Below are 52,139 nucleotides of genomic sequence, written 5' to 3' on the forward strand. Positions count from 1 at the left end.
CTGTTTTTTACAGTGACAAATACATCAATATAGCTAGCTAACATTAAGTTAGGTAGATGGTGATATTTCATTCACTTAGCTAGCTATCTATACAGTATGTGAAGTTAGACAACTAGCTAGCTCATTTAGCAGCTCATTTGAGTTAGCCTGCACTGTAGCTAGTTAGCTAATAAAACACCGTTCTTTTTACATTTTCGAAATGTATTTACTTACTTGAATAGGTTCACCCAGCCATGTGGACAATTGGAAACAGGGCAGCAAAGCTTGTTTGTCACCAGAGAGTTTTAGAGGATATTACTATTGAACTATGTACCCATTTAATAACCAGACCTTCATACAAACTTGCTATACTGAATTCTTGACGCACGATCAAACATTCTGCCATATGCTGCCAGCACGCCCACAAGCAAGTCACAATGGGCGGCCTAAGCACCACGTGGCAATTTACCGCTATCTAGTGTACATTCACCGTTAGTGTGGTGTAGACACCAGGTGAGGCCGCACACACAGATTCCTGTAGAACACTGTCACTTTAACTACCTTATTTTCTCAATAACAGTCTCTCTCCTTCACTTCATCCCTTTCTCCTCTTCTCCCTAAATCCTCTAGGACTAGGTTATATCAGCTGTGTCGGTGAACCCCTCCCGCATCTGAACTGGCTACATAGAGGGCACTTGGTCAGTTCAACAGGAAGTATTATTAAAGAGATGCTTTACATTGAAATACAGATCAAGATGCAGTAGTCCCAGAGTTAATAATCCAAGGTCAGTTTTGCATTTCACCTCCTGATTATTATGATGACTGACAATGTTAGAATAAAAACACAAGGCTTAAACATGCTCTCTCTCTCCACCTGTCTCTCATCTACAGATATGTTTTGATGTGAGAGGATGCCAACCCCCAGTCCCATCATCGCCACCTCACCCACTTTTAAGATAACCTTCGGGCCGACTAGACACACTATTATGTAATTGTGATGAACAGAGAGAATATTTGGGTTGCACTATGGATCATTAGGCATATGCTGCCTTCCCTGCTCCTATGTTCTTACCTTTTCCACTTTCTGTCTTTTCCACCTCTCTCACCACCTCTGTTTTTACAATGCACAATGTACAGATTGAACTTGTATTTATAATATTACAATTATAATATTTATAACACTTGTATAATGAACTTCTTTCAATAAAGCGTTTCACGTTCTCTTCTGGTTGAAATTAAGTCTCTCATTTGATGAAATACTACACATATCCTGTTTATCAGATCAATGCAGATGAAGGGCATTAGATATTGAGATGAAGCGGTTTTAGAATATTTACATGATGTATAGGAAGTGTAGTGCACTGTTTTTGAAATTCTATTTCTGTATATATGAATTACAAATCAGCCTTTAACTAGTTAAATCCTGTTTCTAGTCTATCAGTTACAATGGGTAACCATTGATGTCCCAGGACCAAGATTGGTAAACACTGTTGAAGTGTATAATTGTAATACATACATGCAGACACAGCAGGATTCAAGGACTGGAATATGATACTCCTGGTTTTGGATATGACTGAAAATGTATCTCAAAGACATTCATACCTGAACTGCACCTTTATTTGCCAAGGTAGAGTACAGTCGTGGCCAAAAGTTTTAAGAATGTCTCAAATATTAATTTTCACAAAGTCTGGTGCCTCAGTGTCTTTAGATATTTTTGTCAGATGTTACTATGGAATACTGAAGTATAATTACAAGCATTTCATAAGTGTCAAAGGCATTTATTGACAAGTACATGAAGTTGATGCAAAGAGTCAATATTTGCAGTGTTGACCCTTCTTTTTCAAGACCTCTGCAATCCGCCCTGGCATGCTGTCAATTAACTTCTGGGCCACATCCTGACTGATGGCAGCCCATTCTTGCATAATCAATGCTGGATTTGGTCAGAATTTGTGGGGTTTTGTTTGTCCACCCGCCTCTTGAGGGTTGACCACAAGTTCTCAATGGGATTAAGGTCTGGGGAGTTTCCTGGCCATGGACCCAAAATATCGATGTAATGTTCCCTGAGCCACTTAGTTATCACTTTTGCCTTATGGCAAGGTGCTCCATCATGCTGGAAAAGGCATTGTTCGTCACCAAACTGTTCCTGGATGGTTGGGAGAAGTTGCTCTCGGAGGATGTGTTGGTAACATTCTTTATTCATGGCTGTGTTCTTAGGCAAAATGGTGAGTGAGCCCACTCCCTTGGCTGAGAAGCAACCCCACACATGAATGGTCTCAGGATGTTTTACTGTTGGCAAGACACAGGACTGATGGTAGCGCTCACCTTGTCTTCTCCGGACAAGCTTTTTTCCGGATGCCCCAAACAATCGGAAAGGGGATTCATCAGAGAAAATGACTTTACTCCAATCCTCAGCAGTCCAATCCCTGTACCTTTTTCAGAATATCAGTCTGTCCCTGATGTTTTTCCTGGAGAGAAGTGGCTTCTTTGCTGCCCTTTTTGACACCAGACCATCCTCCAAAATATTTGCCTCACTGTGCGTGCAGATGCACTCACACCTGCCTGCTGCCATTCATGAGCAAGTACTGTATTCGTGGTGTCACGAATCCCGCTTCCTGAGTCTGGGTTTGCCTGTGTGTCTGTCCTGGAGTGTGTTTCAGGTGTCCTGGAACGCACCCTGTCTGGTTGCCGGGCGAATTAGCTCATTGGGAGATTGATTTCACCCGCACCTGTTTCCCGTCAGTAATCTGCACACCTGTCCTGATCATCATCTCTACCCTTCAAAAGCTCTGACCTGACTTCCATTCCCTGCCGGATCGTTAGCCATGAACAGTATGTTGTGCCTGAGTACCAGACTCCAGTTGGATAGAATTTGTTTTGTTGTTTTCATTTACGTATTGCTTGCCTTGAACTTACCTCCGTTTGTTTTGTCTTCAGTTACTCACCTGGATCATTCACTCCATTCCCGCCTGGTTGACAGAGGATTCTGCTACTACATTGGATTCACCTATTTTCTCTCATCTACTCACCACCGCTGCCCGTTACGCCATCTGGATATATCTACCTTTTCACATTTCACTGTAAATAAATACTCACCTTCTTCCTACGCTCCTTGTCCTGGTCTGCTTCTGGGTTCGATCTTGAAAGATCGTGACAGAACGATCCGGCCAGTAATGAACCCAGCGGACCTGGACTCCGTTTGCCATGCCATTACCCTGCAGGAGAAGAAATTGGGACAACACAATACGGCGCTACAGGAGATAGCGAGTTCGATCCAGAATTTATCTGCTAGCTTGACACAAGTCCAGGATCAGCTCAGTTTGCAGGTGATTCATTCACTACCGGTTTCACCCATCTCACCTGCCGTGTCTGAAGCGGTTCCATTTCGTGAACCCAAGGTACCGACGCCTGATAAATATGAAGGGGATTTGGGAAAATGCCGTTCGTTTCTTATGCAGTGTGGGTTAGTGTTTGATCTACAGCCCCATTCTTACGCCACTGACAAGGCTAGGATAGCCTTTGTTATTGAACTGTTGCGTGGAAGAGCTCTGGAATGGGCTTCAGCCGTTTGGGAACGACAGGGAACCTGCACGGCTTCATATCAGGAGTTCACGGGAGAGATGAGGAAGCTTTTTGATCATCCAGTCCGAGGTAAGGACGCAGCTAAACGTTTGTTCTCTCTTCGCCAAGGAGATCGCAGTGTGGCAGATTTTATGATTGAGTTCAGGACATTGGCTGTGGAGAGTGGTTGGAATGAGGAGTCACTACAAGCGGTTTTTTACAAGGGGTTGTCAGATGAACTTAAGGATGAGCTGATTTCTTATCCAGAGCCTAGTGACTTAGACAGCTTGGTCGCTTTATCTATTCGGGTTGATAATAGAGTCCGAGAGAGAAGGAGGGAGAAGCAGTGGGGTCTATCCAATCAATCTGTAACTCGGTTACCATTCGGTTCAGGAGGTGAACCAGGACGTATTGATCGTTATTCTCCACAAGGGATTAGTGGAGGAGTCTTGCCACCAGATTCTGAACCAATGCAAGTGGGGCGACACGGGCTAACTAAGGAGGAGCGCCAAAGTAGACGTGAGACCAATAGCTCTTTCTACTGTGGTAGATCGGGACATTACAACTCCGCTTGTCCACAGCGCCCGTTAAACTGCCCGGCTCGCTAAATTTGGGAGGAATTTTAGCGAGCCAGTTTCAATCTCTCAAGGATCTTGTCAGACCCCGTTTTCCTGCGACCCTTATGAATAAGGATCAGAGTTTTGACCTGAACGCTTTTATCGATTCAGGTGCCGATGGCAACTTTATGGATGCCGACTTGGTGGAACAGCTGGGGCTTTCCAAGGAGCAATTGCCGGAAGCCATTGAAGCAACCACTCTGAACGGCAGTAGTCTGGCACGGATCACTATGAGGACTGAACCGGTTAAGATGTTGGTGTCGGGAAATCATTCAGAGTTTATCTCTTTCTTCATTTTGTCCTCGCCCCATGTTCCTCTGGTTCTTGGTTACCCCTGGCTGAAGGAACACAATCCCTCGTTTGATTGGGTGACAGGGAAGGTAACTAGTTGGAGCATTGAGTGTCATGCTAACTGCCTTAGGACTGCCTGTTCTCCTGCTGTTTCCAGTCAGGTCAGTGACTCTGCTCCTCCTGATTTGTCCCTGGTTCCAGAAACATATCACGAGTTGGGTGAGGTATTCAGTAAACAGAAGGCTCTGTCTCTTCCTCCCCACCGACCTTATGATTGTGCGATTAATCTGTTTCCTGGATCTGCCTTTCCCAAGGGACGGTTATACAGTATCTCTCGACCGGAACGTGAGGCCTTGGAGACCTACATCAAGGAGTCTCTAGCTACAGGTCTCATTCGGCCATCGTCATCACCTTTGGGAGCAGGATTTTTTTTTGTGAGCAAGAAGGATGGTTCTCTTCGACCGTGTATTGATTATCGGGGTTTGAATGAGATTACGGTTAAGAACAAGTATCCCCTGCCCTTGATGAGCTCGGCTTTCGATTCCTTACAGGGTGCTACGGTTTTTACGAAGCTTGATTTACGTAATGCTTATCATTTGGTTCGGATCAAGGAGGGGGACGAGTGGTTGACTGGGTTCAATACTCCGATGGGACATTTTGAGTACCAGGTGATGCCGTTTGGACTGACCAACGCTCCGGCGGTGTTCCAAAGTATGGTGAATGACGTTTTGAGAGATATGATTGGGATTTTTGTGTTCGTTTACCTGGATGATATCCTCATCTTCTCAAAGGAGCTTTCTAGCCACGTTCTGCATGTCAAGCAGGTCCTGCAGCGGTTATTGGAGAACCGTCTGTTCGTGAAGGCGGAGAAGTGTGATTTTCACGCCCATACAACGTCCTTCCTCGGGTACATCATATCCAGGGGAGAGATCAAGATGGACCAAGAGAAGGTTCGGGCGGTTCGGGATTGGGTCCAGCCCGGTACAAGATTGCAGCTCCAGAGATTCCTGGGGTTTGCGAATTTTTATCGGAGGTTTATCCGTGACTACAGCCGGGTGGCTGCACCTTTAACTGCCCTGACGTCTTGCACCAGAAAGTTCTGTTGGACTCCTGAGGCAGACCGAGCATTTCTGGACTTGAAGAGCCGATTCACCAACGCCCCGATTCTCTCTCAACCTGACACTTCCCGTCAGTTCGTTGTGGAAGTGGATGCTTCTGATGTGGGTGTGGGCGCCATCCTGTCCCAGCGTAGCTCCACTGACGGTAAACTCCATCCCTGCGCTTTCTACTCTGGTCGTCTTTCTCCAGCTGAAAGAAACTACGATGTGGGTAACCGGGAGCTTCTCGCTGTGAAGCTTGCCTTGGAGGAGTGGCGGCACTGGTTGGAGGGAGCGGAGCAACCGTTTGTGGTCTGGACTGACCACAAGAATCTGGCTTACGTACAATCGGCTAAACGTCTCAACGCCCGTCAGGCTAGGTGGGCCTTGTTTTTTGGACGTTTCAATTTTTCCCTGACGTTCCGACCTGGGTCTAAGAACGGGAAGGCGGACGCCCTGTCCCGGATGTTCTCTAAGACGGAGGAGAGTGGGGTCAAGACTGAGACGATTCTTCCCCAGAATGTTGTCGTGGGAGCCGTTACATGGAGGATAGAGGAGGATGTGATGGCGGCCCTTCGGACGCAGCCCGGCCCCGGTAACGGTCCACCCGGTCGGTTGTTCGTACCCGAGTCGGTCCGTTCTGCTGTCCTTCAGTGGTCCCACGCCAGCAAGATAGCTTGTCACCCTGGCGTTGCTCGGACTATGGCACTACTGCGCAGACGTTTTTGGTGGCCTGCCATGGGAGAAGATACCCGGAGGTTTGTTGCCGCATGTCCTGTTTGTGCCCAGAACAAGAGTACCAATCGGCCCAGCTCTGGGCTTCTTCATCCCCTACCTATTCCTCGGCGACCTTGGTCGCATCTGGCCCTGGATTTTGTCACGGGATTGCCCCCTTCTGTTGGGAACACGGTCATTCTGACCATTGTGGACAGATTCAGCAAGTTTGCTCATTTTGTTCCTCTCTCCAAGCTTCCATCGGCTACGGAGACGTCCGAGATCCTGGTCAGGGAGGTTTTCAGGGTTCACGGATTGCCCAGTGTGTCTGACCGTGGTCCTCAGTTTACCTCTGCTGTCTGGAAATCCTTCTGTTTGGCCATTGGAGCTACAGTCAGTCTCACTTCTGGATTTCACCCACAATCTAATGGTCAAGCGGAGAGAGCCAACCAGAAGATGGAGTCCACGCTGCGTTGTCTTGTCTCCTCTGATCCCACCTCTTGGTCATCTCAATTACCCTGGGTTGAGTATGCCCATAATACCCTTCCTTCATCTGCCACTGGGATGTCCCCCTTCCAATGCCTTTACGGATACCAACCGCCTTTGTTTCCTTCTCAGGAGAGGGATCTCTCGGTTCCCTCTGTCCAGACCCATATTCGTCGTTGCCACCGGACCTGGCATCGGGCCAGGAAGGCTCTCCTTAGAGTTTCTGACCGGTATCAGATACAGGCGAACCGTCGCCGTATTCCTGCCCCAGCTTATACGGTTGGAGATAAGGTTTGGTTGGCTACACGGGATCTTCCTTTACGGACGGAGTCAAGGAAGTTGTCACCTAAGTTCATTGGTCCGTTTGTAGTGGAGAGAATCATAAATCCTGTGGTGGTTCGACTCAAGTTGCCTGCAACACTTAGAGTGCATCCCACGTTTCATGTCTCCTGTCTCAAGCCGGTTCACCTCAGTCCTCTGTTGCCTCCTCCTCCTCGTCCTCCTCCTCCTCGGATGATCGGAGGTGGTCCTGTCTACACGGTGCGCCGCATCATGGACTCCAGACGGCGGGGTCGAGGGTACCAGTTTCTAGTGGACTGGGAAGGATATGGTCCAGAGGAGAGGAGTTGGATTCCTCGGCGACAGATTCTGGATGACGACCTGATTCGTGACTTCTACCGCCTCCATCCTGGCGCTCCAGGTAGTCCGCCCGGTGGCGTTCGTCGGAGGGGGGGTACTGTCACGAATCCCGCTTCCTGAGTCTGGGTTTGCCTGTGTGTCTGTCCTGGAGTGTGTTTCAGGTGTCCTGGAACGCACCCTGTCTGGTTGCCGGGCGAATTAGCTCATTGGGAGATTGATTTCACCCGCACCTGTTTCCCGTCAGTAATCTGCACACCTGTCCTGATCATCATCTCTACCCTTCAAAAGCTCTGACCTGACTTCCATTCCCTGCCGGATCGTTAGCCATGAACAGTATGTTGTGCCTGAGTACCAGACTCCAGTTGGATAGAATTTGTTTTGTTGTTTTCATTTACGTATTGCTTGCCTTGAACTTACCTCCGTTTGTTTTGTCTTCAGTTACTCACCTGGATCATTCACTCCATTCCCGCCTGGTTGACAGAGGATTCTGCTACTACATTGGATTCACCTATTTTCTCTCATCTACTCACCACCGCTGCCCGTTACGCCATCTGGATATATCTACCTTTTCACATTTCACTGTAAATAAATACTCACCTTCTTCCTACGCTCCTTGTCCTGGTCTGCTTCTGGGTTCGATCTTGAAAGATCGTGACACGTGGTGCCCCGATCCCGCAGCTGAATCAACTTTAGGAGACGGTCCTGGCGCTTGCTGGACTTTCTTGGGCGCTGTGAAGCCTTCTTCACAACAATTGAACCGCTCTCCTTGAAGTTCTTGATGATCCGATAAATGGTTGATTTAGGTGCAATCTTACTGGCAGCAATATCCTTGCCTGTGAAGCCCTTTTTGTGCAAAGCAATGATGACGGCACGTGTTTCCTTGCAGGTAACCATGGATGAGAGAGGAAGAACAATGATTCCAAGCACCACCCTCCTTTTGAAGCTTCCAGTCTGTTATTTGAACTCAATCAGCATGACAGAGTGATCTCCAGCCTTGTCCTCGTCAACACTCACACCTGTGTTAACGAGAGAATCACTGACATGATGTCAGCTGGTCCTTTTGTGGCAGGGCTGAAATGCAGTGGAAATGTTTTTGGGGGATTCAGTTCCTTTGCATGGCAAAGAGGGACTTTGCAATTAATTGCAATTCATCTGATCACTCTTCATAACATTCTGGAGTATATGCAAATTGCCATCATACAAACTGTGAAAATTAATATTTGTGTCATTTTCAAAACTTTTGGCCACGACCGTACATGATCAGTGAATATATTAAATGTATAGGCTACAATGTGGGGATCTCATGCATGGTAATAACTACATGTATATATGACTTGCATCCTTGACACAAAGTTATATTACATTCTACTCAATCCATAGGCTCAGCGGTCGCGAGCTGGTGATTTGTATAAAGTTGGGAACATTTTAGATTTTTCACCGCCTCCCACGTCACCTTCGCACCGCCCAAAGGTCCCCCCGCCCTCTCTGCTTCTCACCGCTTTCCTTCCATTGAAATGAATTGGAAGCGGTGTTTCACTTTGCGGCATTCTGTGCTAGTGTATCATGCCAGACAGTGGCTTGAACGACAGCGCTGCATCGTTTGTGTCGAGAAAAAGATCTGGTAAACCGCGAAGCACACGGGCATGTCCCTCTACCACTCACGCAGCTGCCAAACTGAGAAGGGACCGCTGCTATGCAGAGTGCACTGAACAGAGAGCGCAGATGCACTTGGCCAAATCATTTACAGTAATTAATGAAATAATTATAAATTTACTCTGACACGTCGCGACCCATACTTTAATTTGCGGTCCAAACACTTAAAAAAGACACACCTTTGTCCACTTACCCTTGCCTTATGCCCTTGGGGGTATCCCCGTCACCATCTTGTAGGTAGCTTGGGCGGGTGGTCCAAATGTTTAGCCAAGCAAGGGAAGTTTGCAACGCAAGGCCCTCAGCCCTCGTTTTTAGTCGGCTTTGCGAATGTACAATTATGTTCACCCTGGGGCCTAATTCAATTAGTGACGATTGTACATCCGCTCACATGGAACCCAAACCGGCTGCGCGCGTGCTCCATCGTGCGCTATCGTGCATACATTCATTTTGTCCCCCTACACCAAACGCGATCACGACACGCAGGTTAAAATATCAAAACAAACTCTGAACCAATGACATTAATTTGGGGTCATCTCTCCTCCTTCCAGGCTTTTTCATCTTTGAACTTATATGGTGATCGCATCTAAACTTTCATTGTATTACCACGACGACCGGCAAAACAGTTAGTCTTTCAATCCCCCACGTGGGTATAATCAATGAGATGGCACGTGGGTACCTGCTTCTATAAACCAATGAGGAGATGGAAGAGGCAGGACTTTCAGCGCGATCTGCGTCAGAAATAGAAAGGAGTTCTATTTTAGCCCTTGGCGTCGCAGACACTCGTTGGCACGTGCGAGCAGTGTGGGTGCAATAATTGAATAACATGGATTTCAACATTTATTTTGCAGTGCTCGCGCACGCGACGTGTCCGGTCTGGTCAGCGCATGTAAGAAAAGTCTGCGAAAACTTAACAACATCAATGGAGAAGTCAACATACAAGTGTAAGTATAAACGAATGCAAACAAGTTAGAAATTGTGCTACTAATGCGCATGACGGCACAAACACGTCTCGTAAAATGTTAATGTTTTTGTTTGGTTATCTTTTGGAAATTGTAGAAATAAAACATTTTCCTTCTTCAGAAGTTCCAGCTAGGCAGGCTAACGTTAGCTAGCAAATTAATTAGCTAACTATCATACAGTGGGCGTATATTAATAATTAGATACTTAAAATAAGTAGACAGGCAATCATAATTGACTGTAACGCATATAGAGCACCCACAAGTTACCGGTGGCTGAAAACACAATCATTGCGGTATGAACGAGTGACGAATTTCCGGCCATGGGTGTGTCTTTTAAGTGTTTGGACCACACCCTAAGAAGGGCTGCTGCAAGGTGTTCTGGAAAACCAATTTTCAGAATGTGTTACACTTTACCAATACTCACCCTATCTATTTATCTGTGCATTTATTTATTTATTCATTTCATTCTAACTACGGCAGGTTTGGCCCTGCATATTTGTATCTTTATTTTTTTTATTATAACTGGTTTGGCATGTATTTGTTTTGTGAGGGCTGTTTACCAGGTTTATTTGCCATTAAGTAGTATGCTTTCTTTTGAGTTTAACCTGTAGTTGTTGGCTCTCTTCAAAAGTAAAAGATCACATTCCTGCTTAAATTCAGACATATCATTTTTTGATGGGCTTTTAGTGAAAAAATAGTGATATATTTTTCTTTCAATTCTAACTCAGATGTACAGTAACTTTTGACGAGTATGAGATTATCATTCCCCTAATGTACGCCTTAAATGCATCTCAAATTATATTAGGGTTAGGCTTTTTCCGTCCTCTATGTCTACATTTGTAATGGCAAAGGTTTTTATTTTTTTTATATTTTTTTATTTAATACATTAGTGATGATTAGTTTAATACATTAGTCATGTCTTGAACATGTGCTTTGTTCATTCTCCATATTCTGTCGCTAAGTGTATTTTCTGTTGGTGTAATTAAACATGATAGAAGATCAGAGAATGATCCAATATTACTGTCATGTTTAACCCAGTAAATTGTTTAGGGCATTTTTGGAAATAAAAATGTAGTCAATTCTTTAATAGCTTTTCTTACTTTGAGAAAAAAGGACTAGTCTTTTGTAGTTGGGAACAGTAATCTCCAGGTGTACTGTAAATGATTTGTAGAGATTACATTTTGCAGCCTCTTTGGAAGTTCCTTGAATTTGCCTTTTTTTATTGCTATGTCTGTCAATCGTATCAAATGTATGATTTAGGTCGCATGCTAAAAATAATAGTTCCTGTCTGGATTTGATCTAATATTGCTTGAATTCTATCGAAAAAACATCAGATTTGCCCCTGGTGGGACATACCATGAAATCAATGTGTATTTTTTTGCCATGTATTCAACAATTCAACATTAGAAAACGGCCTTCTTGGTCCGTATGCTGGAAAAGGGTGTATTCTTATTTATTAGGATGCCTACACCTCTGCTGTTACTACAGTTGGTGGCAGCATAGGCCTGTCCAACCCAGCTCCTCTTTAAATAATACATTTCTCCTTTTTTGAAATGTAACTCTTGCAGGAAAACCACATCTGCTGACAATCTCTTTAAGTGTTCAAGAACCATATGCTTTTTTCCATCATGGAGCCTGTGCACATTCCATGTAATACCGTCGTGGCCAAAAGTTGAGAATGACACAAATATTAATTTTCACAAAGTCTGCTGCCTCAGTTTGTATGATGGCAATTTGCATATACTCCAGAATGTTATGAAGAGTGATCAGATGAATTGCAATGAATTACAAAGTTCCTCTTTGCCATGCAAAGGAACTGAAAAACATTTCCACTGCATTTCAGCCTGCCACAAAAGGACCAGCTGACATCATGTCAGTGATTCTCTCGTTAACACAGGTGTGAGTGTTGACGAGGACAAGGCTGGAGATCACTCTGTCATGCTGATTGAGTTCAAATAACAGACTGGAAGCTTCAAAAGGAGGGTGGTGCTTGGAATCATTGTTCTTCCTCTCTCATCCATGGTTACCTGCAAGGAAACACATGCCGTCATCATTGCTTTGCACAAAAAGGGCTTCACAGGCAAGGATATTGCTGCCAGTAAGATTGCACCTAAATCAACCATTTATCGGATCATCAAGAACTTCAAGGAGAGCGGTTCAATTGTTGTGAAGAAGGCTTCACGGCGCCCAAGAAGGTCCAGCAAGCGCCAGGACCGTCTCCTAAAGTTGATTCAGCTGCGGGATCGGGGCACCACCAGTACAGAGCTTGCTCAGGAATGGCAGCAGGCAGGTGTGAGTGCATTTGCACGCACAGTGAGGTAAAGACTTTTGGAGGATGGCCTGGTGTCAAGAAGGGCAGCAAAGAAGCCACTTCTCTCCAGGAAAAACATCAGGGACAGACTGATATTCTGCAAAAGGTACAGGGATTGGACTGCTGAGGACTGGGGTAAAGTCATTGTCTCTGATGAATCCCCTTTCCGATTGTTTGGGGCATCCGGAAAAAAGCTTGTCCGGAGAAGACAAGGTGAGATCTACCATCAGTCCTGCGTCATGCCAACAGTAAAGCATCCTGAGACCATGTGTGGGGTTGCTTCTCAGCCAAGGGAGTGGGCTCACTCACAATTCTGCCTAAGAACACAACCATGAATAATGGATGAAACCATCCAGGAACAGTTTGGTGACGAACAATGCCATAAGGCAAAAGTGATAACTAAGTGGCTCAGGGAACAAAACATCGATATTTTGGGTCAATGGCCAGGAAACTCCCCAGACCTTAATCCCATTGAGAACTTGTGGTCAATCCTCAAGAGGCGGGTGGACAAACAAAAACCCACAAATTCTGACAAACTCCAAGCATTGATTATGCAAGAATGGGCTGCCATCAGTCAGGATGTGGCCCAGAGTTAATTGTTAATTGACAGCATGCCAGGGCGGATTGCAGAGGTCTTGACAAAAAAGGGTCAACACTGCAAATATTGACTATTTGCATCAACTTCATGTAATTGTCAATAAAAGCCTTTGACACTTATGAAATGCCTGTAATTATATTCAGTATTCCATAGTAACATCTGACAAAAATATCTAAAGACACTGAAGCAGCAAACTTTGTGAACATTTATATTTGTGTCATTCTCAAAACTTTTGGCCACGACTGTACATTTGATTTTGTTGGTCCTTACTACAAAGTCAACCTTGTCTGTTCTGTCTACATTGACGAACCAGATAAAACATATGAGGGCGGTGGGCGTTCCATGGGATGGGAGAGTCATAGTATGAATACATAGTTATTGTATACATTACATATATGGAGCATGTGGACTGAGCAGACATTTAACAGAAAACACAGAAAACACACAAAGCAAAGTACTTTTTGTACTTTGAGGTGCTATGCCTTTTTAGGGCTTTGTTAAGTTCCAAATCCTCTTCAAATGTACCCAAAAATATTTTGTATTTTGAAAATACATATTACAGCTTTTGAAAGTATCTGGTTACAAAATAGATTATAGTGTAGTTCAGCCCAGTGTAATAAAACATAAAAAATACATATTTAAAATATATGTAATTACTTTGCACTTAGTAGAGAGAAAATCAATCAAATAGGACTCACACTGAAATGTCTGTTTTTTTTCTCCCAAGCCAGTGCAGATGAAAAATTGAATGTTCTTCAATATCACGTCTCGAAAAAATCCTGGCATGAACCCTGGGGACAATAAGAAAGCACATGTAAACAATAGTCTCAAACCTTATTTGTATACAGTCAGACACAAAGACTCATGGTTGAAAGTTTTAGCAACCCTACACACAGCCTAATGTTCACTGTTACAGGGGCAATAATATGATTAATGCAAGACGGACATTGACTACATTGCAGTGCTGAAAACACTGTGACCGATAGACTTATTCTCAGAATCAGAGCATAAGAAGTGGCATATAGAGGGCTCTACAGTAGAGGTGTCATAATACCCATAAAACCTAGCAGTCAAACAGGGAATGGCTCCAATCAAGTCAGTTAAGAACAAATTCTCATTTTCAATGGTGGCCTAGGAACAGTGGGTTAATAACTGCCTTGTTCAGAGGCAGAACGACAGATTTTTACCTTGTCAGCTTGGGGATTCGATCTTGCAACCTTTCGGTTATTAGTCCAACGCTCTTACCACTAGGCTACCTGCCACAACTGAAAACTTTCACAAGACAGTTCACAGAATTGTCCATTTAAAGACATTTTGCCAATTTATTAATTACTACATTTAGCTACATTTGCCTCGATTCGGCACCCTCATCCAGATCATGGCATTTTGTAGTTCTTTATGATAGCCACATTAGCAACTAATTAGCATTTCATTTTTTTTGGGGGGGGGGGTAAATACAGGCAAATATATTGATAAAAGTCACTAGAGATTTACAGTTATCAAAACATCACGCCAGGGTAAGCCTACAGGAAACAGAACCCTTATTTTATGGGTTTCTAAAATCCCCTATGTGAAAAACGATTGGAACCATTTCCCTGTTTGACCGTTAGGTTTTATGGGTATGTAATGAAACAGCAGGGAGCAGGTCTCGAACCCTTGACCTTCTGGCCCGAGGTGCGGCGCGCTATCGACTGTGCCGCAAAAGCATGCTCGTGTGGCAGAGTCGATTTCCGCGCTTATAAACCCAGGGTCGCTACAGGTATTATGACTCACACTGTGTTACTCTTTTATGCTGACGTTTGCTCATATGAGGAAAATGTTCATACACAAATCAAAATTTGAAGAAAAAGCCCCTTTTCTTAATTTATCTATTTGGCAAACTATTTAGAGTCATTAAAACGTATGCAAAACAAAATGTCTGGCTGGCTTCTCAACATTTTTTACCCCCAAGCCAAGACTCCTGAACAGGTAATCAAATGGCTACCCCACAACCCCTCTTTACGCTGCTGCTACTCTCCGTTTATCATATATACACAGTCACTTTTGTTATGTTTGTTCCTTGTATAATGACAAACCGGGGCGTAAGTTTAACTACTTTTAATGAACATATACTTCAGCAAGAAAACTCCTTGTTTAGCCATGTAAGGCATTCTTCAACCACCTGCCCACCCGCATAGCCTGCTGAGTAACGTAGTCTAAATGTTATTAACGCGCAACAACACAACTTTAACTATACATTCATGTACATGCTACCTCAATTTGCCCGAACAACCAGTGCTCCCGCACATTTGCTAACCGGGCTATCTGCATTGTGTGCCACCCGCCAACCGCCTCTTTTACGCTACTGCTACTCTCTGTTCATCATATATGCATAGTCACTTTAACCATATCTACATGTACATACTACCTCAATCAGCCTGACTAACCGGTGTCGGTATGTAGCCTCGCTACTTTTATAGCCTCGCTACTGTTATTTTTCACTGTCTTTTTACTGTTGTTTTTATTTCTTTACTTACTCATTGTTCACCTACTACCTTTTTTGCACTATTGGTTAGAGCCTGTAAGTAAGCATTTCGGCGCACGTGACAAATAAACGTTGATTTGATTTGAAAATGTCAAAAACAAATATTCGCTACGCGTCTTTATTTGAATTGATATAATGTGGATTTGTTTTTTTGTTCTCTTGTTTATTAGTGGAATCCCTTTGGCTGTTCTGCATGTTACTGTTTAATAAAAAAATTATCACTAAAAGATTAAAACAAATATTCCCCACACTGTCGCTAGATGGCAGCAAATCGTTTTCCCAGCCACTCCCACACAGTGAAATTGCACATTTCCGCATGTGAAAGTACACAGCGAAGTACTTTCTGCTGCAGTAGGGCTGTTCATCTGCGTAGTTGAGAAATTGTAATGGCGAGGCTACTATTAAAATCCAATTTTCGGGGCTTCTTTGCCACCCAATTCAGGATGACATCCGACCAGGTAAATGTGATGACGCACTGACAGTGGTGTTGTTTTGTATAGCTTGCTGGTTAATTTAGTTGCAGCTCCCATAGCTAGTAAGTAGCCTAACGAGACTGATAGCGATTTTCCTCGAAAGAATCCTTGTACTGTTTGTCTTCTATTGATCCATTTTATATTACAAACGTTTGATCATGTTTCATTGTTTTGGTTAACTTGTAGACCAGCCAAGACAGCTATCTTGAACTGTAATAAGTAACTCAGTAGGTGGCAGTGTTGTATATGTTTTGTCAGGAAATAATACAGGGGATTTGGAATGTCTAGGACGGTAGGACCACCATGAAGGCGTAGTCCAACCATGGATGATGTCTAATAAATGCTATGTTGTTACCCAATGCTCTCTTTCCATAATATATATTCAGGTATGTGATGTGGTCAGGTATTAGACCTTACGTCAGATAGTGACATGTTTGTTTTTTCCCGTGGGAGACCCAAGTTCAGATTCCGCCTGTGATTTATGATATATATCTCTCCCTCTCTCTAGCTGGGTGAGCTGGGCAAAGGAGCAGGAAAGGGAGGCGGTGAGGGAGGCAGGTGGTGCCTTTGGAAAGAGGCAGGCTGCAGAGGAGGAGCGTTATTTTCGGTAAGTGGATTATTTTTGTAACCTGGATGACCAGACTTATTACTACTACGCTTATGAACCCGGCTATCCATTTTAGATGAAGGTATGCATAGCTCTTGCCTTTTAACTCCAGTGGACAATGTCTGATCATAGTAAAGAAGAATCCCTTTCTCGCATATGCCTCATGTTAAGCCCACATGAACGCAACCCAGGGGTGTATTCATGTCATCTTGCAACGGAAACCGTCAAACGGAACGAAACTGGGAGGGGCCTACCAGAATTTGTCCAATATAAACTATTGTTCTCGTTGCAAAACTGTTTCCGTTTTGAGTAAATTGTTTGTTGCAAAACATTTTGCAACATAATGGGCATAATGAATACACCTCTGGTTTCATTTTTGCTTCATTAGAGAAATCAACCAAACTTGTCTCTCCCTCTTGCTCCTCAGTCAGAAGGAGAAGGAGCAGTTGTCTGCCCTACGGAAGCACCATGAAGAGGAGATTGACCACAGCAAGAAAGAGATTGAGCGTTTGCAGCGTGAGATTGACCGTCACAAGGGCAAAATCAAGAAACTGAAACATGATGACTGAGCTCAGTCTTCAGTCGCACTGCTTACATTATGCCAAATATCACCTATTTGCCTGATTTGGTGTTTGTAGGCAATTGTATAAGTTACATTCAAAACAATAATAAAACACTCAAGTTGTTCTCCAACTGGGAGAGTTTTTTTGTGATTACTTTCAATACCACTGTAGAATGTTTATCTTGAAGTCAGGCACATTTATTATGACAGCTGAGTATTTCATTTCAGGGGTGCCATATTTTTGAAAGTCTGTGTTTTGAACTGCACACATTCAGCTGTGACATGCAGTCCAATCAAATCAACACCAGTTCTAACACTGATTACAATAATCACATCTCGTCCATATAAAATCTGATGTCCATTGCCAAGCTTTCGTAACTAAATTTGTTTTCACTCATTCCGTTCAGTACGTTTATGCTGTAATTCAATCACAACATTGTGCAGGTCGAAATCCGAATATGTTGTCATTAAGAATTTGAGACTTTTTATTGGTTGAAAGTCTTGTCAATACCTGACTAACCACTTCGATTGGTTACGATTGTAAGGGGCTATAGTTAGGTTGATGCGTACCACTTCGTCGCAGAGTGGTGCTGGTGTTTTGCGAGCGACTGGACAGTCTCAAACTGTCTCGTGGGTAGATTCAACCATACTATTCATATTGGATAACTATTTTGGTTGATTGTTGCAAAATATATTTTTTCGATACTGTTATTTTCCTGGAGAAGATAGGTAAGAGTTTGCGAATTATTCGTGTTTCACCTCTTGGCGGGTGATTTGTTTGAATTCTGAAAGGTGTCCAGCAAGCTAACAAGGCCTTTAGCCAACCCTGCTAGCTAACGTTAGCTATTTGCTCGGCTAAGTTTATGAACTTTGATACAGGGTTTTATGTTTCTTTATGTTGGTATTTCTAACGCTAAACGTTTATTTTTGTGTTTGTAAATATTCAAAATTGTGAATTCAGTCGCATTTGTCTAGCTATGTAGCGAATAACTAGCTAGCTAGCTATTGGAAGGGGGCGGGACGGTGCTAGCCAAAAAAATACACCACCAGCCAAGCTAGCTTCAACAACAACAAAAAACTGCTTGTTAAACCACCTAGCTAGTTTAATCACTGTTTTTGTTGACTGGCTGTTGGCGTTCACTAGCTAGCTTGCCTGCGATATAAACTTACTGTTCACTTGTCCCCGGGTATTTGATCTTTCAGACCTCATGGTTGCCTGCATTAAAATGAATAGTTTTACTTTTCTAATGGATTTATAATATCTTTGCCAATGTGAGCTAGCTGAACTATTTAGAATACTAGAAGTTACTATTGCACCAGGACCAAATGTAAACCATGTATGTTAGAAAAGTTCAAGTTTATGTTCCATACAAGTTGTTAATGTCTTGATCTGTAAAAGCAGCTGAAACAAATATATGTTCTAATGTGGAACATTCTAACTGAAATCCAGTTTTTGTCTTGTCTATTTTTTTCTCAAGAGAATGGCTGCCGACGAGGTGAATGGTAGTTCTGCCCAGGTGAGGGAGGAAGAGGAGCCTATGGAAGTCACTGCCGAATCCGAGCACACAGAGAACTACCAGACACTAATCGATGCCGGACTGCCGCAGAAAGTGGCAGAGAGTCTCGACAACGTATTCTCAACCGGTGGGGAATCTGTCAAACAATAGCTGAGTCTAATCCATTTTCCAAAGAAGCGTGATGTTGCTCGAGGTTCCATGAAGTGGAGATAGGCCAGGTTGTAATGGTAGGAATCTGTCTTGTACCACCAGGGTTGGTGGCGTATGCTGACCTGGACGAGAGGGCCATCGATGCTCTGCGGGAGTTCAATGAAGAGGGAGCACTGTCTGTACTGTTGCAGTTCAAAGAAAGTGACCTGTCCCATGTGCAGGTGAGTTACAGAGGAAGCGGAATGAAATAGAATATATGCAAGTCAGTTTGGATGATGAATCATTAGTCTTAAGAAGTTGACATGGAGGGGTCTATACATTTTCCTCTGCTCATAACTCCAGTACATGAATCATCTGTGCCGTGGTTTGCTTTCCAGAACAAAAGTGCTTTCCTTTGTGGAGTCATGAAGACTTACAGACAGAGGGAAAAGCAAGGAAATAAAGTACAAGAATCCACCAAGGGGCCTGATGAGTCCAAGATCAAGGTAAAATGATTATTTTTGAATGTTGATTCAGTTGCTTAGATATAACCTGTTCTGTGTGTGCAGGGGTTAAAGTTCTCTGTCACTGCGATGGATTTCCATCATATGGATTCTGGAGAGGTCATTTTTGAGATTGGTGTAGACCCACAATAAAAATCTCTAGGTGGGCTAGTTTGGTAATGGGTAATTAACCTAATAGGCCAAAAGAAGCATGTCTGTTCTACAGAGAGAGAAAAATCCAAAATGTATTTTCAAATATTTTATTTTCTCTGTTACACTGTGTGTTGAACTGACATGCATGATTGTTTGCTGATGTTCAAATAAAGGGAATTAAATAGTTTTATAATGCGCACCACCGTGGCGCTCAACTCAAACAGTGGTGTGTAGCCTACTGTAGCTGCTGGCAAAGCAATTCAAAGCCTATACTTTATCACTCATGATGTAACTTTTCAGTGCTGGGTTTCCCAAAACGGATGGACGAAAGATGACCTTAGTGCTACAATGCGTTTGTGAAACCCAGCTCTGTTCTACTATTTTTGCCATGTAATGTTATTAAAGCAAAATCTGAGAACCCCGTAGTAGAATAGTTTACCTGTTTACCTAGTCTGCTTGTTGTGTGTTCACTGCGGGAGAAATATTTCTCTTGAGGCATATTCAAGTGAGGCCCACAGGGAGGGTTAAACATGTATTCCTACAAGCAGACGATGCACTTTTTTTTTTTTACAGCAATTGGGAGGGGGAGAGCACTTTTGAAAGCCACTTTGGCCTTTGTTAAGAAAGAGGGGATCCCAGCTTTCCATTGCAACCACGTTTATTTCTTTACTCGTACAATTGCGCATGCCATCGTAAAGAAAAATGCAGTTACAACCGGAGTTTAAAACATAGTTTAAGAGATCTGCTGCGCCTAAAGGCGGCAATGGTGTCTTAAAAGGGCAATGACATACTTTGTAATAGAAACCCCAAAATATTTCTCTTTGTGAATAACAATTGTAAATAATTATAATTTGAGGCCCTCCTGTTGAACACAGTGATACAATTGAGCTGTTTTAGAGCTAATTTTTCACAATTTTTCACATTTTGCCATGAGGCTAAGTGAAAAAGTTGACATTTTAAAAATAATTTCCTGCAATTCTACATATGGAAACTGATGACGTTGATTAAGGCAGCCCTCCGCACCTCTCTGATTTAGAGGGGTTGGGTAAGATGTGGAAGAAACATTTCGGTTGAATGCACTCAGTTGTACAACTGACTACCGGTATATATCCCCTTTCCCTATCTGAGTGACTCAAACAACAAAATAAATGGGGGCCCATGCCATGACAAATACTCCTGAATGCCATATATATATTTTTTTTAAATCTTTCATTCTCCCTGACTAGCTTTTATTTTGGTGATTTATTACTTCTCAAACATGATCTTAATACAGAACATGACCAAAAGTATATGGACGCCTACTCGTCGAACGTCTTATTCCAAAATCATGGGCATTAATACGGAGCTGGTCCCCCCCTTTGCTGCTAAAACAGCCTCCACTTCTGGGAAGGCTTTCCACTATATGTTGGAACATTGCTGTGGGGACTTGCTTCCATTCAGCCACAAGCATTAGTGAGGTTGGGCGATTAGGCCAGGCACGCAGTCGGCATACCAACTCATCCAAAAGGTGTTTGATGGGGTTGAGGTCAGGGCTCTGTGCAGGCCAGTCAAGTTCTTCCACACTGATCTCGACAAACCATTTCTGTATGGACCTCACTTTGTGCATGGGGGCATTGTCATGCTGAAACAGGAAAGGGCCTTTCCCAAACTGTTACCACAAAGTTGGAAGCATAGAATCGTCTAAAATGTTAATTTATGCTGTAGCGTTAAGATTTCCCTTCACTGAAACTAAGGGGCCTAGCCCGAACCATGAAAAACAGCCCCAGACCATTATTCCTCCTCCACCTAACTTTACAGTTGGCACTATGCATTCGGGCAGGTAGTTTTCCTGGCATCCGCCAAACCCAGATTCGTCCGTCAGATTGCCAGATGGTGAAGCGGGATTAATCACTCCAGAGAACGCATTTCCACTGCTCAAATGGCGGCGAGCTTTACATCACTCCAGCCGACGCTTGGGATTGTGCATGGTGATCTTAGGCTTGTGTGCGGCTGCTCGGCCATGGAAACCCATTCGTGAAGCTCCAGATGAACAGTTCTTGTGCCGATGTTGCTTCCAGAGTCAGTTTGGAACTCGGTAGTGAGTCGTTGTTGCTCCTATGTTTCCACTTCACAATAACAGCACTTAAAGTTGACCGTGGAAGCTCTAGCAGGGCAGAAACTTAAACACTTGTTAGAAAGGTGGCATGCCATGACTGTGCCATGTTGAAAGTCACGGAGCTCTTCAGTAAGGCCATTCTACTGCCAAATACACTGCTCAAAAAAATAAAGGGAACACTTAAACAACACAATGTAACTCCAAGTCAATCACACTTCTGTGAAATCAAACTGTCCACTTAGGAAGCAACACTGATTGACAATAAATTTCACATGCTGTTGTGCAAATGGAATAGACAAAAGGTGGAAATTATAGGCAATTAGCAAGACACCCCCAATAAAGGAGTGGTTCTGCAGGTGGTGACCACAGACCACTTCTCAGTTCCTATGCTTCCTGGCTGATGTTTTGGTCACTTTTGAATGCTGGCGGTGCTTTCACTCTAGTGGTAGCATGAGACGGAGTCTACAACCCACACAAGTGGCTCAGGTAGTGCAGCTCATCCAGGATGGCACATCAATGCGAGCTGTGGCAAGAAGGTTTGCTGTGTCTGTCAGCGTAGTGTCCAGAACATGGAGGCGCTACCAGGAGACAGGCCAGTACATCAGGAGATGTGGAGGAGGCGTAGGAGGGCAACAACCCAGCAGCAGGACCGCTACCTCCGCCTTTGTGCAAGGAGGAGCACTGCCAGAGCCCTGCAAAATGACCTCCAGCGGCCACAAATGTGCATGTGTCTGCTCAAACGGTCAGAAACAGACTCCATGAGGGTGGTATGAGGGCCCGACGTCCACAGGTGGGGGTTGTGCTTACAGCCCAACACCGTGCAGGACGTTTGGCATTTGCCAGAGAACACCAAGATTGGCAAATTCGCCACTGGCGCCCTGTGCTCTTCACAGATGAAAGCAGGTTCACACTGAGCACATGAGCACATGTGACAGACGTGACAGAGTCTGGAGACGCCGTGGAGAACGTTCTGCTGCCTGCAACATCCTCCAGCTTGACCGGTTTGGCGGTGGGTCAGTCATGGTGTGGGGTGGCATTTCTTTGTGGGGCCGCACAGCCCTCCATGTGCTCGCCAGAGGTAGCCTGACTGCCATTAGGTACCGAGATGAGATCCTCAGACACCTTGTGAGACCATATGCTGACACATGCACATTTGTGGCCTGCTGGAGGTCATTTTGCAGGGCTCTGGCAGTGCTCCTCCTTGCACAAAGGCGGAGGTAGCGGTCCTGCTCCTGGGTTGTTGCCCTCCTACGCCTCCTGTTGTTTAAGTGTTCCCTTTATTTTTTTGAGCAGTGTAGTTTGTCGATGGAGATTGCATAGCTGTGCTCAATTTTTATACATCTGTCAGCAACAGGTGTGGCTGAAATAACCGAATCCACTCATTTGAAGGGGTGTCCACACCATTTATAAAAAAGTGTGTGTATATAAGTCCTTCATATTTTCTACGTACTTTATCTGGTTTTAGTCGTTTAAGTTTACACTGAAAAATGTTCTATACAGAAAAATCCCTGGGATGTGGTCCAATGGGGTAAATGCAGATTGACAAACCCCATGCTTCAGCCTATGTATTTATAGCCACTATGCCACATCAGTTGGGCTACAGTTGATAATGTTTATTGCTAATGGCACATCTGATAATATAAACTCAGCAAAAAAAAGCAACGTTCCTTTTTCAGGACCCTGTCGTTCAAAGATAATTTGTAAAAATCCAAATAACTTCACAGATCTTCATTGTAAAGGGTTTAAACACTGTGTCCCATGCTTGTTCAATGAACCATAAACAATGAATGAACATGCATCTGTGGAACGGTTGTTAAGACACTTACAGACGGTAGGCAATTAAGGTCACAGTTATGAAGACGTAGGACACTAAAGAGGCCTTTCTACTGACTCTGGAAAACACCAAAAGAAAGATGCCCAGGTTCCCTGCTCATTTGTATGAATGTGCCTTAGGCATGCTGCAAGGAGGCATGAGGACTGCAGATGTGTCCAGGGCAATAAATTGCAATGTCCGTACTGTGAGACGCCCAAGACAGCGCTACAGGGAGACAGGAAGGACAGCTGATTGTCCTCGCAGTGGCAGACCACGTGTAACAACACCTGCACAGGATCGGTACATCCAAACATCACACTTGCGGGACAGGTACAGGATGGCAACAATAACTGCCCGAGTTACACCAGGAACGCACAATCCCTCCATCAGTGCTCAGACTGTCCGCAATAGGCTGAGCGAGGCTGGACTGAGGGCTTGTACGCCTGTTTTAAGGCAGGTCCTCACCAGACATCACCGGCAACAACGTCACCTGTGGGCACAAACCCACCGTCGCTGGACCAGACAGGACTGGCAAAAAGTGCTCTTCACTGACGAGTCGCATTTTTGTCACACCAGGGGTGAGGGTCGGATTCACGTTTATCGTTGAAGGAATAAGCGTTACACCGTGGCCTGTACTCTGGAGCGGGATCGATTTGGAAGTGGAGGGTCTGTCGTGGTCTGGGGCGGTGTGACAAAGCATCATCGGACTGAGCTTGTTGTCATTGCAAGCAATCTCAATGCTGTGTGTTACAGGGAAGACATCCTCCCTCATGTGGTACCCTTCCTGCAGGCTCATCCTGACATGACCCACCAGCATGACAATGCCACCAGCCATACTGCTCGTTCTGTGTGTGATTTCCTGCAAGACAGGAATGTCAGTGTTCTGCCATGGTCAGCGACGAGCCCGGATCTCAATCCCATTGAGCACGTCTGGGACCTGTTGGATCGGAGGGTGAGGGCTAGGGCCATTCCCCCCCAGAAATGTCTGGGAACTTGCAGGTGCCTTGGTGGAAGAGTGGGGTAACATCTCACAGCAAGAACGGGCAAATCTGGTGCAGTCCATGAGGAGATGCACTGCAGTACTTAATGCAGCTGGTGGCCACACCAGATACTGGCTGTTACTTTTGATTTTGAACCCCCCCCTTGTTCATGGACACATTATTCCATTTCTGTTAGTCACATGTCTGTGGAACTTGTTCAGTTTGTCTCAGTTGTTGAATCTTGTTATGGTCATACAAATATTTACATATGTTAAGTTTGCTGAACAGAGAGAGGACGTTTATATTGTCCTGCTAATAACAGGGTTAATAATATATATGTGAGAATATCCAACAGGCTTTTATATAATTCTAAATTTATAATAATAATGTTTAAAAAATTATATTTAGGAGATTTTGTTTTCAAATGTAAAATGAGTGAGGAAAAAGGCCATTCTTGAACATGGGGTGAGACATTTGTTACTAATTTGTAAATAAAGCCAGTTTGTTATTTAGAATTTTTTCTGTTTTTAGAGGGAGAAAAACCAAAAACCTACAGTCATCTCATGGGTCTCCCAGTCGAAGGCGGCAGGGATATTGAACCAGCATTTGTAGCAACACAGCATACACTGCCTTAGACCATTGCGCCACTCAGGCACTGTACAACATGACCGATCGGGAGTGGGCTACAGTACTACAGTAAGAGCAAAATAATCCTAATAAAATAATAAGAACCTAAGTGTAACAACAGTTTTAGTAAGTAATACTGAAGTCGTGCACAATTATCAGTTTCTATTTAGGTTTATGTCGCCCATTCATTGTCAGAGACACAGTAGGACCCAAAAGCATAATCAGTGCTCTAACTCCCCCTTGTGGTGGTCTGGAGCAATGAAGTGGTGACGCAGGGTACCATACTAAACCACAAATGACCTCTTAAGTCCTGCTGCGTAAGCTCGCAACCTTTAAAGGAGGAACCACTGTAGCCTACTGCTATGTGTGCATTGCTGTGCTCATATTGTGAAGAAATAGCCTAGTAGTTTATCAATACATTTAGGCTAAATGTTCTGATCTGTTGCATCAGCATCGTTGCTTTTAAAAGGTTTTTTGATATACAGTGGTTGTATTAATTTGAAATCTGTCGTTTCACAACTGTCCCAGTCTGTTTTCGAATATTTATTTCTCGCACAGAATGACAAGCTGACCAATAGAATAGGTCAACTTTTGTACTATTGGGTTCAGTAGAGTGACAGGCTAGTGCTTTTGCTGTTTGTTACTCATCTTGTTGGCTGAGAAAGTAGATGTGAAACTTTCTAACATCTTCAATATGCGCCTCGGGGGCTTTGAAAGTCAGGTCATGGCCCACATCAACACCATCATCCCAGAAACCCTAGACCCACTCCAATTTGCATACCGCCTCAACAGATCCACTGATGACGCAATCTTGATTGCTCTCAACACTGCCCTTTCCCACCTGGACAAAAGGAACACCAATGTGAGAATGCTGTTCATTGACTATAGCTCAGCATTCAACACCATAGTACTCTCAAAGCGCATCACTACACTAAGGACCCTGAGACTAAACACCTCCCTCTGCAACTGGATCCTGGACTTCCTGACGGGCCGCCCCCAGGTGGTAAGGGTAGGTAACATCGTGGACTACAGGAAAAGGAAGGCCGAGTACGCACCCATTCTCATCAACAGGGCTGTAAGTGGAGCAGGTTGATATCTTCAAGTTCCTTGGTGTTCACATCACCAACAAACTATCATGGTCCAAACCCACCAAGACAATCGTGAAGAGGGCATAACAACGCCTATTCCCCCTCGGGAGACTGAAAAGATTTGGCATGGGTCCTCAGATCCTCAAGGTTCTACAGCTGCACCATCGAGAGCATCCTGACTGGTTCCATTACCACCTGGTATGGCAACTGCTTGGCCTTCGACCGCAAGGCGCTATAGAGGGTAGTGTGTACGGCCCAGTATTACTGCCATAAGGACCTCTATACCAGGCGGTGTCAGAGGAAGGCCCTAACTGTCAGACTCCAGCCACCCTAGTCATAGGCTGTTCTCTGCTGCATAGGGTTGCACATTTTGGGAAATGTTCAGAGGTGGAAACTTTCTGTGGGAATATATGGTAATTCACTGGAATATATGGGAATGAATACCATATAAATGTAGATGTTTTTTTGCATTGGATATATTTACTGTATCATATGGAGACAGAAACATAAACCTTTTACCTTATCATAAGTAGACATAATTGCAAATTATTAAATCCTTCCACTAGAAATAAAAATAAAATGTTACGAATTGAACTTTAATTAAATGAGTTGCCTCTTCACATGGGATGATTTCACTGAACAACAAAAGGGAATATTAAATGATCCCCAATGATCCATCGCATCTCCCAAAAATGTAAAATTATAGTTTCTAGAAACTAAAGCTTTGGTTGCCTTCCTCTCAGGCTTCCATGTCTTCACCCTGGACATCCTCAATGTCCACCTCTTGAACATCAGACTGAGGCCTCATCTTCACTGTCACATCTTCACTGTTGTCAGGCTCAAAAAGCCAAAAATTTGCCCGGATAGCCACCAATTTTTTTTAACCTTTGTATTGGTCAGCCTGTTGCGTGCTTTGGTGTGTGTGTTCCCAAACAAGGACCAATTGCTCTCTGAGGTGGCTGATGTTGGTGGGATTTGGAGGATGATGGAGGCAACAGGGAAAAGAGCCTCAGATCCACAAAGTCCTTTCCACCAGGTGGCTGATGAGATGTTGGCACGACTGCCATATTGCATCTCCATCCCAAAGCCCTTGCTTGGAAGTGTACTTCGCCAGACTGCCAGGAACCTTGCCCTCATCCAGGCCAAGGTGGCGAGACATGGTAGTGATGACACCATAGGCCTTGTTGTTCTCTGCACCAGACAAGATGCTCTTGCCAGAATACTTGGTCCAACATGTACGCTGCGGCGTGTCTTCGCGATGCAGAAGTCTTCACGCTTTTTGATGTATATCAGAACTGCAGTTTCCTCTGCTTGGAACAACAGTAAAGTGGGCAAGGCAGTATGGATTTCTTCTCTTAAATCTGCAAGCACAGTCTGAATATCAGACAGGATGGCTACTGCTATAGGTTTCGGGCAGCTTACCACTCTCTCCCAAAATACATCATCCAGGAGGATCGTCTTGATGGGGCTGTCCATATCGGCAGACTGTGATATGGCCATTTCTTGGAGAGACTCCTTCCCCTGCAGGAGACTGTCAAACATGATGACAACACCACCCCAACAGGTGTTGCTGGGCAGCTGTGGTCCAAGGTCATGGATGACTGCCTTCAGCCCATCTGCAATGGAGAGACCGGTGTGTCTGTTGTCCCTTGTCTGTGCTCTTGTAGAATACTGGTTGAGTGGTGGAGATGTAGTTAATTATTCCTTGCCCACGAACATTCAACCATCCATCAGAGATAGTCTGCTTTCTCTATGATTTGCTTGACCTTCACTTGAACTCTGAACTCGGCATCCAGCAAATGAGTAGAAAAAGCATGTCTGGTTGGAGGGGTGTATGCTGGGCGAAGAACATTCAGAAATCTCCTCCAATACACATTGTTTGTGAGCGTCAGAGGTGAACCAGTTGCATACACAGCTCGAGCAAGACATTCATCAGCATTTCTCTGACTACGTTCCTCCATTTGAGTAAAAAAAACTTCTGATTCCAGGAGGTACATGAGCTGTTGCTATCGATAAGGTGTCTGATTAATCATTTTCACCTCGAATAGAAGTAGAGGGACTTTTGTCAGAAGTTTCTTGTTGTGAGCGCTGAGGGAACTTTATGCATTTGGCCAGATGATTCTGCATCTTTGTTGCATTCTTCACATATGATTTGGCACAGTATTTGCAAATGTACACAGCTTTTCCTTCTACATTAGCTGCAGAGAAATGTCTCCACACATCAGATATTGCCTGTGGAATTTTCCTGAAAAGAATGAGAAGAAAACAATAACTACAATTCCATGTACAGATAAATAGTTAAGCAGTTAGATTAAACAACTCCTTTGCACGATAAATCTTTTTAAATGAAAAATGTATGGAAACAGGTGAATTAACACTCCTCAGTTAGCAGGCTCAAGCAAGCTAAACCCACATGGTAGCAAAAACCAACTAGCAGAAATTGTTAACAAGTTTGAAATGATTTAAACACACTTTGCTTTAGGCTACTATTTACTAGTTTACGAAAAATCATGTCATATAAAATATACTCACACCACCCAGTATTGTAATCAAAACTTACCAGAAAGCATTTAGTCCTTGGCTCAGTATAGTAGTGCGGGCTCAATAGCATCTCATTAGTGTGCAAGATCTTGAGAATCAGCTGCACATGTGATGGAAGAATGCACTGTGAATGCAGAGGGTTGCAATTCCGTTGAATTAACGAAAATATGCCACAAGACCTAGAATTGCTTTGTGTATCCCACAAAAAAAAGGTTCACTGTTCTAAGCAAACTTTTTCTTTTAATGAATTTAAGCAAAATTCCCGGGCTTAACTTCCCACGGCCAATTTTCGGAAAGTTTCCGACCCTTTGCAACCCTACTGCTACCACACGGAAAGCGGTACTGTAGCGTCAAGTCTAGGTTCAAAAGGCTTCTTAACAGCTTCTACCCCTAAGCCATAAGACTGCTAATCAAATGACGTGAATCCAACATGTAATTTAACTTCTTGAGTTAATAGGCTATTTACTGTATTGCAAAAGTTAGTGTTTGGTTGTCGACTCAACCAAATATCAACATTTGAAGAAGATATATCTTTTGTGCCGCTGACTGTCTGGCTTTAATTCATTTGTCATAAAAATGTACAATTGTTGTGTTGGATTCATGTCTCCTTTATAAAAATAAAAAAAATCTAAATTAAAGAATGGGACTAAATAAAATTTGACTTTAAAGTGCATTTTAAAGTTAGATTTATTCCTTTTCTTTAACTTAGGTTTTTTGTTGTGATAGAGAGGTGAATACAATATATTAGTTATTAACTTAAAGATTACATTTGAAATCAGCCAAAGATTGGAACCATAGGCCTATACACTACCGTTCAAATGTTTGGGGTCACTTAAATGTTCTTGTTTTTGAAAGAGAATCACTTTTTTTGTCCATTATTAAAATAACATCAAATTGATCAGAAATACAGTGTAAACATTGTTAATGTTGTAATTGACTATTGTAGCTGAAAATTGAATTTTTTAATGGAATATCTACATAGACGTACAGATCCAAGTTTATCATTTTAAAAGGCTAATTGATCATTAGACAATCCTTTTGCAATTATGTTAGCACAGCTGAAAACTGTTGTCCTGATTTTAAAGAAGCAATAAAACTGTCCTCCTTTAGACTAGGTGAATATCTGGAGCATCAGCATTTGTGGGTTTTCTTACAGGCTCAAAATGGCCAGAAACACACAACTTTCTTCTGAAACTCGTCAGTCTATTCTTGTTCTGAGAAATGAAGGCTATTCCATGTGGGAAATTGCCAAGAAACTGAAGAGCTCATACAAAACTGTACTACTCCCTTCACAGAACAGCGCAAACTGGCTCTAACCAGAATAGAAAGAGTGGGAGGCCCCAGTGCACAACTGAGTAAGAGGACAAGTACATTAGAGTGTCTAGTTTGAGAAACAGACGCTTCACAAGTCCTCAACTGTTAGCTTCATTAACTTCTTTGGGAACGGGGGGCAGTATTGAGTAGCTTGGATGAATAAGGTGCCCAGAGTAAACTGCCTGCTACTCAGGCCCAGAAGCTAGAATATGCATATAATTAGAAAACACTCTAAAGTTTCCAAAACTGTTAAAATAATGTCTGTGAGTATAACAGAACTCATATGGCAGGCAAAAACCTGAGAAAAATCCAACCAAGAAGTGGGAAATCTGAGGTTTGTATTTAAGTGATTGCCTATCCAATATACTATGTCTATGGGGTCAGATTGCACTTCCTAAGGCATCCACTAGATGTCAACAGTCTTTAGAAAGTTGTTTCAGGCTTCTACTGTGAAAGGGGAGGGAATAAGAGCTGTTTCAACCAGTGGTCAGGCTGAAAGCCTTGTTGTTTATCGCGTGCGGCCGTGAGCGCGAGTCCCTTTCCTTTCTAATGACAAAGGAATTGTCCGGTTGGAATATTATTGAAGATTTATGATAAAAACATCCTAAAGATTGATTATATACATCGTTTGACATGTTTCTACGAACTATAATGGAACTTTTTTGACTTTTCGTCTGGACTTTGAGCGCGCTTTGTGCATTTGGGTTACTGGACTAAACGCGTGAACAAAAAGGAGGTATTTGGACATAAAGATGAACTTTATCGAACAAAACACACATTTATTGTCTAACATGGAGTCCTGGGAGTGCCATCCGATGAAGATCATCAATTAGTGATTCATTTTAACGCTATTTCTGTCTTCTTTGGAAAATGGCTGTATGGTTTTCTGTGGCTAGGCGCTGACCTAACATAATCGCAAGGTGTGCTTTAGCCGTAAAGCCTTTTTGAAATCAGACACTGTGGCTGGATTAACAAGAAGTTTATCTTTAAAATGGTGTACAATACTTGTATGTTTGAGGAATTTTAATTATGAGATTTCTGCTGTTTGAATTTGGCGCCATGCAATTTCACTGGCTGTTGGCATATCCCAGAGAGGTTAAATAGTACCCGCAAAACACCAGTCTCAACGTCAACAATGAAGAGGCGACTCCGGGATGCTGGCTTTCTAGACAGAGTTGCAAAGAAAAAGCCTTATCTCAGACTGCCCAATAAAAATAAAAGATTAAGATGGGCGAAAGAACACACAATGGACAGAGGAAGATTGGGGGGGGGGGGAGTGTTATGGACAGACAAATCTCAGTTTGAGGTGTTCGGATCACAAAGAAGAACATTCGTGAGACGCAGAAAAAATGAAGATGCTGGAGGAGTGCTTGACGCCATCTGTCAGTCATGGTGGAGGCAATGTGGTGGTTTGGGGGTGCTTTGGCGGTGGAAAAGTGGGAGATTTGTACAGGGTACAAGGGATCATAGAAAAAGGAAATCACTCCATTTTGCAAAGCCATGCCATACCCTGTGGACGGCGCTTAATTGGAGCCAATTTCCTCCTACAACAGGACAACGATCCAAAGCGCAGCTCCAAACTATGCATGAACTATTTAGGGATAAAGCAGTCAGCTGGTATTCTGTCTATAACGGAGTGGCCAGCACAGTCACCCGATCTCAACCCTATTGAATGGTGGGAGCACCTTGACCGTATGGTACCTAAGCAGTGCCCATCAAGCCAATCCAACTTGTGGGAGGTGCTTCAGCATGGGGTGGGGTGCATGGGGTGAAATCTCTTCAGATTACCTCAAATTGACAACTAGAATGCCAAAGGCCTGCAAGTCTGTAATTGCTGCAAATGGAGGATTCTTTGATGAAAGCAAAGTTTGAAGTACACAATTATTTCAATAAAAAAATCATTATTTATAACCTTGTCAATGTCTTGACTATTTCTTATTCATTTTGCAACTAATTTCATGAATGTTTTCATGGAAAACAAGGACATTTCTAAGTGACCCCAAACTTTTGAACGTAGTGTCTTTTTTTTTTTTTTCGAACTCTGGATTGAATTGAACTTTTGACTTCGCAAATGCTATATACCCCTAAATAGTATCATTTGATGATATGACTTATAAAGCATAGTTCCATTTCATTTGCTCTGTTAAACCTACCCTTTTGGAAATGACTTTGATAGCAGTAATGAATATATGGAACATTTTGGGAGATCCGACCCATGTGAGTTAAAGATCTGTCATTCTCATTGAAATCAGGCAGTAGATCTGTTCTATGCTCTATTTCGTTTTTGCGTGTCTTACTTTCGGTTTTGTACACCAGCTGATAATACAATAGTTTTGGTTATTGAATATATATTTCATAGCGGTTTAGATGATTCTCCACACTTGCTGGTTTTGTCACAAGCTGAAATTAGGCGAACTGCATATTGCACCGTTTTGCAGGATCGGTCAATCAGTCTCACGATAGCACATTGATAGTCGGTGACAAATATCAAAGCTAAAAATGGATGGGCTTGGTTAACACCCTTCATGGGAGACCCAATGGGATACCTGTAGAGAGACCAACTTTCCCATATGAGGTGCTCCCCAGCATATTGTTTTTTTCTTATAGTGGATATAACGTTGAAGGTCTGACATGTTTGAAAGATGCAGATTCAACACTTTATACATAGGCTCTCTATGTTGAAAATTGTTAACCATGGTAACAATCCTGTGGTTTTGAAATTTCGCCCTCAAACGTGTATTTTTCCACGTCACTGTTGACAAATTACTTTGAAACAACGTTGCTTTAACCAGTTTGTGCCCAGTGGGAAGTTTCCGTCATGGGATTTTTGGGGGCTTTAGTGTGTGTGTGTGTGTGTTCCCGCTCATGTGGTGTAGTGGTTATGCTGAAGTCTACGTGTTCCCCAGGCTCTGCTGGAGCGGACAGGATACACCCTGGACGTAACTACGGGACAGAGGAAATACGGCGGGCCTCCACCAGAGGAAGTGTTCCAAGGAGCACAGCCTGGGATTGGAACTGAGGTAAAGCTGCCGGAGATGTAACATTATTTGAAAGGGTCATCGTGGCAAAGCCTTTGACGGATGTAGAGAAGAGAGGCGTTTGAAAGACTGTGGCCCCAAGGATGTCAACAGAGAAGTTTACAGCAACACTACAGCAGTCTTCCCCTGCTAAAGTATCAAAGGAGCTCATCCGATCACATTGTGGAACCCTGACTGATCTAGGCTCTGTTTTCTGAATTCAGGTGTTTGTGGGAAAGATCCCTAGAGATCTGTATGAAGACGAGCTGGTGCCACTGTTTGAAAAGGCGGGCCCTATCTGGGACCTGAGGCTAATGATGGACCCCCTGTCGGGTCAGAACCGGGGCTACGCCTTCATCACCTTCTGCGGCAAGGATGCAGCAGCTGAGGCTGTGAAACTTGTAAGTCCCTGCATTCAGTCCAGTCTTCATCTTCAAAGAACCAAGTGGCTGGTTTCCCGGACACAGATGAAGCCTAGACCTGGACTAAAAATCACTTTCAATAGAGAATCTCCATTGAATGTGTTTTTTTTTGTTTTTTGTGTGGTCTAGGGCTAGGCTTAATCTGTGTCTGGGGAAACCAGCGCAAGATGTGATACATTTCATTTTGGACCAGTCACAGGACCTTCTCCAGCTTCCATATCAACCCTGCAAAGCAATCTTTCCTCTTGTTTTCAGTGTGATAACTATGAAATCCGGTCTGGGAAGTACCTTGGAGTGTGTATATCTGTAGCAAACAACCGCCTGTTTGTTGGATCAATCCCAAAGAACAAGACCAGAGAGAGCATATTGGAGGACTTCGGCAAAGTCACAGGTCAGTGAAAGTGTAGACACCCCAATTTAGGTTTACGTTGTTTTATGTTCTGTGGTTTATCATTAGTCAGATATCAGTCATGTGACGCAGGTCTCTCGCTCTTCTTCCAGAGGGGCTTCAGGAAGTGATTCTCTACCACCAGCCTGACGACAAGAAGAAGAATCGTGGCTTCTGTTTCCTGGAGTACGAGGACCACAAGTCAGCAGCCCAGGCCCGCCGCCGCCTCATGAGTGGCAAGGTGAAGGTGTGGGGGAACCCGGTCACTGTTGAGTGGGCCGATCCAGTCGCTGAGCCCGATCCGGATGTCATGGCTAAGGTGAGTCCTGGCTTGCTCGCTCTCTCTCACAATCACGCACTTTCATTTTTCTTATCTTATAATAACCTATTTCTGCATGAACTGAGATCAATATGGAGTCGAATTGTAATGTTTGTGTGTCATCAGGTGAAAGTCCTGTTTGTCAGGAAGCTGGCCACCCCGGTCACAGAAGAGCTACTGGAGAAGACCTTCTCTGCGTTTGGAAAGTTGGAGCGGGTGAAGAAGCTCAAAGACTATGCCTTTGTCCACTTTGAGGACAGGGACGCAGCTGTGAAGGTGGGTTACTCTCGGGAAAAACATACTCCTGTTTTTGTGTGTTTTTTTTAACCTTGCTTCGTATGTGTTAACATTTTTGCTGCTTTTCTCAGGCAATGGCAGAAATGAATGGGAAGGAGCTTGGGGGAGAGGAGATTGAGATAGTCCTGGCCAAGCCCCCAGACAAGAAGAGGAAAGAGCGGCAGGCTCATCGCCAGACCACCAGAAGCCCAGGGTGAGGCCACGGAGAGAGACTGTGCTTGACTAATTGCTGTTATCGAAGTGAGTAGATCTCCCATCGTGGGATTACATTGAAGCTGATATGTTGTTCCTGTATTCTGCAGGTATGATGACTATTACTACTACCCACCGCCACGCATGCCTCCACCAGGTAGGGGCAGGGGCCGTGGTGGCCGCGGGGGCTATGCCGCCTATCCCCCAGACTACTACAGCTACGAGGACTACTACGATGACTACTATGACTATCACGACTACCGTGGGGGTTACGAGGACCCCTACTACGGTTACGACGACGTGTACAGCATGAGGGGCCGTGGCAGCCGGCCAAGCAGGGGAGGTCCGCCCCCACCCAGGGCCCGCGGAGCACCACCCACACGAAGCCGAGGGGGCTATGCCCAGAGGGGGCCACCAGTCGGAGGGCCCAGGGGTGGCAGAGGGGGCCGGGGGGGACCTTTCCAGCCACAGAGGGGCCGTGGTACCCGAGGAGCCAGGGGGAACCGCGGGGGCAATGTGGGAGGGAAGAGGAAGGCGGACGTCTTCAACCAGCCTGACTCCAAACGCCGGCAGACCAACCAGCAGAACTGGGGGTCTCAGCCCATCGCCCAGCAGCCCCTGCAGCAAGGGGCCGACTATTCCGGTAACTATGGTTACAGTAATGACACCCTGGAGTTTTCACAGGATTCTTATGGGCAGCAGTGGAAGTAGATGCGTCAATCACTATTTGGCAAAATAAAATAAAAAGACAGAAAAAAAACGTAAGAAGTTTGGCAACACTTTTTTTTCCTTTTTTTTTTATCCCTCACGGGGAAAAAATATTTCACTCAGAGAAGAAATGGACAGACCCCCAGAATTGGCACAACATGATTGGCTGGAATAGCATTTTGGCCTGAAGATGTGAATGTAACCATTTTGCTGAATCATTTCTTACGGTTACATGGGACGTATGTCTTAAAACGCACATCACTTTTACCTTCCAACATTGTGTTTGTTTCTTTTAAAGCCAACAATGAGCATTTTAAATGTGGACATTATTTTTCAAAAGTCTGAGAGGCTGTTAAAATCATGATATTGCCTTGCAGGAAAGTTTGTGTCCAAGCCCCTCCCTCCCCTACCTGTGTTTCCCTTATTTCTGTTTTCTAACAGTAGCATAGGGACTTGCTTGTAAATAGTTGCTTGTGGCTAGAGCTTCATATAAAAAAAAATGCCGTGATGGAGAAAATCAACAGGAAGGAGAGAATTTAAAAGTTTTGTAACGTTGAAAGTGTATGTCTAGCATTTCTAGAGGTAGATCAATTGTGTTTTTTAAAACTGATATTATTATATAACTTCCTATGTTTTCTTTAAACTTGCCCGTTAGAATTTGGTTTGGCTTACCTTAAAAGCCATAGCAGTTTGTTCTCTGATGTTTGTATTTATAACTTTTACCTTTGTTCCATTTCAATAAAACTCAGTTGAGCATCATTCAATTGTCAGATAACTTCAAATTCAATGGTGTCATTCAGTATATGAGTCTACTTCTAATCCTACCTCAAATTTCACAGATTTTGTCTGCTTTTTGCTCCAAGAATAAATCAAGAGATAATGAAATTGTCATACCAAAAGAATGAATGGCAGAGCACAAATGTTTTGAATGACTGAAAAAAAAAAGATGAACACTTTATTTTCCAGGATATCCCACCCTCTTATGATCTGATGAAAGTTAAAAGATATACAAGTGAAATTAACATAATAGTTGTACATTTGTATACCGATGAGGTAAAAAAAAATCTGCAATCTTTTACATTGGACTCAACATCAAGACCAGAACAACTAATCATTTAAATGCATTCCCCTTCCCTGAAGGCATTGGATCAGTTGCAACTCACCTCTCAAACACCATGAGGCCCAATTACACAGTAAAAAAAAAAAACTGCAATATATCAGAAGTAATCTCTGTGCTGCTGCTGTAGCGATGACCCTTCAAGCCCTGCTGTCTTAGCAAAATGCTAATAGCAAATGCCTTTGGTCCCATGATTATTATTATTATTTGTCTTTTGTTTTGTCCTTTTATTCAAACTTGCCCAGGTGGTGAAGCGAGAGCTGCATCGCTTGAGTGAGGAACGTATTCACCCTGAACTGTGTTCCTTACAAAAGGCCCTGGTGAGCAAGTTGAGAGTACTGTTTCTCCTCACCTAAAACCTCGGCTAAAATCAAAGGGGGGCATTTTCCAGCTAAAGTCATGCCACGCTTGTTGTTATTGTTGCTAATAATATACTACTGTGAATGATGTAGGTTCTACATTTTAAATGGATTATTTTTGTGGGTCTCAATCAAAGGTATATTAAAATGATGCTATTTAATAAGAGTTGTGTGTTTCTATATTGCTTCTGTCACCAGACTGTAAGGGAGCTGCCTTCAAGCTAGCCCTCACCCTGTCCTACCTGTGGACCAGTTAGGTTGGGCTTATACAAATGGAGTAGACTTATGGGTAAGGTGTCATTTGTTCCAATTCTATTACATTTACATTTAAGTCATTTAGCAGACGCTCTTATCCAGAGCGACTTACAAATTGGTGCATTCACCTTATGATATCCAGTGGAACAACCACTTTACAATAGTGCATCTAACTATTTTAAGGGGGGGGGGGGGGGGGGGGTTAGAAGGATTACTTTATCCTATCCTAGGTATTCCTTAAAGAGGTGGGGTTTCAGGTGTCTCCGGAAGGTGGTGATTGACTCCGCTGTCCTGGCGTCGTGAGGGAGTTTGTTCCACCATTGGGGTGCCAGAGCAGCGAACAGTTTTGACTGGGCTGAGCGGGAACTGTACTTCCTCAGAGGTAGGGAGGCGAGCAGGCCAGAGGTGGATGAACGCAGTGCCCTTGTTTGGGTGTAGGGCCTGATCAGAGCCTGAAGGTACGGAGGTGCCGTTCCCCTCACAGCTCCGTAGGCAAGCACCATGGTCTTGTAGCGGATGCGAGCTTCAACTGGAAGCCAGTGGAGAGAGCGGAGGAGCGGGGTGACGTGAGAGAACTTGGGAAGGTTGAACACCAGACGGGCTGCGGCGTTCTGGATGAGTTGTAGGGGTTTAATGGCACAGGCAGGGAGCCCAGCCAACAGCGAGTTGCAGTAATCCAGATGGGAGATGACAAGTGCCTGGATTAGGACCTGCGCCGCTTCCTATGTGAGGCAGGGTCGTACTCTGCGAATGTTGTAGAGCATGAACCTACAGGAACGGGTCACCGCCTTGATGTTAGTTGAGAACGACAGGGTGTTGTCCAGGATCACGCCAAGGTTCTTAGCACTCTGGGAGGAGGACACAATGGAGTTGTCAACCGTGATGGCGAGATCATGGAACGGGCAGTCCTTCCCCGGGAGGAAGAGCAGCTCCGTCTTGCCGAGGTTCAGCTTGAGGTGGTGATCCGTCATCCACACTGATATGTCTGCCAGACATGCAGAGATGCGATTCGCCACCTGGTTATCAGAAGGGGGAAAGGAGAAGATTAATTGTGTGTCGTCTGCATAGCAATGATAGGAGAGACCATGTGAGGATATGACAGAGCCAAGTGACTTGGTGTATAGCGAGAATAGGAGAGGGCCTAGAACAGAGCCCTGGGGGACACCAGTGGTGAGAGCACGTGGTGCGGAGACAGATTCTCGCCACGCCACCTGGTAGGAGCGACCTGTCAGGTAGGACGCAATCCAAGCGTGGGCCGCGCCGGAGATGCCCAACTCGGAGAGGGTGGAGAGGAGGATCTGATGGTTCACAGTATCAAAGGCAGCCGATAGGTCTAGAAGGATGAGAGCAGAGGAGAGAGAGTTAGCTTTAGCAGTGCGGAGCGCCTCCGTGACACAGAGGAGAGCAGTCTCAGTTGAATGACTAGTCTTGAAACCTGACTGATTTGGATCAAGAAGGTCATTCTGAGAGAGATAGCAGGAGAGCTGGCCAAGGACGGCACGTTCAAGAGTTTTGGAGAGAAAAGAAAGAAGGGATACTGGTCTGTAGTTGTTGACATCGGAGGGATCGAGTGTAGGTTTTTTCAGAAGGGGTGCAACTCTCGCTCTCTTGAAGACGGAAGGGACGTAGCCAGCGGTCAAGGATGAGTTGATGAGCGAGGTGAGGTAAGGGAGAAGGTCTCCGGAAATGGTCTGGAGAAGAGAGGAGGGGATAGGGTCAAGCGGGCAGGTTGTTGGGCGGCCGGCCGTCACAAGACGCGAGATTTCATCTGGAGAGAGAGGGGAGAAAGAGGTCAAAGCACAGGGTAGGGCAGTGTGAGCAGAACCAGCGGTGTCGTTTGACTTAGCAAACGAGGATCGGATGTCGTCAACCTTCTTTTCAAAATGGTTGACGAAGTTATCCGCAGAGAGGGAGGAGGGGGGGGGGGGGGGGGGAGGATTCAGGAGGGAGGAGAAGGTGGCAAAGAGCTCCCTAGGGTTAGAGGCAGATGCTTGGAATTTAGAGTGGTAGAAAGTGGCTTTAGCAGCAGAGACAGAAGAGGAGAATGTAGGGAGGAGGGAGTGAAAGGATGCCAGGTCCGCAGGGAGGCGAGTTTTCCTCCATTTCCGCTCGGCTGCCCGGAGCCCTGTTCTGTGAGCTCGCAATGAGTCGTCGAGCCACGGAGCAGGAGGGGAGGACCGAGCCGGCCTGGAGGATAGGGGACATAGAGAGTCAAAGGATGCAGAAAGGGAGGAGAGGAGGGTTGAGGAGGCAGAATCAGGAGATAGGTTGGAGAAGGTTTGAGCAGAGGGAAGAGATGATAGGATGGAAGAGGAGAGAGTAGCGGGGGAGAGAGAGCGAAGGTTGGGACGGCGCGATACCATCCGAGTAGGGGCAGTGTGGGAAGTGTTGGATGAGAGCGAGAGGGAAAAGGATACACGGTAGTGGTCGGAGACTTGGAGGGGAGTTGCAATGAGATTAGTGGAAGAACAGCATCTAGTAAAGATGAGGTCAAGCGTATTGCCTGCCTTGTGAGTAGGGGGGGAGGGTGAGGTCAAAAGAGGAGAGGAGTGGAAAGGAGGCAGAGAGGAATGAGTCAAAGGTAGACGTGGGGAGGTTAAAGTCACCCAGAACTGTGAGAGGTGAGCCATCCTCAGGAAAGGAACTTATCAAGGCGTCAAGCTCATTGATGAACTCTCCAAGGGAACCTGGAGGGCGATAAATGATAAGGATGTTAAGCTTGAAAGGGCTGGTAACTGTGACAGCATGGAATTCAAAGGAGGCGATAGACAGATGGGTCAGGGGAGAAAGAGAGAATGTCCACTTGGGAGAGATGAGGATCCCAGTGCCACCACCCCGCTGACCAGAAGCTCTCGGGGTGTGCGAGAACACGTGGGCAGACGAGGAGAGAGCAGTAGGAGTGGCAGTGTTATCTGTGGTAATCCATGTTTCCGTCAGTGCCAAGAAGTCGAGGGACTGGAGGGAAGCATAGGCTGAGATGAACTCTGCCTTGTTGGCCGCAGATCGGCAGTTCCAGAGGCCGCCGGAGACCTGGAACTCCACGTGGGTCGTGCGCGCTGGGACCACCAGGTTAGAGTGGCAGCGGACGCGCGGACCTCCCCTATTGTGTATTATTCATCTATAACATTTGAAATCGGAGCCCTTAATTTATTACATTATTTTATAAGTAAATCCATTGAAGATGCTCTGAGATGTGATGTCAATCATTCACTGATGTTTGCCTATAATATTCCAGTAGGATTCCATTGATAACCTAGCATTCCATATATATTTTTAAAGATTCCATTGAGGTGTTGCCAAACTTGTGCTTTGTTTCACAGGAATGTCTGATATTGGTTGAGATGGCCCTTTTACAGCTCTCCCCCTTAGAAGACCTCTGTTATTTTCCCCAAACTTTCAGCCTGGGCCACAGTGGGCAGAGACACCTCCCCTGATGAACTCTTGGTATATTTGCGAGCCCAGGCTGATGAAAAGACTCCAGGGCTACTCTACTACGTTGATCTTCCTGTCCCCATACCTCTTGTCTCTGATGCTGGTCTGTGTCATAGAATGGAAGGTGAAAATAATATTTAATTTCTTCAATATAGAATATTTATTTTTATGGACAGTTGCACTGAATATTCTGTCGATTTGTTCTGGTGATTTTGATGTGTCCACATCCCTATGCAGGAGTGGTTGGAGGCAGACTACCTGTCTAAGCAGCTACATCAAGGCCTGGACCTTAAGGAGAGCCTGGCTGCCCGGGTGAGGGAGGCCATCCAGCGCCTGGAGACCCTGGAGTAGGCCAAGAGAGCCACCCGAGGCTGGCACTGTCACCACCCACTGTCGCTGTGGCTCCTCCACCTGACAGCCTGCTGGACACCCTGAAGACAGCCTGCTGGACACCCTGAAGACAGCCTGCTGGACACCCTGAAGACAGCCTGCTGGATACCAGCCGGAGCCCCAGCAGAGACAATTAAATATGAGAGGAAAGTTGGACCATGTTTTGCTTTGACCATTTAGGCAGACATATTTTATTTTTGTTGAAGTAAATTGGCTCTTGTTAAACTTCGGGATTTCAAGACTGGTGTTGATGTATGTGAAAGGTGGGATATGACTTTGCAAAAAGTGACAGTGCCCTTTTCGATTGAACATGTACTCCTTAATAACACAGGACCCTGTGTTATTGTGTGGCTGTGTTGGTAGAGCATGGTGCTTGCGACGCCAGGGTTGTGTGTTCGATTCCCATGGGGGACCAGTACAAAAAAATGTATGCACTCGCTGCTGTAAGTTGCTCTGTATAAGAGCGTCTGCTCAATGACTAAATTGTGAATCACTTATCTAGCATTACATTACAATAGGGGTTGAGGTTGTGTCATTTCATCTTAAGTCTGCATTTACAAACTGGTTTCTCATGAGCATACACCTACCTCATCAATTGAAGAGGACACTATCGGATATGGCGTGATCCGAAGTTGGAATGTAGTTTCGGGACCCATCTGTCCATGGAGCTTGCTGTGATGCCATGTTCTGGACACTTCATGAGTGGCCCAGTGTCACCTTTGCTCTGGTTGTGGTCTTGCTTATCCTCTTCATCAGCCTTACAATCAAGATGAAGATGAATCAAAACCAGGTGACTGACCAATAGGTTTCATAATTTGACTGGTAGAGTAAATAAGATATTTCTCCATACAGTATCAGTAGTAGACAATACACATCAGCATAATTAATATTGAAGAAAAATGAATATAACTTGCAACAATGATTGAGATAGTAATTTTTATGTCAACCTGTGGACAAGGCCTTTTCAACAAGGCTTCATTCAGTAGGTGATCATGCAGCTGTTGACTGCCCTGTACAGGATTCACCAACCTAGACGATGTTGTCCATGGAGTGTAGCGTGGAGGAAGATTCACGGGCTCCGAATCTGACGAGAGCTCCCTTCCCATGAACGGGCAGATACTTAGATATATCCGATAGGAAACTGCTTTTTCCGTGCATCGGTAGTGAATGGTAATCGTGGGGAATGTGGTGGTATATTTTTGAACACCCAAATAGTTTTTCAGCACCAAAATATATATTCCTCGACTTTTTTTTAAATTCGAAGTATTTTCCGTTTTACAGTGAAGCTTTTACATCAACTAGCTATGTTTTATGCCGTTTATTGAATGGTTTGGAACATGAAACCTGACCTGTACTATTAGCGATCACAAATCTTTATGTATTATATATTTTATTGACATGTAGGGCTGGTTTCCCGTGCACAGATTAAGGTTAGTCCAGAACTAAAAAGCTTTCACAATGGCGATTCCCTATTAAAACCTTTTTTAGTCCAGGACTAGGTTTAATATGTCTGGGAAACGGCCCGTAATGTTTATTGAAGGTCCCTATGTTTATATACAGTACCAGTTAAAAGTTGACACACCTACTCATTCAAGGGTTTTTCTTTATTTTTACTATTTTCTACATTGTAGAATAATAGTGAAGACATCACAACTATGAAATAACACATATGGAATCATGTAGGAACCCAAAAAGTGTTAAACAAATCTAAATATATGTTATATTTGAGATTCTTCAAAGTAGCCACCCTTTACCTTGATGACAGTTTTGCACACTCTTGGCATTCTTTCAACCAGCTTCACCTGGAATGCTTTTCTACCAGTCTTGAAGGGGTTCCCACATATGCTGAGCACTTGTTGGCTGCTTTTCCTTCACTCTGCGGTCCAATTTATCCCAAACCATCTCAATTGGGTTGAGGTCGGGTGGAGGCCAGGTCATCTGATGCAGCACTCCCATCACTCCTTGGTCAAATAGCCCTTACACAGCCTGGAGGTGTGGTGGGTCATTGACGTAGAATAATAGTGAAGACAATGTAGAAAATAGTAAAAAAATAAAGAAAAACACTTGAATGAGTAGGTATGTGCATATGCGCGCAAAAAACTGCATTGAGTCACGTGATAGTGGATATTGTGACGTCAGATGAATGAAGCCGAGATGGCGGCTGCTGGAGGAGAGCCCCCTGCCCAGAGTGGTCCGGATGATTTGTTCAATCATTTCTACACAGAGGTAGGATACATTTAGGAAATATATGCTATTTAAGGTGTTAACAAATTCCGACCATTAATGCTCTGGATTTGTATGTATGAGGCCTTTGAGCACCTGCTGGCTAAAAAGCTCGAGAGGCTAACGTTAGCTAGCTCAGTAGCTGACGCTAGCTAGCTAACGTTTCCTCGCATAACACGGTGTGTGTATATGTGCTAGCTAGCAATTGCTAACAGCTGTGGTGTTGATTCGCCAGAACAATTCTCAGTGATCCTAATACGCATATAGTTTGGTAAACCGCTATTTTGTTTTGTAAGTGTAGAGAAATTGTGTTTCCTTTATTAAAGTGGTGAATGGTTGTATTTGATCTGTAGTCTTTCAAGTATTAGTTTCGGTATTTCACTTATGGATACGCCCCCAACGTATTCGTCAGAAGGCTTTATTACAATACGCGTTCTAGCTAGCCAGCAGATCCGACCCGCTTGTTTACAGCTGTACTTGGGTTTTACAGGATTCCTGTGTAGATTAAGGCACTGCAGAGCCAGGGCAAAATATGGCTTGGAAAACGTAGAACGTACTGCCTCTGCAACGCAATGCTGCAAGGCAAATGCAGCATTACATTAGAAATTAATGTTCTTCTGGTGTACCAAAACGCAATGACGCTGTCGGTGGGATTGAGGTGTTAATCTCGGTCCGTGGTGTTTTATGCTGGGTTTAGACAAGGTTTGCAAAAGCTGTCATAACAGTCGGCATAGTGGGACAAGAAAGCAAGAAAGACTGAGGGCAAAAGCAAGCCAGCGCGAAGGTATGCGTTGCTAAACAAAAAGTGCAAATCCACATCTGGAAGAAAAACAACATTATGGAGGACGGCAAAATATTTGAACTCTGGCGGCAAGTCCCATCTACCGTAGTGGCTGATGGCATTTACCGTTGTGCTCTCATTGAAAACAATGACATCCGGTTTGCCGTATACCTCATACCATGTAAACACAGCATTAATCTACACAGGAAGCCTGTCAGACCCTAGTGCAGCTGTAAGAAAGCAGGTCGGATCTGCTGGCTAGTGCTCTGGAATGAATATAAACATGCTCAGTTCCATCTATCCAACCTTCCCCAAGTGGACTCATGAGGCCTGACAGATAATGCTACGCCAGCTGGCCAGTGAGAGGGATCAAGATTATGTAAATGATCGTGCGTGAACTTCTGTGACCTTACCTAATATGACATTACTTTGTCCAACAGGTAAAGCAGATAGAGAAAAGAGACTCTGTGCTAACCTCGAAGCAGCAAATAGACAGGCTGCTCAGACCTGGGTCGTCCTACTTCAATTTAAACCCCTTTGAGGTAAGTGGCTAGTTCCTGTCACATGCAACTGTAGTTGATCTATTATTATTGTGACAAGATTGATATGTAGAACTGCATTGAAGGGTCCTTAGTACAACACCAGCGACCTCATCACGAGGTTCAGGCCTCTTGGCATAATGGCTTAGGTGTTGTGCTGACCGACGCATCGTTGCCGGTTTCAACCCGTTTGATATACTTGCTGAATGTGCTGCAATGGTGTCAAAGTTAAATGGCGTTAACGTTGTGTGACCATTGTCTGGGCAAGATGGTAAAGTGCAAGAGTGTGTTTCTCAAAGGAAAAGGCATGGTGTAACATTCTTTCTACAACACCAGCGACTTTATCAAGAGGTTTGGATCGTTTGATGTAAATTGGTATTTTACTGACAGCCTCATCTGTGTTGCTTAGGCTATGCAGTGTCAACTTCTAGCGAAATGCCTATATTTCAATTGCAGGTGTTACAAATCGATCCAGAGGCAACAGATGAGGAGTTGAAGAAGAGATTCCGAGCGGTAAGGTATACTACATCTCTGACAGAAGGTACCGGAGTATCCAATCTTGGACCAACAGATTCCTTGACAGCTTCCAGGCCATACCACTGTCGAACAGCTAACCTTAGGTGTCCACCTGCACCCTATTAAGAGACTATTTGCACTGACTCTTTACACCCATTCCATACATGCACTCTGACACACACAATTTCACTCACTAGCATCACTGCTGCATTTATTTATTTGTACTGGTCAATTTATCTACTTTAAATAACTGTAAAATGATTTACATAGTACATACTGTCTATTTTATAGTTTAGATTTCCCATCATATCTTAAAACTGAAAACCTTAGTGGTGAAACAGCCACGTCCGTTTGCGATAGATATTGCAACAACAAAGAAGTGAATGCAAAATCATTGTTTTTCCCCCCCTCGTGCGTGCAATGATGTCCGAAGTAAAGACTGACCGATATGGGAGTTTTGGGTCCGATATCGATTTTAGGGAGGCAAAAGTCACAGATTATCGATATAGCTGCCGATTTATAGTTTTTTAGAGGTGGAATGGCAGTGGATAAGAATCCAAAAGTGTTTGTCCTGAAACACCACAAGCACACTAATTAACAGGAAGGGCTGAATTAATTAACCTTTGTCTCAAAGTAAATTAAATGATATTGGTCACATACACGTGTTTAGCAGATGTTATTGCGGGTGTAGCGAAATGCTCGTGTTTCTAGCTCCGACAGTGCAGTAATATCAAACAAGTAATATGTACTCGCTTTCCATTTCAGTTGTCCATCTTGGTCCATCCAGACAAGAACCAGGATGATCCAGGCAGAGCACAACTAGCCTTTGAAGGTAGAAATATGATTGCAGGCACAATATGTCTACTACATCAGTTAGCCGAATACATTCAAAGAGTTCTTATCAACCCCCAATCCCACTGTAGCTGTGGACAAGGCATACAAAAACCTGCTGGAACCAGAACAGAAGAAGAGGGCAGTTGATGTAATCCAAGCAGGAAAGGAATATGTTGAGCATAATGTAAGTAACTGACCGCTGTTCCCTCTGTTCATACGTCTCATAGTGAGCTTCCCAAATGGCACCCTATTCCCTTTATAGTGCACGACTTTTGACCACTGGCAGTGGTCAAAAGTAGTGCACTATAAAGGGAATAGGGTGCCATTTGGGACGTATGTTTACTGTACAACTGTATTAATAGTAGTGATGCTACTATTACAGTTTAAGTTCATGTATTGCAGTCAAAATGTTGTGCTGTGGCATCTTTTATTGCAACAGATGAAAGAGAAGAAGAAACAGCTGAAGAAGGATGGGAAGCCTCAATTCGTGGAGGAGGATGACCCGGAAATGGTATTGACAAGTGGTGAACTTGTAACAGATGTAAGGCTGTTTTGATATTGGGCTTATTGTTATTTTACTAAGGACACCACTCTTCTCTTGATCTGACCCTCAGTTCAGACAGGCGGTGTACAAGCAAACTATGAAGTTGTTTGCAGAGCTTGAAATCAAGAGGAAGGAGAGGGAAGCCAAGGACATGCATGAACGGTAACAGTGCCATTTCAGTCAGCTGAATATTGTACATTAATCATTTTGGAGGTATATATCGTTGGTGAAATACAGAACACATCAGCACAGAACGCTCAGTGTAATTGCATGAAAGGTGTGTATTGTTTAATACTTGAATTATAGGAATACATGGCCCTCAGAATGTCTTTGGTCTTCTTTTGGTGGCCATAAGGAGGGAATACCATTCAGTGTTTCGTGTTATTTTTCTCCTCAGGAAAAGGGCAAGAGAGGAAGAGATTGAGACGGCAGAGAAAGCTAAGCGAGAGAGGGAATGGCAGAAGAACTTTGAGGTATGTTGAAAAAAGGTTGTAATTACATTTGAGTGAGAATTACATTTTAAGCAGTAAACGATCAACATCGCCCAAAATAAGCTGGGATGAGGAGGGATGGAGTACCTGTGGCGCAGCGGTCTAAGGCACTGCCTCAGACCCTGGTTTGATCCTGGGCTGTATCACAACCGGCCGTGATCGGGAGTCCCATAGGGCGGCGCACAATTGGTCCAGCGTCGTCCGGGTTAGGGGAGGGTTTGGCCGGGGTAGGTCGTCATTGTAAAATAAGAATTTGTTCTTAACTGACTTGCCTAGTTAAAAAGGTTTTTAAAAAGTTGCTGCTGGCTCTTCAGTTGTTTAACTGAGATTCAGGGATATGGCGTTACCACCACCAGTAGCAGGGTAAACTGCAGATAGTCAGTGTTTTCTTCATGCATCGCTGACTATACCTTACATTTTTTGTCACAAGGAAACAAGGGATGGCCGAGTGGATAGTTGGAGGAGTTTCCAGGCAGGCAAAGGCAAAGCTAAAAAAGAGAAGAAACCCCGGTCATTCTTGAAGCCTCCTAAAGTCAAGATGGAGCAGAGGGAGTGATGTCTGTTGAGGTGTGATGGTTAAGGATACTACCCAAAGTGTGCACTTGCACACTCCACATGTTTTAAAAGCATAGGAGCGGTGTGTAAGCATTGGCCGAAGGGAGTTTCCACCGTTGTAAAAATCCATGCGAGCAAGTTTGGAAGTGCACACTTCGGAAGAAGGGTGGAGAATCGAGTCTCGACCCATTATTCTTACTTACTCTTGACAGTGCGTCCACCGTCCTGAGAAATGTACTTTTGTGCTTGTTTTTTAATGTATATAATTGTGACATGCAACCTCCATGAGGGCATCACACTGACTGGCCTCAATTAAAGTAGGAAAGATAACAGGAAATCTTCCATTTCTGTAACCACCTTAGTTTGCCTGGACTTTTTCTGCTGTATTTTTTTATATACCTTTAAATAAAAGCTCGTTTGTAACTATGCAGTCTAGGTTCAGGGTAGAACAATGACATCCTTAGGTAACGACTGCCTGGTATGTGTTCGTCAATAGGTACAAGATCCTATAACATATGAAGGAATTCTTCCCTTACTGTGAAACAAGGGGTCCAGCCGCTCTTGGAGGACAATGGAAGTAGATTTCAGAAATACTTTATTATTTATTATTTCTGAGAGTGCCTGAATATTCTGCCTTCAGTTTACTCCTCTATTCATGCACTTTGGTTGGCGAGCGAGGTAGCGACAACGTCCCGCATCTCAAGTATCCCTCTTGCTTTGCCTTCATCAGAATGTCAAATCCACAGTGGGCTGGAATTCCACTACACAGAGAAGGCATCCTATTCCATATGTAGTGCACTACATTTGACCAGAACCATACGGATCCTGGGCAATAGACATGCACTAAATGGGGTGTCATTTGCGACAGAGACAGAAAGTTCACTACTATTCCTATGTTGATGCCCCCTCTCTTCAATACATTGAAATGAGTTACCCCAATTTACCATTGCTCGTGACCTTCTAGCCATCATCTTTGTTATAAGAACAGTATTCTTCCGTAGCATTGTGCATCCATTCTGTTTTCATATATCAAGTGTTTAATTGCAGCAATGTTGCACTCAATCTACAGTACCACAGAAAGCCGGGGCCTAGTCTGTCAGTTTAACTCTAATTGTTACACTATGTCCAATATATTCTTAAATAGGTCATCTGAGTGATCAAGTTATACATTTCCAAAGAGATTCGCCCGTTTATGCTCATGCAACATTATTAAAGACAATCAATTGCATTTGGCAGACAGACAAATTGACACAAAGTACATTTTCTTAAAGTGTGTAAGTTGTAAATCAGTTCAATGACAAACCTATCAAGTATGCACATATAGGATACATGAGGATGTTCTCGTCTAGAGCAGAACATTAACAATGGCCGGGCTCCCGAGTGGCACAGCATCTGTGCAAGAGGCGTCACTACAGTCCCTGGTTCGAATCCAGGCTGTATCACATCCGGCCGTACTTGGGAGTCCCATAGGGCGGCGCAAATTGGTCCGGGGTACGCGGTCCATTGTAATTAAGAATTTTTCTTAACTGACTTGCCTAGTTAAATAAAAACAAGTGAGCGCATGACAATACACAGAACTGACTACCAGCACTAAATGACAAAGGGATCTCCACGGCTACAGGGGCAAAGAAAAGATCAAGCAATTGAAATGTCTCATTCACTTACCCACTGGCGTAACACAGTTTCTCTGAAACCCCGCAAGGTCGGAGTTCTTTTTGGAGGGTTACTGTCAAAATGATTCAAATAAAAAGTAGACCTCGATAACAGGCGCGTGGGACCCCCCTGACTTTGCAGGGGTATGCCAGTGCCCCCTTCATCTTTAAACAGACTTAAAGGTAGACTCAGTGAAATGACGTTGCCATGAGCAGCAGATATTGAGATGAGCTCACACAGTATCTGCACATGCGCACAGCTTTGCTTCATGCCATTAGAGCGTGGTAGGTACTGGACCAAAACAGCAGAGTTGAGCTTCGCGCTTAGTTGTTGGAATTGACCCACTATGCTGTTTACTTTCTGCATCTATGTCATACCGCTGAGTCTACCTTTACAACTTTGGCTTCATTATCATTTCTCATCACCACAAGTGTTGTTTTTCCTAGAGTTCAGTGTCTTCTCAACGTCTCACAAGGGCAAGTGTAGGTAACCTCATTCCCAATCTTTTTTTGTTACCACATAAATATAGGTCAACATAGAGCCTGCTGGTGGACCAGATTAAAGTGTTAGATATGTAGCTTCGGCCCAGGCTTTCACGCACATGAACGAAGCCTGGAAGCAGAGGCCAGGTGATACAAGTTGTCTTTTGTCTCACATGACTTTACACTGGTCCCCGCTAGAGGCCATAGAGCTCTGGGCGCCTCCTGTCACACTAATCATCCTTCGCAGCTTTCTGGTTGCTCTTGGCATTGGTCTTACTCTACATGGGGATTAAAAATAAAGGTTAAATGATCTGTCTCTTGTAAGTTGTAATTCTAAAATCCTGGCCAATGGTCGCCATGTAAGCACTTTGTAAACAAGAGACATTCTAATTGAACTGACCTCACGTCTCTTGTGATTCCCACGTTTCATCCATAAACTCCTTTTAGTCAGTCAAAATGAAATGGGTATATTGTCAGATCAGATGTCCACTGAACGAGTGACTTCCATCTGTCATTATGACCAGTCACACGTGACGTTCACACACACAGAATTACCTTAGGGAGGCAGTGCTGGCTCCTCCTGACGGACCTCTCTACAATCCTTCTGTTTCCTACAGTAACACAATACAGAAACATTAGAGATGCTTCAGTGGCATTGGGAGAGTCTCCCAAGCAGATATACAGTGCATTCGGAAAGTATGCAGACCCCTTGACTTTTTCTACGTTGTTACGTTAGTCTTATTCTAAAATGTATTACGTTCCCCCTGATCTCTATATATATACACACACACACACACAACCCCAAAAGGACAAAGCAAAAACAGGTTTTTAGGATACTTATGTAAATGTGATATTTAAGTTCACACACCATTTACTCAGCACTTTGTTGAAGCACCTTTGGGCAGCTATTACAGCCCCGAGTCTTCTTGGGTATGACGCTACAAGCTTGGCACACCTGTATTTGGGGAGTTTCTCCCATTCCTCTGCAGATCCTCTCAAGCTCTGCTAGGTTGGATGGGGATCATCGCTGCACAGCTATTTTCAGCTCTCTCCAGAGATGTTCGATCGGGTTCAAGTCCGGGCTCTGGCTGGGTCACACAAGGACATTCAAAGAGTTCTCCCGAAGCCACTCCTGCATTGTCTTGGCTGTGTGCTTAGGGTTGTTGTCCTGTTGGAAGTTGAACCTTCGCCCAAGTCGGAGGTCCTGAGCGCTTTGGAACAGGTTTTCATCAAGGACCTCTCTGTACTTTGCTCCGTTCATGTTTCCCTCGATCCTGACTAGTCTCCCAGTCCCTGCCGCTGAAAAACATCCCCACAGCATGATGCTGTCACCGTTGCAATGGTGCCAGGTTTCCTCCAGACGTGACTCTTGGTTTCATCAGACCAATGAATCTTGTTTCTCATGGTCTGAGTCCTTTAGGTGCCTTTTGGCAAGCTCCTAGCGGGCTGTTATGTGCCTTTTACTGAGGAGTGGCTTCCGTCTGGCCACTCTACCATAAAGGCCTGATTGGTGGAGTGCTGCAGAGATAGTTGTCCTTCTTGAAGTTTCTCCCATCTTGTTACAAGAATTTTGTTCTCAGTTGTTCATAATACCCAATTGAATTAATTACTCAGCCTGAAACCCAGAATTTGTAAGAAACTGGTTGAAATGAATCAAGCGGAGGCCCAGCTACAATTGTCAGTAATGTTTATTTAGAGAGCTCTGCTGTGTATATACAAAAACGTTCCTTTAATTCCTTCTCTTAACCTACGCACATACATACACACTAAACTTTGGGTTCTCTCTTCTCCTGGAGTCTCACCACACAGCGGACAGTTCCAGTCCCCTCCAGATACGGGAAATCTGGAGGGGCTCTCCATGTCTTATCTTATCTCCCCAGAGTTATAGCCAGGTCGGTTCAAACATAGTTTAATGATCCACGTTGTTTTCTTTAGGCACACACATACCTTCCTCTCTTCCCATGTACATGCTACATAACCTCTTTCATATGAACTAACATTATTTATCAATACAGAAAAACAGGGTAGAATTCAATTAGTTATAGTTAAATGTATACATCATTTAGTCATTATTCATAAAATTCATAACACATCTCCACAGAGGAACTCTGTCAGAGTGACCATCAGGTTCTTGGTCACCTCCCTGACCAAGACCCTTCTCCCCTGATTGCTCAGTTTGGATGGGCGGCCAGCTCTAGGAAGAGTCTTGGTGGTTCCAAACTTCTTCCATTTAACAATGACGGAGGCTACTGTGTTCTTGGGGACCTTCAATGCTGCAGAAATGTTTTGGTACCCTTCCCCAGATGTGTGCCTCGTCACAATCCTGTCTTGGAGCTCTACAGACAATTCCTTAGACCTCAGATTGGTTTTTGCTCTGACACAGTGTCAAATGTGGGACCTTATATAGACAGATGTGTGCTTTTCCAAATCATGTCCAATTAATTGAATTTGTGGAAACATCAAGGATGATCAATGGAAACAGGATGCACCCGAGCTCAATTTTGAGTCTCATAGCAAAAGGTATTTGTTTTTTTATACATTTGCAGTAATACATTATTTGGCTATTGTGTGTAGATTGATGACGGAGAAAAAATGTATTCAATCCATTGTAGAATAAGGCTGTAACGTAACAAAATGCAGAAAAAGGTAAAGGGGTCTGAATACTTTCCAAATGCACTTAAATGCTGATACTTATCTAAATAAGCTCTAAGGGACAGTTTCCCAGACACAAGATTTAGCTTAGGCCTGGACTAAAAAGCCTGTTAAATTAATAATCTCCATTGAAAGTGCTTTTTAG

General features: G+C 44.1%; 2 protein-coding genes and 1 pseudogene across 3 annotated transcripts; all 3 read left to right on the forward strand.

The window, feature by feature from the left end:
• Positions 1-15,707: 15,707 nt before the first annotated feature.
• On the forward strand, positions 15,708-17,199 carry LOC120022214 (annotated as a pseudogene).
• Positions 17,200-17,612: 413 nt separating this feature from the next.
• LOC120022213 (heterogeneous nuclear ribonucleoprotein R-like) lies at positions 17,613-36,378 on the forward strand. 2 transcript variants are annotated; one of them, XM_038966093.1, is made up of 11 exons: positions 17,613-17,797; positions 18,519-18,712; positions 18,838-18,956; positions 19,113-19,220; positions 32,735-32,848; positions 33,070-33,246; positions 33,523-33,658; positions 33,769-33,974; positions 34,101-34,250; positions 34,343-34,464; positions 34,574-36,378. In XM_038966093.1, exons 2-11 carry the CDS (start codon positions 18,550-18,552, stop codon positions 35,172-35,174), a joined length of 1,896 nt encoding a protein of 631 aa, XP_038822021.1. In that variant the 5' UTR covers positions 17,613-17,797; positions 18,519-18,549; the 3' UTR covers positions 35,175-36,378. The 2 variants fall into 2 exon arrangements, with proteins under 2 accessions (XP_038822021.1, XP_038822020.1); XM_038966092.1 differs by having other exon boundaries at positions 17,615-17,797; positions 18,547-18,712.
• Positions 36,379-42,860: 6,482 nt separating this feature from the next.
• Positions 42,861-47,642, forward strand: LOC120022690 (dnaJ homolog subfamily C member 8-like). The gene is made up of 9 exons (XM_038966672.1): positions 42,861-42,950; positions 44,169-44,270; positions 44,724-44,780; positions 45,549-45,615; positions 45,707-45,801; positions 46,057-46,128; positions 46,232-46,323; positions 46,559-46,634; positions 47,083-47,642. The coding sequence occupies exons 1-9, from the start codon at positions 42,864-42,866 to the stop codon at positions 47,206-47,208; spliced, it is 774 nt and encodes a 257-aa protein (XP_038822600.1). The 5' UTR covers positions 42,861-42,863; the 3' UTR covers positions 47,209-47,642.
• Positions 47,643-52,139: the final 4,497 nt, after the last annotated feature.

Source organism: Salvelinus namaycush, chromosome 27 (assembly GCF_016432855.1).
Source record: "Salvelinus namaycush isolate Seneca chromosome 27, SaNama_1.0, whole genome shotgun sequence".
Taxonomy (NCBI): domain Eukaryota; kingdom Metazoa; phylum Chordata; class Actinopteri; order Salmoniformes; family Salmonidae; genus Salvelinus; species Salvelinus namaycush.

What these genes read in the sequence shown, in the direction of transcription:
- LOC120022213 (XM_038966093.1), top strand. Translation starts at nt 18,550, where the DNA reads ATGGCTGCCGACGAGGTGAATGGTAGTTCTGCCCAGGTGAGGGAGGAA. An exon ending in GGACTTCGGCAAAGTCACAG is followed by an intron (nt 33,659 to 33,768) that starts GTCAGTGAAAGT and finishes CTCTTCTTCCAG; the next exon opens with AGGGGCTTCAGGAAGTGATT. An exon ending in ACAGGGACGCAGCTGTGAAG is followed by an intron (nt 34,251 to 34,342) that starts GTGGGTTACTCT and finishes TGCTTTTCTCAG; the next exon opens with GCAATGGCAGAAATGAATGG.
- LOC120022690 (XM_038966672.1), top strand. Translation starts at nt 42,864, where the DNA reads ATGAATGAAGCCGAGATGGCGGCTGCTGGAGGAGAGCCCCCTGCCCAG. An exon ending in AGCACAACTAGCCTTTGAAG is followed by an intron (nt 45,616 to 45,706) that starts GTAGAAATATGA and finishes ATCCCACTGTAG; the next exon opens with CTGTGGACAAGGCATACAAA. An exon ending in AGGAATATGTTGAGCATAAT is followed by an intron (nt 45,802 to 46,056) that starts GTAAGTAACTGA and finishes TTATTGCAACAG; the next exon opens with ATGAAAGAGAAGAAGAAACA.